The 72089-nt window shown below is 41.2% G+C and overlaps 1 protein-coding gene across 1 annotated transcript; it reads left to right on the forward strand.

The window, feature by feature from the left end:
* Window positions 1–1172: 1172 nt before the first annotated feature.
* gfra3 (GDNF family receptor alpha 3) lies at window positions 1173–55928 on the forward strand. The gene is made up of 8 exons (XM_070961939.1): window positions 1173–1638; window positions 28249–28545; window positions 34155–34226; window positions 36736–37090; window positions 37693–37802; window positions 41013–41147; window positions 42999–43135; window positions 55655–55928. The coding sequence occupies exons 1-8, from the start codon at window positions 1599–1601 to the stop codon at window positions 55868–55870; spliced, it is 1362 nt and encodes a 453-aa protein (XP_070818040.1). The 5' UTR covers window positions 1173–1598; the 3' UTR covers window positions 55871–55928.
* Window positions 55929–72089: the final 16161 nt, after the last annotated feature.

Genomic DNA, 72089 nt, shown 5'->3' on the forward strand with positions numbered 1-72089 from the left:
ATGATAACCATGTGGCAGACGGTACTGCAATATCTATGTTTTTTTCCCACACTTTTCTGGTAATGCTAACTTTCAGTTTTAACAGAATGTTACTCTGCTACCTGTTTAATTCATTTTTAATGTCATTTGCATTTTTTTTATGATGATGACTAGACTAATAGCAGTTCTCTTTTGAGTGAATGCCCTCCAACCCCACACATTAATGTTTAGTATGTAATATAAATGATGAAATGATATCTGTGTAAGCTAGCCATGAAGTTTTTAATGGAAATTAAATACATTTCCATTTAGTTGAAGTAGCATGATAATAATATGTACCTTCAAGAAGACAACGATGTAGCAGCAATAATGACTGATTGATTTCCTTTTTTGGCCAATTGGGGGCAGCAGCATTAATTGTGATCTATTGTTGAAATAAAAATATTGATTATAGTACAGCTTTAAATGACTAAAGTGATTAAAATTAATTCTGCTTTGTCAAATTACAATACATTAATGTAATACTGATTTATTGATACAACACTACTGTAATCAGTTTATCTACAACAAATGATCGCAGTTCAGTTGCGCAGATCCAACAAACTTTTTTCAAAAAGTTCCAAGAACAGCATGAAGCCATAGATGTCTACAAAATCTTTCTATTCATAAAATTAGAAGATGTCAAAGTGTTTCATCATGCACTTTTTGAAAAGGCTCATTCAGATGCATGATAGGAACTATGGTACTTTTAACTATATAGCGAATGAGACTTTCACACATCACCGATTTTTTGACGCTTTCTAAACTATCAAAGGTGCTACTCCAACAGACTGCTGGGGAGGCATCAAATCTTTGGGGAAAATCCATTAAACCTTTGGAAGAATGGTGTTCAGTTACTACCAAATTCCTGTTATTAGCATTCCAAAATATTTGGGGTTTACTCATAAAGGTGAGTAATCTTTTTGCTCTTGTTTACAGATTTCAAACACGGTCTTTTGCTTTCCAGGAATGTTAACTAATTCAAACAATCAACTTAAAATATATAGATTGTCATCCCTTTGTATACGGTCCCTATAGGTAATGATGATGATGATGTTCTGAAGAGGAAGAGGAGGAGGGGGTAGAGGAGGGGAGGGATATCACTAGTAATAACCCCAGCCTCCTGCTGTCAGCATCAAGATCGCAGAATGTACCGGGACCTCTTCGCCAGCGGAGGCGCGTCGTGATGACTGTCCGCGGTCAGAGCTGCAACCCGGTGACGCTTGACATTTCCTCCATCCAGAGGGCTCGTTGATTTCTCCAGGCAGCGCGGTGTGAAGCTTCAGCCTGGGCACACACACATACACACACACTCAAAGGCTGCCTCTGGCGCGTACTTTGCTCCGACACATTCCTCCGAAGGTTCTCCTTCCTTCCGTCTCGGGATTTGAAACTTGAAGGACTTTACCCTCGAGACAGGGAACAAAAGGCCGCGGACGGGCAGTGTCGGTGCGGCGAATGTAGCGGGCGGCTGGGTGTCTTTCTGCGGGGCGCACAGCGGTGCTGCTGGAGAGCCGAGAACGCACCAGGTCCCGTCCCACATCCCCGTTTCACCCACCGGTGTCCCGAACACGGCTGAGATGTTTCTCCTCGGAACTGTGCTTGCTCTCTTCTTCTCAGGTACGTTTCTTTCTTTCGTTTCTTAGAATTAAAGAGAGAAATGTTTTTTTGTGCACCTCCTGGAGAAGAATCACAGTCTTTGTCCGGATGGTGCCTGACTCTTAAGTTAGATTGAGATGAGCAGATGGAGAGAGGAAAGTCACACTTCATTTTGCTCTAAAGTAAAGACATTTCTGCTTCTTTTTGTTACCTACTTCCATTACTCCCATTACTCCGAGGTTCATTTTTTTTTCTTTTGTTAGAGGGGGTGGGCGGGGGGGACTCATTCGGTCAATTTCACGGTCTTGGAGCCACGGGGATGTAAAGAGGTGTGTTTTTCCTCTCAACTTTTCAGCAGAGTAAGAATATTGTATTTGGCTGTTACTGACTTTAAATTCTCACGTATAATTTTTGTCTCAATAATTCGTTTTTTATTTTTTATTTTTTGCTGTGGTCCTGTGCTCTGACTGAGTTCAGACATCTCTCCGCTGCGTTTTCGTCCAAAACGCCACTAGGCTACGCCCTTCCAGCACCAAGCCTGAGCTGAAACTTTCAGTGATGAGTGAGCAGACACATGGTGACTGACGGCCGTCCGCACCTCAGCAACACATGGCTGCATTTCATCATGGGGGTCCCAGCAAGGACAGCAAGAATTCTTTCTGTTTTGTCTAAATTCATGTAGATGCTTATTGAAGGCTCTGATTACTTATGATAAAATCCCCAAATTAAATTTTACACATGCATTTAAAAAAGCCATATTTTTACACATTTGCAGAAGAGAAAGGGACAAAAACTAAAAATAAATAATAAAATAGATAAATCAGGGGAAACACCAAACACACTACAAAATATTCATGATAAATAGAAACCAAGGAATGTCAGAATGCCTTCATTTATACATTAAAACCTCCTTAAATGTGTCTTATAGATGAAGAGATTAACAGAGAAGCTGGATATGTAGAACCAATTTTTGTGGTTAAGGTGTTAAGATACCTTATTTCAGGTGTAAGCAAATTAAAGAAAACATTCAGATTCATTTTAGGGACCCATAGTTTATATTGGCATATACATTAACAAAGGCATTTAATTAGGCATTTTAAAGATCGTTGTGCCAGTTTATACGCTGTTATTCAGAGATCATTTTTCTTCCTTATTATAAATAAAGATCCCTTATAAATAATTTCTAACTCTCTTCTTTACATCCCTGAACAGTAACTAAACCTACAGTAGACTTTTAAAAACCACTTCTCTTCTTTCCATTGATTAATTTCTAATGAAGACTATCCACCCTGTTGTGACTATTTTATGATGTTGTGAAAACTATTCTTCTTTCATGTGCATAAATAACATTGATAATGCATGGTTTCAGCTCAGAATCTTGATGTCTTGAATAGTGGCATCATTTGCCGTCTCAAACAGGCACAGGAACACTTTTCTCAAGAAGTTCAGAATCTCAGACCTTATGTGTTTTGGGCCTTCTTATGTTTGCCGGGCTGAATATCCGCTCTCTTATTGTCATCAGTGTGACTTTTTGATGATCTCTTTGTAACTAATGAGCTTGTTGTTGGATGTGAGTGTGTCATTGTCCTCATGGTGACTCTGTCAAATTTATTCCTTTTTCTCTTTGTGTGTTTTATAAAGCAGCGATGTGTTTAGGGGTCTCTGTGTGGGCACTAAAAGCTTGTAAATGAAAAGAAAATCAAAAGGAAAAAGGCATCTTTACAACACCATAAACATACTCTTCTCTAAAGGGTTGTTTATAAGACAATAGTGGATTTTGTTCAAGCCTAAAACAACAAATCTGTGGTTTGAAATGGCAGCGCGTGTGCTGAGAGTCACAGACAGGTGTGGAGACAGTGTTTGCCAAAGGGCTAAAGAAGAGTTTTAGCATCAAAGAAAATAAGAAGTGTCCATGTCCATCTTAATTACATGAGAGATAGTACGTGCAGGTCAGTGTACAGAGGCAGATCTGCCAAAGCTGGACAAAGAAACTAAGAGTGCTCGCTGTCACTAGGAATGACTACACTGAATAGAGCAAAAACACTGCTGTTAAATTCTTGTTACTGGAAATCATAAGGGTCAATAAACGTGGAAGCAGAAGTCTAAAGAGCCCAGGTCAATGGGCCAGAAACCTTGCGTAACATACAATAAAGAGGTTATGGAAATCTTTTGAAGACATGAAGATAAGATAACGGCTGGAGAACACAACACATTCTACACACTGTAGGTAAATACGGAGGTTTGTTACTGACAGCAGCATGGAACCGATTTAACCTTTAAAATTTGGGAGTAGCCAGGGAGAGATCTGAAAACATAAAACAAATTCTGCGTGTAGAATCTGCGTTTTGTGCGGTAAAGTTTGGCCTTTCTCTGAACTGCTTGTTTGTTCAACAGGACACACCCACATCTGGCTGATGTTGGATGTTTGTCAGAATTTAAGGCTGACAAACAAGACCAAAGCTGACAGAGCACACTGGGAAGTCACCTGATGGTTCTTAGAAAGCGAAGGATGACAAATCAGTTTTAGTTTCAGTTAGACTTTGCATGCCAGACCTGCACTCTCAGATGTGGACTGTATTTTCCTCTCATTGTGTTTTCATATAATGTATATTCATACATGAATAAGGTCAAATAATTTGAAGCTTTTCATTTTCGTACACCACATTAGTTGGATATGTATCTTCCTAATGTTTTGTGCTGTTATTATTAAAACGAATGACTGAGTTTTTGTTGAGTAGTCGGTACACTGGTTGTATGAAGATTTATGAGTGGTCCCTAACCCTTTTTTCCTGACAAACCTCTGTAGCCCAATCAGAAGGCTGAAGTATCCCTTCATCATCATTGTTTGTCAGTATATCAACCCAGTGATTGTGGCTGATTGTTGGCTGTATGTGATTTCATACAGGACATATTTGGTGGTTTTTTTTGGTCTTTTTCACATTAGTTTTGGTTTAGTTTGCATTCACACTTGTAGCACTTGGAGTGGCAGGAACTTGACGTTTTAACCATTTATCCATTTCTTAAGCTTCTTACCATTTTTCTGGCTACTTTTCATGCACTAAGGTCAGTGGAAGACTGAGGTGTGTCTTATGTCATATAGTTGATAGGTTACTGTGATAATACATATACGAAAGATCAGCCTCACTCCTATTTTAAATGCATATTTGTCTGTTTATGTTCCTCTAAAAAATACAAATGTGGCTATAACAAATCATTTCTAGATTTTCAGTTTTTAAAATTAGTTGAGCTACTCTGCAGCCCTGCCAGGTACCGCCTGGTAACAGCAGAAGAACCCCTGGCGTACAAGGACCCCTGGTTGGGAATCAGTGGATTATCTCTGCTGCAGCAGGACTAATGAAATTCCCCCACAGTGGCTTTATGTGAGCATGGTCTGCAGCATGGCCCCGCTGTGTTCATTAGCCGTGTTAATGATTGTCCGCTTGTAGTGACACTGTAATGTTGAGTGACAGTCTCATATATCTCCCTGTCTCTCGGCCTCAGGTTGACGCACCCTCCCCCCTTGTCTTCCTCCCTCAAGGCTTTCAGGTCGTGTCTGATTTTCCTTTTTTTCAATCTCAATCTAAATTCCCCCTTGGATTCAGTGGCGCGTCAGAATAAATTGTTCAAGTCGTTCAATGAGGAAGTGCAGTCAACCGACACCGGTGTGCAAACACATTTGAAGCCGCGGTGGTTGACGTCTTATCGGTGTGCAGGCAGGTGTGCATGCTTGTGTGTATTTTTAGGGGTGGGAGGGTGCGTGACAGGGCTCACTTTGCCTAGACGCCACTTGAAGCTTTTTGAAGACCTATACTGATACTGATACTTTTGGGGGTGAAGCTGCCCACAGGGAATATTTACCCTCTCTTTTAGATCATAACTCTTTAACTTACACTTTCCCCATTTTGGTTCCCTGTAAAGGCTTGAAAACTTGTTTTCTCATTCAGATTCTTAGAGTGATGTATTCAAAGTTAGAACAGATGTGGTTATAAATTGAGAGGAATCTGTCATGTTTTGTCTGTGTGTTGTCTGGTTTTAAACATGCAGTTATGTCACACATTCCCAAGCACTAATCAGAATTGAGCATCATCTGTAGTCAGACTACGCCCAGTTTCTGTGACAATACCGAAAGTCGTTTCTCCTAAATTTGAATTTGATTATATCTTATTTATTCTTGACCAGTTATTGTTGTAGGGAAAAACATTAAGATTTGAAACAGAGTTTTCAGAAGCAGCTTTAAGGTTATTAAAATTATTTTATTCCACACTGTCTCACATATATGTATGTTCTGTATCAGCTCTTCATTTAAACTGTTTGATCTTTACATTGAGTAAAATATTCAAACCCAGCAAATGGCTACACCATTTCCATCCATCCATCCATTATCTATACCGCCTATCCCTTTCGGGGTTGCGGGGGGCTGGAGCCTATCCCAGCTACAATGGGCGAGAGGCGGGGTACACCCTGAGCCGGTCGCCAGCCGATTGCAGGGCCACATACAAGGACAAACAAACATTCACACTCACACTCACACCTACGGACAATTTAGAGTCATCAATCAACCTAATGAGCAGGTTTTTGGTCTGTGGGAGGAAGCCGGAGTACCCGGAGAGAACCCACGCATGCACGGGAAGAACATGCAAACTTCACACAGAAAGGCCCCGTCTGACCTGGGGATTGAACCGGCAACCTTTTTGCTGTGAGGCACGCGCACTACGGCTACACCATTTCCTCAAATGGAAATATTCTACATGTCTTGTGCATCATTTTATATCAATTAATTTAACTTGACATATTGGGTATAATTGGAAACTTTCATTTTGACTGATCAATTTACTGGTGAATAAAAATCTTTTAGCAGCAATCAGTGTTTGTTACACAATTTTTTACTTTGCCAGATGGACAAAACTCAAACACATTTAACCTACATAAAAATCTGTCAAGAAAATATGACATTATTTAGAGTAAGCTAGTGAATTGGTGTTGCACTTCCATGAATTTGGGGAGCTTGCAAGAGACACATTGAAAAAAGAATGATTAAAATGAATGCATCATGAGTTAGCATGGGACAAGCTCCACCAACCCTGCATCCTACGCCATAATGCAACCATTAGCAACTTTCATTAGGGCTTTCTGTTAAAAATCTAGTCTCTGTCCCTGATGACATCACAAGGACATCATCGGGGTTATTGTCTTGAAGCCTGGTGACACAGCAAAGTTAATTCAGAGCTCTTCACAACATGTTTGACTGTGGAGGCTTGGCGGCAAACTGACTGCTGGCTGGGATAATTGGTGAACTGCTGCCCGCTGGTGAGGTAACCAGCTGGACGACCGCTAATCAGCTCGAACAGCTAAGAGCTCACTGAGCTTCAAACTGTTTTCTCTCCTGTTTTCCTTACGCTACCATAGCGCTTTCATTCATTCAATAAAAAGTTATTGAAGGGGGAAAGAAACATTTCTGAGCTAGCAAGCTTGCTGATGGTCAGTTAGCTCACTAGCTTAGCTCCAGTGCTAAGTGAATGTAAGATCAAATACTTTGATTGTTGTATTTGTACCACTGACTCCTGACTCATAACTATCTGCAAGCCATGCTGTATTGTGGATTAGCTTATATCCTGACAGAGGAAGTTGAATAAAAGTGAATGCTGCAACACAGCTAATAAGCTACAGTACGACAGCATCCTCCATTTTGGACACTTCAGCTGTCTTTTTAAGCACTGTTAAGACAGCTTGCTATTGGTCAACTGGCAGGCAAGTTCACAACAACTGGCACTAAAAATGTGTACAGATCTTCTAATTTGCAAATGAATCCACTAACCATGGTCATTCCTTTGGAATGATGGAATTTGTCACAATTTCTTTTCAGTTTTAAATGCTACAATACAACTGTTTTACCCTTTGAGTGGCAGTCAACAATATCCATGAACTAACCTCCACGTGAAAAATGAAATGCTTAAAATAAAAGGAAAACATTGGCAAACTGATACATTGGTACATATGTAAGCATTATTTGGTCTAACTTTAGAGTCTAAACACACCACCTCTACTTGAAGCATTAAACACATACAGACACGGGTGATAGGTGTTTGAAAGTGTAAGCCGTAGGCTATCTCACCCTGCTAACATACCTATTACAGATGATTCCACAGTGCTGCAGGGGTGTGTGCTTTGAACAACAGGAGAACATATCTATCTATCTATCTATCTATCTATCTATCTATCTATCTATCTATCTATCTATCTATCTATCTATCTATCTATCTATCTATCTATCTGTATATGTATTAGTGCTGTCAATCGATTAATATATTTAATCGTGATTAATCTCATGAATGTCATAGTTAACTCACGATTAATCGCAAATTAATTGCACATTTTTATGTATTCTAAATGTCCCTTGAATTATCATTTTAATACTGTTATCAACATGGAAAAGTGGATAGGCTTGCTTTGTGCAAATGTTTTTTATTGAAAACAACAACGTGTAGTGTTTTATTTCGCACTAACATTCTCACTTTGAGCAGTCATTCATATTTGAATGAATCAAATCTCACACAATTTAACACTGTCAATAAACAGATGACAAAAAAATAAATACTTTGTTACAAAAAAGCCTCTTCAATAACCCTTACTAAGGGATCAAAACAGGGTGATACAAGATAAAGTTATAAAGTGCACATTGTAAACTAGGAATCAGGCTATAGTGCAGTTAAACCATGGCTTAAACTTTCCTTTCTTAAGTTAGTTGAGTTAACTTAAGTTGGCCATCAAGTGGTATTTCAGACTGGATGTGCTGCAGTGATAATTCAGTTCACACCAACAATACACACAGATAACTTTGGTCTTGTCAGTCGACCCATCTGGCAACTTCTTGAAACTAAACTTTCCATTCAGAATCTTGTTCGCATCCAATTCGGCGTTTTGCGCTTGACATCCACATAAACCTACTCTTCAGAATCAGAATCAGAATCAGAAAAAGCTTTATTGCCAAGTACGATTTTACACATATGAGGAATTTGCTTTGATGAGGTTGGTGCCTGACACGTCTATTAAAAAGAAGTATAATAATATTATATAAGAAGTATAACAGTAAGTAAAAAATATAACAATAGTAGAAAATATAACAATAAGTAAAAACTATAACAATATAAATATATATGCACAAGTCTTTTTTTTTTTTTAACAGAAGCACAGTCTGTTTTTTCAAAAGGAAGTCCAAGCAGAGCGTTAATGTAATGCATAGAGTTATGGCAATGTCAGTGTGACAAGTAGAGGCAGAGGTGGAGTGTGAAGAATGTCGGGGGGGGGGGGGGGGGGTTCTGGGCCTTGTTCATAAGGCTGATAGCAGACGGGAAAAAACTGTTCTTGTGGCGTGAGGTTTTGGTCCTGATGAACCGCAGCCTCCCGCCAGAGGGGAGTGTCTCGAAGAGTTTGTGTCCAGGGTGGGAGGGATCAGCCACAATCTTTCCTGCAGGCCTCAGTGTCCTGGAGGTGTACAGGTCCTGGAGAGACAGGAGATTGCAGCCGATCACCTTCTCTGCAGACCGAATGACGCGCTGCAGTCTGCCCTTGTCCTTGGCGGTGGCAGCTACGTACCAGATGGTGATGGAGGAGCTGAGGATGGACTCAGTGATGGCTGTGTAGAAGTGCACCATCATTGTCTTTGGCAGATTGAATTTCTTCAGCTTTTCTTTTACAGCTTGTGAGCAGGCAAGACCAAACACGTGTGTGGGGCGTGCCTATTGTTTTGTTTCCGGTTTACAACCGGATCCTGTAGTTTCTCTTACGTTACTAGCAGTGGCCACAGCTTCTAAAAAACTACAAGTTCACTAGGTCACAAAGAGCGTTAATTAAGCGTTAATTTGCATTAACGTGTTAATAACGCGATATTTTTGACAGCACTAATATGTGTGTGTGTGTGTATATATATATATATATATATACATAGAGAGCGAGATAGATAACTATATATACATATACACACACGTATACACACACACACACACACACACACACACACATATATATATATATATATGTCTTATCTGATCTCCAGTGACAGACGATGACATCTATGATGAGCAATGAGGCCAGAGAAATGAGCATCATAAACCAACTTTGATGATAAGTGTAAAAAGCTTGAGAGAGAGAGAGAGAGAGAGAGAGAGAGAGAGAGAGAGAGAGAGAGAGAGAGAGAGAGATGAAGGGGTTTAGAAGTGTGTGAGGTGAATGAACTTGGTGAAAGAAGTGAGGAAATCCATCTTCCTTCTTCTATCACATTTAATGAAAAATGAGTAACTTACCTGGCCTCCATCCACCTGGTTCCATCTGATCTGGGTTCCGAGGTGTGTGTGTGCGCGCGCGTGTGTGTTTGTTTGTGTGTGTGATAGCATTCTTCTCAAAGGGAATGGTGTATCCAAGGGGGTAGTTTGGAGGTCTTCTGTGTGTTTTGTTGATAACTGGGATTTGGAACTCAAACACAGGGGCGGCAGATGGTGTGTTGGCTTCTGCTTCCGTGGAGTGTGTGAGCAGACATTAGATTGAATGTATGTGTGTGTTGGTGTGTCCTTACTCAAACTCAGTGTCGGACTCGAGTCAGTGGTCCCTGAAGGTACCGCTGCTCTCTGTGGTCAGAGCCTGGGCTGATCCCAGGTCAGCCGCGGCCTGACCTCAGGCCCATCTGCTATCATGATGACAGATGTGTCAGAGACTGGCTTCAGATCTGTGGCTGGACCCATAATCCCCAGTTAGTCTTTCTGACAGACTGCCCTCCCTGTTGGCAGGGAGAAACCTCTGCCAGACATTCGTTTGTCTCTTCAAATCCAAAATATGTTTGGAAACACACTTATTAATCAAATGTGTTTATTCTGCCCTTTGAGTTTTTGAGTGGTGGTGGGCACAGCTAGCATGTTTTAATTCACAACAATTGGTATCCTGTTGAGTCTTAAGTGCATGGGTTTGTTTGTGTGAGTAGAGCATCACTGTCTGTCCTAAAGCCTGGCATCACGACCCCCGAACAGTTATCCTGTACGCCTCAGCTGACTCATTCTTTCTCCAGCCAATTTCTTGTGAAAACAGACAGTCGTCCTCCCAAACCCACGTACTAGAGGTGGTGGCTTCTTTAATACACAGTGACACGGCAGGAGATCCTTTTGAAAATGTAAAGAAAAATTGGAAGCATTCATCACTGTCTGAGACCTTTGCAGCCATTCAGACGTTATTCATTATTTTGCTCTTTGATCACAATTACACTAATTATGGCCCCTTTATTACCTCAGTGGTTAATAAACAAGGAAGAGAGGGAAATGAGAATGTCGAGGCTTAGTGATTCAGAGTCTCTGAGTGTCTGTGAAATGTGATTAGAAATTTGCAGGTGACACGCTGACTTCTGTATGAATTATTCTGGGTAATGTAAGAGAGGGAAGAGTGCTGGGTTGCTGGCATTAAGTGGCAGAGAGGGGAACCAAAGCTCAGCTCATATCGTTGATTTCCTGCAAACTGCTCCACATGCTCTTGCTCCCATGTTTTTTTTTTATTAGATTGGTTGACCCACCCTGGTGCTGCGGAACTAATTTTACCAATATGATGAAGTTTTTGCTCTGTTAAAAGGTCACTCAGACTCCAATTATTGGCTCTCAATTTAAGCTGTTACTAAGGAAGCACAGAATAGTGAGCCAAAGTCCATGCAGCCACCCTTAGATGTCCTCTAATCACAGGCTGCAAACACACAGTCTGTCTTCACTCTGTGTCTCCATTATGAGCCCCTCAAACTTCAGCCATCAGCCATGAACGGGTCCTTCGTTTGACATCATGAAAGATGCTCCACTGCGTCATTAAGGTTTGAGCATCTGAGGTGGTGTTAAATTCTCGATAGTTGTCATGCTGTCAAACACAGGTAATGCAATGAAACAAGGTATTCCTTGTCACAAGACCACTGAAAGCCCTCGTTAGCTGCTTTTTAGTTAAGACTTGACCATATCCAGGCTGCCGCTTCATGAAGACCCTTGCCAGTTTTTCAAAGAGAAGAAAAACTAATCTGTTGATGAGGAAAGTTCCTTTTTGATCCTGTGATGTTGTGCATGTTTTTGGAAGATCCAGGAAAAGCTGTCAAGTGAAGTAGTTTTGTTTGTAGTGCATCTGCTACCTCACTGAAGTGAGAAGCTAACAGGTGACTTCAGATTTATTCTAGAAGTAAATCAGTTGGATTTATACAAGGCATCACTTATTTCATCAGTCACGACCCACTAATTTTCCTTTTATGATGTTTTGTCTGTTCCTTCGGCTGTGGTTGCCATCACTTCTCATTCTAACCAACCGGTTGTTCCTCCGTTTGTTCCAAACAAACCAGAAATGTGGCACGCATCACTTCCACTTTTTCACCTGGAGTAACACTTGTTCACCACAGCTAGCCCTGAGTCTTTCTGTGCCAGATAGTGTACAGACAGCCGGATGAGACCTGATCACAGCGGGTATATTCTGACCAGGTAAGTGATTCAGACTGCGCAGTTGTGGAAGTTAAATCACATTGTGCATTAGCTTCAGTTGGGCTGTAAACTAATTCAGCAGGTTTTAAATTAAATCCATCCCTGTAAAGGCCAGGAGCTGCTGCTGCTATTTGTTTCTGATAATTATATTACCACCTCAGAATTTTTAGGTTGATTTATTGATATTGAGGTGCATCATTAATCGATGATAAGCTGATGTTTGTGTTATGATTTGTGTGTGATAGGTGAAGTAGCCTCAGGTGATTGTTGTATTAACCTCTGTATCACACCTCATTGCCAAAGGGCGACTAATGATTGATTTGTTTTTATGTTTGTCTGTTTATTTTACCTTCACACACCATAAATCAGAGTGATGAAAGAATTACGATGACATTAAGGGATAGTCTATATAATTTATCATTTATTATTTGTTTTCAGAATTTCACTGACCCAGAAAGCTGCTAGATTTGTTGAATAAAAAAAGATCCAAGGCATGTCGCTATTATCAGCTACGTATTTTGGTGACACTGAGCAAATTTTAACCTTGCATTATTTGTGAGAGGTGGACTAGCAGATTGTGTTTTTTTTCGTTCTGTCTTAATTTGCTAATGTGTCAGCTGTACAGACTTGTACAGAATTGTAAACTAGCTAGCAACTTATGCAATGAGTGGAGTGTGAGCTAGTAGTACAGTAGTACGTTGACCACTAATACCTGGATCAGAATACATGAATCTAGCGAATCTTTGAGATGATTTTGTTGCGGCCAAAAATTTTCATCGTCATGGCCGATCGTGAATGACAACTGGGGGTCTATACATCTCCCACGACATGTTCCTGAGCGTTTACCAATCAGTTGCTCTCTCCAGAGCACAGTCCAGTGACCATGGCGAAGAGGAAGAGGAGGGGGGATGCAGAAGTTGCTGCTGTCAGGTGGGCCAGCGAAAGAGAGGAAGAGTTTATTTCCTCTATTTGTCAAAAAAGACAAATGTTGGCGAGAAATAAAAAACTTCATCAGTCTGCCGAGCAGCTGGCTGTGCTGTCGCGTGGGAATACGCTTATCATTACTAATTCCAGATCGAATGTTAAAGTAACCTGTTTGATGCAGCCAACACAACCAAGCCTGCTCCTTGTAGAATAACCATGGAAATAAAATGATTTCATGTGAAACTCATTGTACCTGTCCTAATTGTTATCTGGATGTTACACAGTAGATATATAAATAACTGAATGACTGAGTGAACTGAAGTTTACAGCGCCTCTTGCATTTGCTTTTAATGTTAGAGTGCATCCACGGCTGTGGATTTTATTTGGTACACAGGTCCATCAGCATCACACACCATGCTTTTGTCAGTTTGATTGACAGTTGCTTCACCTGCCTTCCCAGTGACATCTAAACTCATGCATGATGGTGAGATGAGTTGTGCCATGATTGATTTGTGACCCCAATCGATCACGGCACATCTCATCTCATGTAGTCTGGTCAGTCACCTGACCAAGACACAGCACGAAGCATCTACTGTCTTCTTGCAGTTCTTCCTCTTATTCAGAATTTCACCTGGGCAGTGCAAAAAACTTGCATCCACGGCCTCCTGCAGCATGGGCACCACTCATGGTCTTACCTTGAGTATGACTGCTTTGAGACCGGACAATCACCTCCCATTTTTCAGGTGTCTTTTGAGAACGCGGTTTGGATCTGTCCTGCATGCCAGACCAGCCACATTATGTCCTTTGATATGCACGGCCTCTGCAAGTATTGCCTGCGTCCAGAGCATGCCGGGCTGGCTCTGACTTCTCAGGCGCTGTGTCCTTACTACCCTCGCCTGCCTCAGGCAGAGAAGCAGCAGAGAGTGGACGTTTTAACTGCTGCAGCTGAGGAGATGTGGCCAGTACAGGAGTCATATTCGGTCGAGGAACCGCTGGACAGCGGCACTGCAGACAACAGCCATGAAACCGGCTGCAATGTAGGCTTGCATGTCTGTCTTCAGAGCAGTGACCATGGCGAAGAACACCTTCAGTGTACATCCTCTAAAAGTGTCTTTGCCACTGACAGGCTCAGATTGTTTGTGACAATTATCATGTGTCTGTTTGCATAGGCAACAAGGCAATGACAGCCATAAACTGCAGAGTGTGCTCAATGCAGCTTCTGAACATGGCTGGATGGCTGCTATGCTGGGCACACACCTACTGCCTCTCAGAGCAGTGTACATCCCCGAAGAATTCATCAGGGTGGACAGACATCATGTCAATGGGAAGTCTGTGTCGGGGGGACTGGAGCCTCCATCCTGACTTTGTCTGCTAGGTTTGGAGCAGGTTCTGCAGAGTGGAGATGGATCTGTTTATGGCACACAGAAATGTGCAAGAGGTGGATGTGTTTGTGCATTAGCCATGGCCCTGGATGCTTTGTATACCTCTCTCTGATTCTGCTGATCTGTCAGGTCTTGGGCCAAGTGTGGGTAGACTGACTGGCTCCAGAGTGCATGACAACGTCATGCTTTCCACGCCTGCAGCAGCTGCTCTCAGGCCAGCTGTGGCAGCTCAAGGGGTGCAGAGACGCATCTTAGGCAGGGGGACAGATCAAAAACTACTTGGTAATAGGCCAGCATTGGAGGGCCTGGCTACTGAACAAGAACATTTAGAGGGTTTGGGCCTCTCAGGGTGTTGTCCGCACTATGCAAGGGCTGCTTGTAGTAGAACATCTTACACAGTCAACTGGACAGCTTTCCAGCCTTGGTGTGTAGAATAGGGACTGGACCCCACTGTGTATCCCTTGCCCCCTGCCTCATGTGCTTCAATTTCTCCAGTTGTTAGTCAAAAGGAATCTTGCCTTCAGTACAGTTAAAACTTCTGCTGCTGCTACAGTATGTCATCACATCACAAGGCGTTTGGGAACAGGTCAGTGTTCAGCCACCCTAAAAAGAAGTGTTTTCTGAACGGCGTGCATAGAGGCAGGCCCGCAGTGGAATTTAATGCTGGTTTTATGTTTAAGGCTGAATTTGAACCATTGGATCAGGTTCTGCTCAAGTCAGCCAAAATGGCTTTGCTTTTGTCTCTGACATTTGCAAAGAGGGCTGGTGACTCTGCTCTCCATGTGGCTCCGTCATATCTTACAATGTTTGCCAGCAGTTTGGCTGTTTAACCTGGTTTATAGGCCTAAAAGCATCACTAGCTTCTTCAGATCAAAGGTGATAACCTTGGATGGGTTTTTTCCTCCTTCTCACAACTGACGATATGCTACTTCACCCTTATCCCACTAACAATAGCTTTAGAGAATGAAGCATATATGAAATAGAATCTACACCAGATTCTATGAGTATAGGCGTAGCCTGTTTGGGCCCCAAAGGCTCCATAAAATGGCATCAGAATCAGAATCAGAAAAAGCTTTATTGCCAAGTACAATTTTACACATACGAGGAATTTGCTTTGGTGAGGTTGGTGCCTGACACATCTATCAAGAAGAAGCAATTAAAAAGTTAAAAATATGACAGTAAGTAAATAATATAAAAATAAGAAAACAAGTAAAAAATACAACAATAGAAGAACTGTAACAGTAGTAAAATAAAAAATCTCACTATATAAATATATGTACACAAGTCTTTTTTTTTTTTTTAACAGAGGCACAGATTGTTTTTTCAATCAAGAGACATACTGGAGATGAGATGATGAACGGTGCCCATCCTGCAGGTGGGCATCGATCAAGGGCTGGGTCTATACTCATTGAATCTGGAATTAGGTTATTTAACATTCGATCTGCATTTGACCTGTTCCAAAAAAAAAAAAGTTTACAAATTTGAGAGGATTTTGATATTGTACATTTCCTATACATTTAGGGTGTGGACCACTGTCCTTCCAGCACCTCAAGACCCACTGCTGAGAAACAGCTGCTCTTGAATATTGCCAAGACAGCCGAATGAAGGTCAAAGTTAGTGTGGATTGAACATACAGGACGCTTCAGTTGCACTTAATTACCGCTGACATCTAAGTTTTGATGTGGTCCTCATTTAAAATGTTTGTGTGTCATTTGTTAAAATCTAAAAAAATACAGTTTGTGGTTTCAAGGGGTTTTGCGTCAGATTATTTATTGATGCAATGATGTAGCATATATCGTAACCCTCGAGAATGTGTTGAATGTTTGTCAGAAAAGTAAGCAAATGGTGAAAGTTTGTGCAGTGCATTGATTTCTGTCCATTCATGTCTGCATTTTTATTTTTTTTATTCCTTTAACATAATGTCTGGTTCCAAAAGAAATTTCCACATGGGGGCAATAAAGCATGATAAGCATAAGATTTATCTGTTCTCACAGCATGGGGATCTAATTGTAGTTCTGATCTAATGTTGCCCTTGATTAAATAATGGATAGAACACTATCCTAGCTCTAAAATCTTTATCTGTAATCTGTAGATTGATCAATAATGTAACACATAGCTGACCCTGTCTTTATGGCAAGAATATCTGTTTAAATGGCTCCAAAATGGGCTGTGTTTTTCTTGGGTGTGAGTTCGAGAAAATGAAGCATCACATTCCACTCAAAACCTTGAACACTTGGTAAGAAACGTGACCTGTGGTTGCTAGACTGACTGAATGTTCAGCAAACAATGCTCAGTCTGAATGATCATCTTCCTTGAAGCTGCTCTCCACACTCTTCAGTGTTTTCACACAATGCTGGTATGCAACAGATGGCATACTGGTTCATTGTTTTCTGTGGGAAAACAATGATAAACTCTACCAGCACTGATGGAAAGTGCTGCTTGCTGCCTGCAGACACAGTGTGGCAACAAAAGTTTAATCTTCCCTTCTGCTGTCTAGTGATGACAAACAGGTTTTGGAAATTCTACCAAAATGGTGGCACATATATTTATTTATCATCATGTTCCCCTTGTAGTTTTCCAGTGAAGATGAATTAGTGAAGAGGTGTCTTCCTCTGACTGAGCATTTTGGAACCTGAAAGGAAAAAAAAGGCTTACTGCCAAAGTTAGGGTTAGCTAAACAATTTCACTTCCAGGCTTGGCCCTCATGTGTTGTCCACGTTGTGCTTCTGACTTGGCAATGTACACACACTGTGACTTGGACTTCCTGTGGGAACACCTCTTGAGAAACTTCAAAAGGAGCCTACACTACAATAACAAGGCAGCAAAAACACTGGCTACCTTATTCATTTCAGGGGGAGTTACTTTGGTTCAGTGGGGGGGGGGGGGGGTCTTTTCACAGAGCAGGGCAGAATGGAAACAAAAAGTTGGTACTGGCTTTAGTTGGCAGTTGGTTTGCCACTATAGTACCATTTTGCTTCTTACTGCAGCAGCAATGAGATGGTGAAGAACACTTGCAGTGTAAACCCATAACTTACTGGGTTCTGTTCTCTCCAAAGTAAGAAAGCCTCATTCAAAATCACATTGACATTTGTAATTATGCAAGTTGCTACTCAATGGGACGTTATGTGGTTCACCACGTTTGTCAAGATAAGAATGTTGCATAAAAAAAATATGTAATAATGTCAATATTGTTCACTTGATATTTCTGTATTTGGTGTCCTTTAACAAGCACTGCTCTGACAAACCTTCGTGGTTTAAACACCACCAGTTTGACATCACACCAAAAATGTGTACAGAGACATCACGTGATGTGCAATGTCTGCTTTAACAAGCCTTCAAACTAGACTTGCTGGTAAAGATTTCATATTATTCACCTGTACCCTGTAGCAAAAGGCCACACAACAACACATCCTCCTGTCTAGTTGGAAGCAATTTAAAGACAAAAATAATGAGAATGGAGCCTTAGTTGGTCCCCCGGTGGAGCTCACGCCCCATGTGCTGAGGCTGTGCCCTTGCTGCAGCCATGAGCAATCTCCAAACCTAACCAAGTTGTTTTTGTGCCTAAACATCATTCTTTTGTGCCTTACCATAGCGTAAAAACACATTACTTTTTCAGCACAAATTTGAAATGGTTTTCCGAGACACAGACAAATGATGTTGTCCTGCTGATGGAGCATCAAAAAGAAGACCATGGTCATGGTGAGCAATTTTTACTGTTGTTAGAAAACAGAATGCGAAAAACACCTTCCTATGTTGTGGACACATCCATGTGCCCTGACCTTGTCTCTACAATATTTGTGCAATATTGCTGCTGCACGCCCAACAGCTTTGCTGCTGACAGATGAGGGTCATAATACACATTGTAAGGTGTGGTTATCAGGAGGAGTCGGTTTTGCAAGTAAAAAAAATGTATACTTTATTTCCTATAAGTTAACAATTCTAAATTCAGGGGAAAGGGGAGGTGGCTCATCCACGGTGCTGTCCATGGTGCTGAAGGTGACAGGTTAGTTTGACAATCGAACTGCAACACACATGGCCACTTCAGGTCTTTGTCAGTTAAATGCAAGCATATGTTGTTCATACGCCATTTTTGGCAAACAGCAAAGTGATGCTATAGTGTATGCAGTCTAATTTCATTATATTTTGTTCATCTAAGTTGAATTTGATGTGTTGTCAAACTGTCTCTATGTGTGTGTGTGTGTGTGTGTGTCTATGTGAAGCTCTGGACTAACACTGATGAATGCTCAAGGCAGCTCCAGAAGTGTTTGTTCACATGCGTCCATGTCATATGAAGGACATAAAGATGACAAAAACCATATGAGCTGCAGCTGATCAGATGACACTGGCAGTTGCAGGCTATGCTGTACTTGGTGTATTTTTCCCCTGTTGAAACTTGTTCCGAATGAGAACATCTGCCTCATGCTGAAAATGTAGTTATAACAAGTGTCACTTGGAATTACTGCAGAAAATCAAAGTGTGATCCATCCATTAGTGGTAAGAAGTCAAGGCTTAGGTTCTCTGCAGTGAATGTACTGTCGAGGGTGTCCCCTTACATTTCTTGTATTTTCTTCTGTATATTCTATCAGAAAGCTCAGCAAAGGCCAGCAGACAGCAGTGTTTTTGATGTGGTATTAGGCTGTCTGGAGCACTGACACAGAGCCAGAGTGGTCTGCTTATGCTGGATTCACTCGTCTGTGTAGCGTGAAATAAAGCTGTTTTGATTAGTGTCACAATATAGAAAAATAAATATTGAAGTATTACATGATCTGTTGAGGAAAATATTGGTGAATGAATGACACAGTGTTGGCTTTGCTTGACTTTTTTCCTCTGGATTAGATTTGTTAGTAATCCAGTTTCTTATCTTGTCATTTCTGTGCTTGAAATTAATGTCTTTAGATTTTCCTTTTATTGTTGACTGGTTAAACAAATGACATATAAAATGGATGATGCTACTACATATGCAAAAAAAGAGGTACAAAGCAAAGCGTCTCTGGATGAAGCTGTGTGGTCTGATACATTTCATCATGTCAGTGAAGACTACAAGTTTGAAAAAATATCAGGGGGTGTGGAGTTCGAAAGAGGTGATGTTACCAGACAATGGTAGCCTCTTCCTGTAATTAGCTGGTATGATGATGAATGCTGCAGATTGGGGCGACTGATCTCTATTCCCTGAGGTGTTGTTAGGACATTGAAACACTGAGGGTTTATCCCAGTGCAGAAATCTGTAGATTTTCACCTGATTCCACTATTAAGTAAAATGAATATAACATGTGAGACTCTGTGCTATTCAGCTATGTTATTATTTTTATTTACTGGAACAGGAGTAAAACCCGCAGACAAAATAAGAGCCTGGACACTGATCTCATGCTTGATTGTATGTAGCTGATGTTTTGTTTGATTTCAATTCAGTGTCATAGCTTCTGCTTCTATTGTGTGACAAGAGCACTTTTGATCTGTGACAAATCTAAACTGTGACAAACTGTCACCTCTGTGTCTTACCTGTCTGCCTACTCTTCTTCACCTCTCCAGCGCTGGTTTGCACCAGGTGTGTGTAAGTTCTCTCCTCAGTTAGGGTGTAAAGTTGACACCAGAGGCTAAATAACTACTAGTTTATTTGAAGTAAATCAGCTGCTAAAATTGGTTGCACCATGAATATTTCGGATATAGCCAAACTAGTTTGGACATAACGTGCGCCTTAGCTTTCTGACTGGTTGGCTTACGTCGTAGTAAGGTTGATTAATATTGAAATAATTAATAAATGAGGTCTCTACTGGATTACTGTGTTGCAAACTGATATGTAATACATGAAAAATGATCCAATGTGGCAGAAAAATAAATAAATAATGGTAAAACAGCCGTTTATGTATTTTATGATTTTATTATTTATGCCTAGAGGCATGTGTAATTATTTAATCCTGTGCTGTCCCACCACCCTTCCCACTGTCCTCATAGTCCTCACATTTAGGCAAGGGTAAACACAGTCAATCCTAAAATCACTACCAAGCAATCACTTGCTTTAAAATATCAGAGCAACAAGGACTGGGTTAACTAGTTCCAACATTAAGTGATTACAGATAGGTTTCATTAGGTTTTCAGAATCATGTGCCAACGTCTTCAATCAACTCGAAGGATATGTACACATCACTCACACATTATGCTTCAGGTGTCATGAACTCCCCAGAACACAGCACAAGCAGACATAATTGCACAACACAGATCTGGTTAGAGCGATAAGACAGGTTTATTACCTGGCAGGATTCGGTACACAGGTGATCAGTCAAACAAGCAGATGTCCAGAGACGGGAGGCAAAAGGCAAGGTCGAAGGTGAAAAACGAGGTCGTACACAAAACAGACTATGACGTGAATATCAGAATGCTGGGACGAGGACCGTGAAGTACAATGAACTGGCAACAAGACTGTGAGACACACAGGGTAAAATACAAGAGGTAATGAGGGAGACAGGTGAGGAGAACAATCAGGGAGCAGGTGTGACGAGACGGGGGAAGGGCGTGCAGCAAGCGAACCTATACAGAGACAACCGGTTAGTGATTTCAAAATAAAACAGGAAAGACAGGACATGAAATGTGCAAAATAATACAGAAACTTGACAGACATGACATCAGGTGTGACTTTGAGAGAGGCTGCTGGCAAGAGAGACAGTTGGTAGCAGAGGGTGATTTTGAAAATGGATGGCAGGCATAGTATAAATGTAGTCATCGGTGCAGCATGTTTCTGCACCTCTTGGGCGGCGTTTATGCCTCCCTTTTCCCTCTGTGTGATACACTAAAGTCCAGGTGAGATACTTGCACAAACTTTTAGCCTTTTGGCAGATACTCCATCCCTTTCACATTTCTGTTTCTTGTTCCTTCTTCTTTTTACCTGGTTTATTGGCAGGTGCCGTTTGAGAAAATGACTCCTTGCCAATTAGATGTTATAGCAAATGTTCTACATACTGCCACATCAAACAGGAAGTTATGCATTCCGTCAAAATCAGAGCTAACTTTTTTTTGTCTTTTTTAAAAAAGAAAGATTAAAAATACGTGACATTTACAGGAAAATAGTTTGACAGGAGGGCAGCGGGAGGGAAGGTTAAAATACAAGAAAATCCTGGGAAGAACAGGAGATTTGACAGGTCCGTGATTGGATCATAAGCACTAGGTGTCCTTTGGAAATAGTGTTATTTGTGATCATTTACCTGGCTATAACCCTATGTAAAGGTGTGCCTTCGAAATACTTGTCATGAATGATGTGCCTTGTGTCGAAAACGTTTGAGAAGAGCTGTCTTCTTCACCAACCTGAGCTTGATGCAGTGACACTCTCACATCCTGCCTCATGTGCTGCTTCAGTAACACGAGGTAACTCTCCTCCACCTCCTCTAGCCTCGCCTGTGCCTCATTGCCTTCATCCTCTTTCTTTTTGAAAAAGCTTCTTGTATTCATGAGCAAGTCTTGCCTTAGTGAATTAGCTTGCTAGCTACCACCATGTAATGCTGGTAATATGACAATATGACAATGACAAACCCTGTAAATGGTGCACTCTTTCTCTCTCTAGCACTCACACAAAACGCGTGTGGCAAGTAGTGTGAGGCAGATCTGCTGCTTGAGTGACAGAGGACCCAAAACGTACTTGCCTTCTTGATCAACAATATCTTTATTTTTGTTGGCTGTAATGCATGATGGGAATGACAGATGAATAGACTCTGTTGGAGCCAAACCACTGAAGTGAAAATCCAACACATTGTGCAGTTTATATGAAATTGTGTGGCAGTGTTTTGCTTTAATTGGAACTGGCATGGTACTACCTGGATGACTGACATGAGCATACACATTACAATAAGACCACATGCTGCTTTGAACGTGGTTCACCCATAACTAAGGAAGAATACGTCCAACAAATTTTCCCTGCTCTTTTGTGTGTGTGCTACTGGCAGACATTAAGTGTGCCCTGAGTATGTCATGACTCCACAGGGAGCTGCTAACATTGGAGGACATTGACTTTAAGGGGGAAATGCAGTGTTTCCTGTACAGCAGAGATAGAACTGAATTTGTTTGTAAAGTTTGATGGTGTGACCCTGGCGTGAGTCGTGGTCTGGATTAAGCTGGTGGGGCTGAGCAGTTAGTCTGATGTGTGGACAAAGTGAGTTGTGGCGGAGTGTCGGGATGCGGTGCTGCACAAAGGCTGTTTGTTCAACCAACAATGTTTTATGTATGTGGTTAGTCTTTCATCAACACACTCAGTATTCAATTTACATACTGTCTACTGATCCGGCACTGAATGTTAAGCTGTTTATGCTCTCTCAGCCACTTTATTCTGACACCAAGATGTGTGTGTGGATCCCTGTGTGTGTGCGTCTTAGACAGATTGCTTTGCCCCCTCCGCCCCCTCCCCTGTGGTTGTGCAGTATTGTGTTCTGGTAGTAATGATGGGTTCTGTGCCTCCCAGTCTCCCTCCCAGCAGGACACACACATAAAAGGGTCCTTCTCAGGGCAGCCATGCCGTGTGTCTATGTGTTGTTTTTTGCAATTGTATGTGTGTGTGTTTGTGTGGGTGTGTGTCCATGTGCGTATCTTTGTGTGATTCTAAGAACATCATTTTCGGTGGTGCATGCTGATTGTGCCTCATACTGTGCGCGTGTCCAACCAATCAAGGTTCACTCGCTCTCTGTCTCTATCTCTCTCACTCGCTCTTTCTCTCTCCCTTTTTCTATCTATCTTTCCATTCCCCTATTTCTCCTCCCCGTATGACATTTCTGCTGTCCTCAGACAACTTCTCTGCACTTCCCTTGTGCGTATCAGCTATTGGATTTTACCAGGGGAGCCTCTCTTTTTTGCTATTGCAAATCGAAGCGGCCACACTTCAGAAAACAACAGTTCCTCTTGGGGAAACTTTGGGTTCCATACAACCCAAATGCTGTCTGTAATAAATGACGCCTGACAGTATCCTGGCTGAAGAGCATCTACTGTAGTTGGCTACAAAAAAAAAAAGGAAGCAGAAAGCTGTCGATGGTTGAAAGGAGAGTGAAAATGGAATGTTCCTTTTTGAAAGTTTGACTCAGTGGAAGCAACTTTGTCTGTGACTTTTGGCATGATGTCTGGTCCACAGTGTTCTCTGACCTGTTCAGGTGCTTTCGCACTTTGGAGCAGTTTGAACAGACTCTGGTCCTGCTCAGTGTGCCTGCTTGCCTGCCAGCTTTAATTTGCCCACAAAACAAACCAAATACAGAATTCTGACATATTATGAAGCTCTATCACAGCATGAATTCTTATCTAAACTGAAATTAGATGAGTGCAGTCTATTTCTAAGCATGTGGACTATTGAAAGTGATTCCTAAGCTTGATTTATGTTAGGGATTTATTTAGTACAAAATGCCTTCTTAACATCGTGGAAAAGACATATCCTGATAGAGAGCCGAAGTGAATTTGGAACTTTCGGGTTCTGGTTCTGTCCACAAGTAAGAAATCCTCATTCAAAATCCCACTAACATTTGTAATTAAGTGGAATCAAAAAAATCCAACCATGAAACAAAAGCATGATCTATTGTTGTTCATTCAATATTTCTGTTTTTAGGTGACTTTGATAAATTTCAGTTAAGCTCTAGACATTTTCGGCTATACATCAAGGCAGACAGTGGGACAGAGAGGAGGGAAAGCTGTAGACATTTTCAGATGGCAGATATTAATAAATAAAAAAAGACTTGAGATGTCATGTCATCCCCACTTCCTTCCCCCTGTCCTGTTTCTCTTGAGCTGAACTATCAAGTAAAGGCCAAAAGCCAAAAAAAGAAGTCTGTTGATGAATTTTATGGATATGGATGAAACCTCCTTGTACATTTTCATGGGAGCTGTAGTATTTTCTCTGTCAAGTAATTGTTTAGACTGAGTAACTGGCTGGACTCCACATAAAGGACAGATTCAGATGGTTTGAATTAAAAGAAGGATTTACTGTCACAAGAAAAGGTAGATTGATCACCGGGGGACGATCTGTGCAGATCCAGGAAGGAGCGGGCAGGTCGGTGAGGTGAGTCAGCAGGATTTCAGGTGGTGAACTGGAGCTGGGCAGACATGGCAGGTAGATACACGAGGGAGACGATCCTCAGACACGAATCACGAGGAAAAATGAGGCAAAACGTGAGCAAAGATCAAGGCACTAGGAGAGCAAAATGGGCGCGATGCGTTACCAGGAACCAGGTATGTATCCTGTGGCTGGTGATTATAGATTGCCTCAGCTGTGGTGACTAATTGGCACAAGGATCAGGTGGAGGTGATCCATGATTGCAGGGAACTGCCCAGTCCCCCCTCCCCCCCAACACACACATACACACACATTCAGTGATCACATGGAAAGGGAAGGGGAGGCTGAGGCTTCCTAGCATTGTTTTAGTTTGTTAATATCACAAAGATTTCAAAAAAGATTAGTGAGAAAGATGCTGAATGAGAGATCGTATTGAGATCCAGAAGCCACTGGAGCCGAGGCTAGCCTGGACGTAATGTCAGGTCTTTGGCTCTGTGTTCATGATGTATGAGATCTAGTTGCTGGGGCTCTAATGATTTGATGATGATATTTTTGCACAGTAAAGTGTAGCATAACCTGCTGTCAGTCACCAGCATTGATTTCCACCCATGGGTCTATGGAGAGCTGATGATACAGGATGACATCAAATACAGCTGTCCAACGAATGAGTTACCTGTCATGTTCATTTGGAGATAGACAGTGGGAACATGAAGTGGAGCAGAATTAAAAGTCAAGCATGCCTCGTTTTTTTTCTGCCAGCATGGCAGCATGGTTGCCAGCATTCAAAAGTACTAACTACGTCTGCTTTGACATGACATTGCAGCAGTAAATTCGAACATGCAGAAGTCTTTTTGACTCAGCATCAGAATACATCAACCACTGAGTGACAGAAGGAATGACTACCACAGAGCAGAGCTCCTCATAGGGTGACTGTAACTGGTCCTAATGGAGATGAACAATTACAAAACCACTTAAGGCGGCAATCAAAACATTCTACACTCACTGCCACAATCTACAATGTGTTACCATTAAGGTAGTCAGCAAGGCTATTACACTATGAAAGCCATTTACTGAGTAGTCTCACAAAACATGAAAGAGTTTTGATACAAACAGTACTTTCATCCAGCAAGTGCTGTAACAAGCAACCTGAGCTGTGGAGAAAATAACCAAAAACGAACCTCCAATGACACAAAAGTAAAAACTCATCTGATTCTGTCTTATTTTTTAAGTGCTGTAAGTGACCTTGTTTTACGGCCCCAGACATTTCCATTAGTAGAAACGTACTGCAGCTGCACCAAAAACAGAAATGTGCTGCAAATGAAAAAATGTGCTACTGAATGCCGAAACAAATACATCAACAGAAGAATGTTGCACATCCAGTCAACACAACAGAGGTTCCCCAGGCCTCTGGGGGGAGTGCTAAGAGGAAGGAGCAGCTTTTTTCTACCTGAGAGAGAGAGAGAGAGAGACCAGGCAAGAGAGTATTTGTTTGTGATGCTGTAAGAAAAACACTAAGGCCAAATGTGCGATCACAGCATAGTGAGTGACAGTTGACTGATCTCAGATCTCACCAGAAAATCTTTCAGTTGTTTTCCTCTCATCTCTGTGTGGTCATGAGGTGGATTCATAAAGCCAGACAAGAAGTTTCATTCAGCATTTCAAGCTTGCACACAGGTGTGTCTGTACGTCATTTTGTGCCTCCTCAAGAGAATTTGTACTCGCATCTTTCCATTTACTTTGTATGGAATTGAGTAAAATTTGCTTACCTTTACGTGCCTGAACACACCTTTACACCATGTGCTAGCACTGACACAGCGGCCACACAGTTACATACACTCACTGGTAAAATCATCCTAGGATTTATTGTTGCACATGTCTGACTAAATGCCTGGTCACATCAGAAAAAATTTCAAAACAAGTTCAATTAATTTCAATGAAATCAGTGCGATTAGTGAATTCACCCACAGCGGCTAAATATATTTGTAGCATTGATGAGCCGCCTTGAAAGTCCTGACCTTTGAGGGGATCGAGACGTGAATCCTGAATGGAGGAAACTATCAGCCCTTGTTGCACCATGCACAGCTATATAAACTGCTCCACAACAGAGATGAGGTTTGCAGGCAGACAGGACTTGATGAACAGGGCAGAATCTGGAGTTGCTTTAAACAATAAGATAATAAGAAAAGCTAATTGTTCAAAGACAGTAGATCCAGCAGGATGATTTTGGAAACAATCAAACTAGATTTTATGTAGAAAGCCAGCAAGGAAAAATGAAAGGCAAAGAGTTCTTAGTTCAATTTTGTTTGGATTTGTCCCATTTTTTTCATTGATTATGTCAGAGGTGCTTTCACACATACCTACTGATAAGACTACAAAGGCGATTCATCTTCTGACACCTGGGCATCTACATGAAGCCGTTAGCCAAAGGTACTGTCTGATGAATTGCAGCTGGGATAACTACCAATGCATAATGATCATTTGATAAGATTTGTAGTACTCGCCTCTAGCGTCACATTACTGGTGAGCTTAATTAAACAAAACAAGCCTAACTTTCACATTGAAAGTTTATATTTTACGAACATTTTCATTTGTCATAGATGTGAAACTGAAGCACAAAGTGAGGCAAAACTCTGCATATATGAAAGGTGTTTTTTGATGTTGGAGCGGTGTGTGCGTGCACCTCTTTCAACTAAAGCCACACAAACTGTGTGCGTTGGCTGTGGAAAAAAGCCTGGTGTTCAGACTGTGCTGCGTGCACAGAAAGCCTGTTTAAAATATAATACTTTTTCAGAAAGAATTTACTTTGAGGCTTCTACTTATTTGGCATGAGATTTGTTCAGGCAGTGTGAGAGTGTGTTGGCAACCCTATATAATGTGCAAAATGATGTTATATCACCAAATTTCACTATTGGTGCACAATTACATTGATGATTTTGCATTATACTAATCTAAAAACCTCTTATTGTGAATCATGGGAAAGTTTCAGAGCAACAGAGACACACAGCGTCCTTTAACCATATTAACTCCCTGTCACGCCTGCCTGTGAGAGGAGAGGGAGAGATGCTGCAGCCAGAAGAGCCGCTGACTGAGATTACTGCATGCATGGGAATAAGTACAATATAATACGTTTGTGTTTATTGCTCACTTTCCCTCTGATGGTCTGAATAACTCACTGCTGCACAGTGCTGCTGTTTAGCTGTGTTGCTCTGTGTTGTCTCTGCATGTGCTGTCAGTGCCCACAACGTTATCACTTTCATTTGTTTTCACTGCGTGAGAAAATAGATTTGTGGTGTGAGAGCATGTCAAAAGTGTCAATTAATTGAGTCATACAGCTCACAAGTTTGTTCACTGACCGTTAGCAGGCTTTCAGCTCTGAGAGCCTTATTTTCCCTCTTTAACAATTTTCAATGGATCCAAACGGTGTACAAAATGCCAACAAACAAAACAGCGGAGAGAAAAAGGAGCATCTCCAGGAGATAATACGATTGGCTTGCACCAGCCTAGCTGAGGTAGCTAATAAGCATTTACCTTGCTACCAACTACAACAGTTAGGCCTGTGAATATCATCACTACATCACCAAAGGCAAAGAGGCTCAGATTCTTTTCTCCATATCAGTGACCAGTCCTTAACACGTGGTTGTCTAGAGATGCTGCCTGGATGACTGAGTGTCAGATTCTTTAGCATGAAGCTCTCTGCTTTGTTACCTGGTTACTGTGTTCACTACAACCAGGGTTCATGCTACAGTAATATAGCGTGTTTGACCTTTATAACTGCTTCTGTCTCTGTCAAGCTGTGAACATGTTTCTCTCCATCTCTTTTGTTCTCTCTTAGGTGTGTTGCCAGCATCAACACCCATCTTCCCCTTCCCTCCCTCCCCCACTGACTGTGTCGAAGCTCATCGGGTGTGCTCTGCTGACCTCCAGTGCGAGGCATTGTACCGGGGTTTGGAGCTGTGTGCGGCCGATGCAGCGGTGTCCCCACTGGGGGAGCAGGCAGCCGCCGAGTGCCTGGAGAGACAGGATGCTTTGCTGGAAAAACACCCAGCTCTGTTGTCCTGCAAGTGCCAGCGTGGCTTCCGCAAGGAGGAGCAGTGTCTGCGCATATACTGGAGGGTTCGCCTGCTGCCAGGTCAGTCAGGCCTCTGTCGGGGCTGGTGTGTGAGGCACATGCATGCAAATCTGTGTGTGGGTGTACTTGTAAAGATGGGTCCTCCTCCATCCATTTATTACCTGCCATGCCAGCTTATTCACTGCAAGACTGTGTACGGCTACAGCTAATGCTCGTGGGACTGTGAGAGGTAAGGGACAGTCTGGACAGTTCACCAAACCATACATGGCTGCTGTTCAGTACAACTTATTATGTTATCGTATTTTAAAAAAGCCTCAGTAATTAAAGATGTTGCTTAAATGTGAGGAAATTGTCCATTTGTTTGAAGCTCCATTCAGAGGTGGATTCATCCACATTTCAGCCCAAATTCAACTACAAACTACAAAACTACAGTGTGTGTGTAATGAAAGAACATGTAACGCAGTGTAGCAGTGTGACTCCTTGAAGTGATGTTAGACAACAGACTCTTGCCTGTGTCACAAGGAAGAACTCACAATGTTTTTTAATGCACAAATTTTTAAAGCATACAAAGATAATTATCATTGTTTATAAATGTCAGAGAAATCCACACATACAGAAATACGGTTCACAAATGTATTTTTGATGCATGCACAAATATTTCATTAAAACAATTATTTTGAATAAATAAGTAAATAATAATAAAGTAACAATTAAATAATAAGTAAAAATCCACAAATATGTATTTCAAAGTATTTTCAATTTGCATCAAAAACATATTTGAGTACTGAACGTGCATTAACAAACTGCTTGTAATGTGTGACCTTCACGGCCTTCGCGTGGGTGTTTTGAGATTCTCATGCCAAAGCTCATTCACAAACAAGATAAAATAAGATAATAATTTATTGATCCCACACCGGGGAAATTTAGTCGTCACAGCAAGCTGGTTACAAAAAGCAAGCACAGTGGCATAAGAGGTCAAAAAATAAAACTAGAAAAGTTTACAAGATACAGAATAGAAAAACAACTATGTCTGTGTACATTTGTACAGATTATTAAAAAATGTAAATACCAAAGAATCCTACTGCCGTAAGAAAGTACTGTTGCTAGTAGTCTTATTGAGAAAAAAAACTACTGACATGACATGTATTGTATTGCACCTGAGAAAAATACTATTTCAATTGCAAACACTGGGTCTATGTATATGCACAATATATACTGTACAGTTCAAAAGAATACAGTCGCCGATATGGATAATAGATAGCATTATTGAACAGTTGCGTGAAGTAACCAACTTAGAAATTTAAAAATAGCACCAGGTGAAATGGATAAATGTGAGCAGATATTTGTTTTAGAGCATATATTAGCCTTGAACAGTAGTGCAAAATCAAAAACAGGATGTACACTGGATTCTGGTCTGTTACTGAAGGAGCTGCTTAAGCCCCCCATCGTCTCATGCAGGGAGTGGGATTGGTTGTCCATGATTGATGTCAGCTTGGCTGACATCCTCCTCTCACCCACCTCCTCGGTGGTGTCCAGAGGGCAGTCCAGGACGGAGCCAGCTCTCCTGACCAGTTTGTTTGTTCTTCCACAACTCCAGCAGACCACCACAGAGTCATAAAATGCTTTTAACAGTGTCCTTCATACTCCAAAGGACCTCAGTCTTCTTAGCAGGTGGAGACGCCCCCTGCCCTTCCTGTACAGGACATCGGTGTTGTTGGTCCAGTCCAGTTTGTTGTTGAGGTGAACATCCAGGTATCTGTAATCCCCCACGATCTCAATGTCTGAGCCCTGGATGTTCATCAGTGTGGTCTGTGGTACCTTCCTTTGGAAATCAACCACCATCTCCTTCATCTTGCTGGCGTTTATGTGCAGGTGGTTCAGTCCACAGCAGTCGACAAAGTTGGTAATGACCTCCCTGCATTCTAGTTCATTCCCCTGTGATACACATCCAACAATGGCTGTATCATCAGAGAACTTCTGGATGTGACAGCTGTTGGTGTTGTGTCTGAAGTCCGATGTGTAGCGGTTGAAAAGGTGGTGGTTGGATTGTGCTGAAAGCATGGAGAAGTCGAAGAACATGACCCTCACTGTGCTTCCAGTATGCTCCAGATGAGAAAGAGATCGATGGAGCAGATAGATCACTGCATTCTCCACGCCGATATTTGGACAATATGTAAACTGTAAAGGGTCCAGCTCGCTGCCCACCTCATGACGGAGGTGGCTCAGTAAAATCCTCTCCAAGGTCTTCATCAGGTGGGAGGTTAAGGCTACTGGCCTGAAGTGGTTGGGCTCCCTGGGATGCACAGCCTTTTGGACAGGACTCACACAGGAAGTTTTCCAAAGGGCTGGAACTCTCTCCAGAATGAGCTCGTGTTGAAGATGTGCAGGAGGACCCCACAGAGCTGATCTGCACAGTCCCTGAGCAGTCTGGAGCTGATGCCATCCAGGGTCTGTAGCTTTCGTCACCTTCATCCTCCTGGGTATTCAGCCAAGCACGTAACCATAGATTCACCTACCAACTATTCACTACCTGTGCTCTCCACAGGTAGTGGTGACTCTCTCTCACTGTGCATGTTTAAATGTGTTTGACTTACGAATGCTTGTTTAGTCAGTGAGTTGCTTTTAACAGTAATGTTAGCATACAAGCTATCTATATAAAGCTAACAGACAAACTGGAGGAATGACCTGCCTGTGGTGAGCAGTGACCAGGCAGCCGTTTGACCTTCGCTCTCTGTGTTCTTTTCATAATTGCAAATGAAATGCTTAGTGATCACATTAAATCACACCCTCAAATCTACGCTACGTGATTGGTTGAGGTGGAAGAAGCCTTCTGAATGGCTACAGATAAATTCCAGTTGAAAAAAATGCATTGGCAGTGGCAGGGGATTCTCCAAAAACCCACACACAAATGCAATGACCACATGATAAGACGTCTGAGGATGCAGGTTCAACAGTTTGTGTATAAATGGAACAACATCCAAACAGGTTTCTGATGAAAATTGTGAATACTTTGAAATACATATACAGTATTTGTGGGTTTCTACTTTTAGTTTTCTTTTATAGTTTTCCATTTCTACACAACACCATTTTTGTGTGCATGAAAATATTTCCGTGGAGTCATTTATATAAAAATCCAGAGGTCCAGTCAAAAAGACCTCACTCTGACCACACACAGACACATACGCGCGCACACACTCACACCCACACATGCGCGCACACACACACTCACAGCAACAGAGGCTTATCCGGAGAGCTGGTGTGATGTGTGTATCGGTAAGTGAGCTAACACTAGCCAGCGGACTCCTCCTCCCCTGTGGCCTATTAGTCAGCGGAGCATTAGTGTAATTACACACTCTTCAGTTCCTAACGCTGCTAGGCTGCTCTAGCGTATCATTACCATAAATATATAGCCTAGAATAGGATTTACATACATAAACACTTTACATGCCATTACATTCTTTATTGAGTTTGTACTTTGCAGTGTGTTTAAATAATTTGCAGCAACAAACAGCTCATCCACTAGTCAATCAAGACTCCGCTAATGGATGTCACTGTTGGACAAAGCAGTAGGGTTGCCCTCCTGTCTTCCTAATCCTCATTTTGGCCATGTTGATCAGATTTGAATGACAGAGGGACTCTGCTTACACAGGTTATTGTTATAATGTTGTGATATAAAGCCCTCGCTCATAACAATAATAAAAAATATATCAAAAAGTGCAGCCTCATGAAGGGAAATGACTAACATTCGATATTACTTCACACCTGCTAAACATCAGCCTGTTAATATCATCATTCCGAGTATGTTAGAAAACTGACATTAGCATTTCCAAAGCCCCACTGTGCTTAGGTACCAACTCACAGATCTGCTGGCAAGGCTGTAGACTCCTAAGTTGGATTTACAGTTCTGCCTTTTGGGCTTACAGCACTGCTACAGAGCTCATGCATGTAGGCGGCATAGCTACGGATTGATGATCCATGCCTCCCCAAAAATGTAACTGCACACCGAGGGTACTGCGACTATGGAGATACCATGTGAAGACCACAAGCTGTCATCCATCAGCTTGGGCATCTTTTTTCCTACAGGTGTCTGTTGAGACAACACCAAGCAAGTTAAAGAAAGGCTCACTAAGCTGTAAAACTACTGCCTCTGCCAGGCAGTGTGATCATTGCTGTCTATCACGGTGTATGAAGTAATGTAAATATGGTGATTTGCAGAATCTCCTATTCAGACAAAGTGAACAATTTGCTTTGTGTCACAGTGAATGAATTTAAAGAGGAGTATAATTACAGCACAATACAGCTTGATCATGTACAATTAATCCGTCGAGTGTTGCTGTGCTGCGGTCAGAAGTTGACACCCAGTACTGAACTATAAATCAAAACCTGCACAGTGAATATGTGGATATCTGGGGTATTGACGTAGACAGTAGAGGGTGGCAGACAGTGGGGGTGGGGGGTTTGTGCAATCTCCACCAAGGTAAGAAGGGAGACTCATAGAGGCAAGTAAGGAGGCTAATATTTTGAAATGAGCACAGGGTTGGTTTTACTACAGGGACCCTTCTGCACTGCTCTTCTAATTAGCTTTTGTAAAGTAAATGTCAATTCAGTACAGTGAGCTGTCATAAAATACACAGCACAGCCTAATTTAGAGATAGAACATAATATGTATCACATATTCATTTACTTTGCGCACAGTATGACAATGAAGCCCTGTATAATTTGGGGTGATATGAACATACTGCAAATATTCACATTGCAGATGACTCATGTTAACACACATCATCTTCCTATCATTGGAGGATTTCCCACCACTATCTTATTTCTTTCCTGTACCGCTGTCTATGGTTGTTTTGTTGACTCTTCCGTGTGCAGACTGATACCTCTATAAAATGTGACCTTGACTCTGACATCACCAACCAGAATCACCTTGTTACCTTAAAGTGAAGTTTTTATTTTAGAGACAACATAACTTACAGTACATCAGGTCAGATATACAGTCAATCAACTGTGCACTTCATGTTTTTGAAAGAAAAAACAAAAACCTGAGGTTTATCTTTGGCCAAAAAAAGAAAAAAATACAACTCGGACTAAGGTTTTATTTCTAGACTAGGTTTTTAGTCATCTGCCTTCTGTCCCTGGGAAGTTCTCTTCAAGGATACTACTACTACTACTAATAATAATAATAATTAATAGGTCTTGTGGTATACCCCAAGGATCAAGCCTGGGCCCCATTCTTATCTGCTTTAAGTGGACATGTAGCTTTTTTCTATTATTTGGGCCAGACTTCTCCAAACCTGGAGGTTGTAGTGTGTACACTACATTTTCACATGTTATCTGCATTATCAAATTTGGCAGCCTCAGAGTGGACATGCCCTCACAAAATACTAGTATAACACCATGTCTTTCATGGGACCACTGTGAAAAACATTTGAATTCCTCTATTCAGTCACTTTTCAGATCATTTCACGGCCTCTTTCCACACTACATTGATGACATCCTTCCAGTGCATTTGAGGGAGGCCACCTTGATTTTCAGTGCTGTTTTTCATGAACTGTTTGCTGTATTTATGTTAGTGTTTGTCTTAATTTTGTTCTCTCCAGCCCACTGTGGGTCACAGTGTAAATGATCACTTTATTCTTTGCCAATTTTTGTGTTTTCCTTTTTTCCAGCTGCGGATGAGCTGGAAATATCTCCCTATGACGACACACTAATGGATACTCGCATGGCGTCCTTAGTGGCAGGTAAAACACACTCTGACATACACACACGCACATTTCCATCACTTCAGAGGACATTACATATACTTGCATTAATTTCATATAGACTTACCCTAACCATAACCACTACTTTCCTAACCCTAACCCTTTACCTAAACCTTAACGTAAACGTTAGACTTGCCTTTTGTCCCCATAAGGAAGGGGAGTCATCACACGTTACTGTGTAAAGAGATATGTCCCCACAACATAAGTAATTCACATCCAAACACACAGAGAGCCACTCATGCAGTCTTTGTTATGATTAGGTAGTCAGGGTCCATTAATGGAGTATGCAATGACAGACAGCTCTATAGCTCTGTCTTACCAGTTACAAGTACATGCCAGTGAAGCAGCTCAATGAATCACTAGGCCTCAGACATGTTAGTCAATATGTATCAATCAATAAAGATATAGTAACAAGTGACTAGCCTTTTTCATTTGCCTCTTCTCTTCTACCTATTTACACCCTCAGATCTTGTCCATGTTCATTGATATTGGTGGTGCTGGGTAACCTGTGCACCTGAGCATGTGTGCAGAGCGGATTTTTTAAAAAGCTGGAGCGTTGCCGTACCGGTACTGCTCACGCCACGAGTTCGAAGTGAATAAAAGCTTCTCTGACCTTTGAAGCTGCTGCAGTTGCTGCAGTATTACCAAAACCTCTTTCATTGTGTTGTTGATCATGTGAGCAGTTTGGACTTGTTTGGGTTGTATAGGGTGATATTTTATTGATTCGTTTATTTTTATACATTTATTATTCAGTTTGTGGCAGAGTCTGAGACTGAGAGAAGTCTGAAAGAGGCACAAAAGAGAGAGAGGGAGAACTCCTGATGGGAAGGACAATTTTGTTGTTTAAACATGCTGAAAAAAACATTTTCAATTATTAAACTATGGCCTGAACGATTTTAATAACTGAAAAAAGAAATATTAACCTGGCTTATGTTTAAGTTAAAATGAAAGTACAATGTAGCTTTTTCTCTTCTCTCTTTTGGAGGAAGCGGTGAGTTATTTTAGTGGAGCTGGGTGACATTTGAATTGAGCGTGGAGCGATATTGAGCGGAGCAGCCTGGAGCAGGAGACTGGAGGGAACAAATAACTCTGTGAGCAACGAGCGGAAATCCTCACCGCTCCACTCTGCTCACTCGCTCTGACCTGGGCTAGATTGGCTACGCCTGCCAGACTTTTCCACAAGCTATTTCATTTTGTTCTGAAATTGCTGATTTGTTAACCAGCTTGTTTTTGAGATGTGGGTTCAGAGAATATTAGAATATTGGTAAAGTTCTTAAGGACAATGATACATGCCTTTGGCCATTGACCACAGAGCTACCAGGTTTCAGTGCCCTACTGGGAGTGGACCCCATTCAGAGCAAATGTAGACTGCTGCTGGCCAGATTACCCATATTACTACATGAATTACACAATTTTATGGACATTCACAGACTCCAGAAGAACGACGGCTGTTTATTGTTATGGCTGTCTTATTTTTTCCTCAACCCTTACTCCAAAAGTTCCCTTTGATTGACTTTGTACTTTTTACCATGGCAGATGTACTGACAAATTATTTTTTGTATTAGTTGTTCTATTTCTCTTACATTTTGCTGTGGATAGTCGTTATCTCAGGAGGATTAATCATACAGTTTGCGGCATGATGGCCATTTAGTCAAAATTTTGTCATTTGGCCCTTTCTTTCCTGCTGAGTGGTCATAAAGTTTACTGAGCATAATCATGCACCTTAGAGGATGAACCCATTTCCATTTTGGAGACCACATGAGGTCTCTTTTACCACCACCCTTCAGGACAATGTCAACTTTACATTTTTTGCCCCAGTACTAATAAGCTTCTCAAAATAACTCACATACTTGTGTTTGGGGTGGTGCGTGTGTCTGGAACTGGAACTAGTACCAGTACTAGTATTTTGTCACTTCAATAACTGCCTCACTTTACTTAAGATTCCTGCACTTTGGCAGTCTTACAAATCTTACCTTTCTTTAGTGTATCCTCCTTTAGTATAGTTTTTATTGAGTTTAATTTAGTTTACTTTTTATATTTGTGTTATTTAGCTTTAATATTTTAGGATTCAATGTGACATAAAAAAACAAAGCTGAAACAAACACTCCCAGTCCCAAACAGTCCCACAATTGGCACACACATAGTTTACATCATGTTTTCACAAACCTCCTATCCTCCTAAATAAAATGTAAAATCTAACCAGCAGGAATTATAGTTTTGGAACTTGAAACTGTATGGGAGTGCATTTTCAAATGCTTGGACACTTTCCCTTTTTTTTGCAGTTTTTTTGCTCCTCCCTTGAACACTGTGTACACATAAAGTATACCATCATAATCCTCTACTTGTGCTGCTTCTCACACATGCATACTAATAGCTATAAGATGCACTTTTTGAGCAATTATTGTGTGAGGCTCTGCACTTCCATTTCACATTCTGCTCTCACAGGTGTTTTGTGTTAGACTAATTCGACTTTTCCTCATCCCCTCAGCCTCATCTTTCATGCAGCTGGATGGTGAGAACCAATGCCTGAAGGCAGCACAGGACTGTGGCTTGTATGAGAAGTGTGGTTCTCTGCGATCAGAGTATGTCCTGGCCTGCACCAAGCGGGTGCCAGGGACCAACCGATGCAACCAACACAAGTGCCACAGGGCCCTGCGGCGCTTCCTAGAGCGGGTGCCGGAGGAGTACAGCCTGGGTGTCCTGTTCTGCCCCTGCACCAACACCCTGTGTGGTGAGAGGAGGAGGAAAACCATCGTACCCTCCTGCTCCTACCAGGAGATGGAGGGTCTGCAACCTAACTGCCTCCACCAGCAGAGCTTCTGCCGCCGAGATGACCTCTGCAGGTTAGAAACCCAAACAAACATATGAGATTGGTACTGCTTGTTCATTCTAAAGTATAAAATGGCATCATATGGGTCAATTTTATTGCACATTCACTGTAGAATTGATAGCAATGTTATGTGGCATTGCTTGCATTCACTATATAATATATAATTGATGTAACAATAATAAGAATTTTTATTTTGCGCGTGTGTGTGTGTGTGTGTGTGTGTGTGTGTGTGTGTGTGTGTGTGTGTGTGTGTGTGTGTGTGTGTGTCGGTGTGCCATGACGGTTTCCTTGCTGTTTTAATGGCTTTCAACTCTGCAATGTCTAATGTTCAAGGAAATAGTAATACTTGATATAAACTGAAGGATATTAAGAATTGGGACAAAATACCAAGCTGGTATTGGCTGGTAGTGGATCCAAAGTAAGAAGAAATAATTAAATAATTCAAGAAGAAAGTAATAAGGAAAGAACAGAAAAAAAGACTAGTACAAGTACAAAAATGTGTCAGTACTTAGAAAAAAGAAAAAGCATTGGGATTGGACCTAAAATCCCAACATTCACACCCAGGTTTCCCACTGCTTGTGTCTGAGTTTGTGTTGTTGTTTGTGTTGTTGCCAGGTCCAGACTGGCTGATTTTCTTAATAACTGCCAGCCATCTCCTCTGACGGCCAGCGGCTGTCTGAAAGACTCAGCAGGACTGTGCCTCCGAGCCTACGCTGGACTGATCGGTACGGGATGCGGGGGGAATTACATAAAATAGAGGGCAGAATTTAGCTTCACCAGAACATAACTTCCAGGAGATTATTGGCATATTATCAAGTTTGTCTTTTTAAAAATTACAATACGGATTTCCCAGAAATTTGGGAGAGAGAGGCCTCAGTCAGTGATTCTGATATCAGGTCATCTGAAAACTAGGCACAATGAAAAAATATAATATATATATATAATATATCTACCAGGTAGCCAAATTCATTCTAACATTTTTTTAATTGTCAATGATGAAATGTATGGTATCTAAAGTTTATGCATGAAATTGGATTAATTAAACTGATGAGCAAGCACAGAGAAAAAAGATTGGTAACTAATGTAAAAGATTTCAGAGCATGCAAGGACAGATTTAAGCTCAAAAGAAGTGCAAGAGAGTAAAGAATTCTAAACACAGCTCATGTGAAGGCTTCCTTTAGAACCTGTGAAATCGTCTCAGCATTTCAAATCCTAATCCAGGTATGTCAGTCCCTTTGTTAATGCTGTCATCTACCCATTCAATAAATAAGTCTATGAAAGTATACCTTAATGTAAGTAAAACAGACAGAATTGTTCTGAGGTAAAAATATAGACAGTACTCATATGTATCAAACTGAAAATTGTCTTGTGTAAACTAATGTAGCTGAGTCAGGAAATAAATGAGATTTGAAGTGCGGTTCACAGTAATGTGAGTAGATGGCTGGAACAGGAGAGTAATGGGTAGAGAGGCAGAAAGTGTATGAACAGAGTGATCAAACAGCTGAAGTGGAGGAGAAGAGGCAGCAAGATAAAAAGTAAGGACGCATGACAGCTGACAAGAGATGTGGATAGAGAAGTGTCGAGTGGCTTTCTGCCCACTCTGACAGTGATGGATGACTTTTCTATGAGGCCCATAGCTTTCTTAAGTACACCAACCAGCATAATCCTCATTATTACTAAAGGGCAGCCCGTCAGAGATAACCAACCAACATGAATGCAGTGTATTGTTTTCCTGAAGAGGAAGAACCCATATTGTTCATAGTTTTTTTAGTGCTCAACAAGCAGCAACCCCCAGGGCTGAAAAATGAAGCCCACATGAAGTGGCAAAAACTGCAGTTCCTCGAATGGCCACTTGAGGATTACTCCAAAAGTGAGTCGATCCCCATAGACCCCTGTATAAAAATGCCCAACTATACATCAGAAATAAACATGTTCAGTCTGGTAGGAAAATGTGTTTTGGTCTCTGTAGCTAATTTCCACATTCATGGCAAATGTATGGAGGGGAACTTTTATATAACTCTTATAAAATATATGAAGGCTTAAAGTTATTCATAGTTATGGCCATGACGGATGAAGTTTATTTTCATATATGACTGATATGACATGACAGTGGCTGCCTGTGCTACCCCAGGACCTAGAAATTGTACCTATATACTCCGTATTTCCAACAGCATTGTGAGGAAACGTAATGCTGCCAGAATACTTTTTTTTTCTTATTACGGTATGATGAGGAAACTAACAAGATGTTGATTATAAATATATCAGTAATATGTTTATTGAACACACATTTTTTACAATCTTCTTCAAAAAAGTGATCAAAGGTAGATTTTGGTTTAATATAGAACAAATCCACAGTGACGTGAAGCCCAAGTCAGGACGTGTTCACTGTCTTAGCATTTCACCGAAACCACAATCTTTCCCTAACCTCAACCAATGCACTTTTGATTACTAAACTTGTCTCATGGGAGTTAGGATGTGAGCCCCAGTCTCTGATGTTAAAGTCCTCTAATTTGTAAGTCTGCCTTGATCATCTCCCAGCTGCTAAGGTGCAATTATTGTAGCACTTCTTACACTGGAAGAAAATGTTGCCTGTGAACAAAATCCAGGAAGCAGTTATGTTTCCTGGTACAACATGATGGGAAAACACATTAGTATTATATAAATATGTATTCTTGAAGATGAGGTTAGCCACTATGGTAGAAAAATGCATTAATTAATCTAAAAGGCTGTTAATTAATTTAATTTATACATAGATTGTAGAAAATTTAGCGAATAAGCTTATTCACTTTTCATATGAAACAACTATGTCTTTGACCACAGATAAAAGATTTGCCAACAAACGCCCATAAAGCTCACTATACATTATATTTACTGTGTGTAATCCAAACACAAACAAAATGTTCAAGAACAGATTTTGTGGTTTTAGGCAAAGTTTTTTAGGTAAAGTTACTGTTGTAATTGTTTCTTGGTGAACGACACTATCCATTGGTTCAGCAATTCAGTGTGTATGTCCAGCTAAAGCACAGGTTCTCTGGCAACCTGACTGTGATGGCAAGATTCAAAATCACTGTAACCAGCAGTTGTTAGAATGTATGGAGCTCCCACTAAAACAACACATTTCTGCTTCCAGTCTCTATGCTAAACTTTTGCTAATCGTCTCTAAGCTCTAGCTTCGAACTTCACGCTCAGATATGAGAACCGTATAGATTTACTCATCTCGTTTTGGGAAGGAAAGCCAATCAGTGTGTTTCCCAAAATGTTGAACTGTTTCTTCTTGAAAGTTGTATGTTTTCGGAGTGTGTGTGTGTGTGTGTGTGTGTGTGTGTGTGTGTGTGTGTGTGTGTGTCTGTCACACTCAGCTATGGTGATTACTACCTCAGTTTATTGTCAAAATTTGGGCTTTCTGGCTGTAAAAAATTGGCAAGAGGGCACTAACCAGAAAACACCACCTCTGTGCTTCAAAATTTTCCTACACTGTATATTCAACGTCATCAACAATTTATTGATCAATAGAAAATGCATTTCAAAATAGAAAACACATAACATATTCTAACCTATTCAGAACAGGAGGTATGGGAGTTGCTGGTGGGTCTGGACTTTGAGGAGCCCTGGTCTACGTCATGTTCTGCTACAGGCTCTGCTTCAGCTTTGTTGGAAATAAAAGACCAGTATCCTGTTTCTGATTTGTGCCAAAAAACTGTTTAGCTCAATTCCTTCCAAATTGCTCAAAGTAAAACACAAAGTGGAAGCAAGTGGAGGCTTCCAGTCTTTTTAGCTTTGGCCTAATTTCTGGTGATTGGTGGCTCTGTGGTGATTTTGTTTACATCTGTGAATTACTGTGATAAAGATTTATATTTATTAATATGAAAGTAACTCATGTAGGCCCTCTGACTTGTCTAAAGCTAACACTTAACTCTGACCCCTCTGACCTGTAGGTACCATCATGACGCCCAACTACATCAGTAACAGCTCTGCAGATGTGTCACTGTGGTGCAACTGTGAAGGCAGTGGCAACCAGTGGCAGGACTGTCTGCGACTGCAGCGCATGTTCACCCACAACACCTGCCTGCGTGAGTCTGCACTTGTGATCACTTGGATTTATTTCTTGACTGTTGGCTCTTGAGCTGAATGGAACTGAATTGATTCATTGTTGACATTTTGATGAGATTTCAGACAGTTTCTTATTTTTTGGTGTTTTCAGTATGACTAGTATAAGTAGTTGATTTGTTGGCTGCATAAAACATTTTCCACAAAGTCCAGCAGGAAAGTAAAACCTTTCTTGTTCAGGCTGAGCAAATTCTGATTCTAATCCAAAGTGTCAAGGCTGGGTTACCCAATGGGCAAAGAGGGCAACCAGGAGCAACCGAAGCCCACGGTTCATAGTGCGTCAGTTTGATTTTGATGATTTTATTAATTGCTAATTTGTTTGTCAGCATGCACCATTATAGCATACTTAAGGTAGGTCCTACATTATCTGGGGCCTCTTGTTGATCAGCCAAAGTGTAGTTTTAAAATGTAGTTAAGACCGTGATTATTTCAGTTAACATTTTTTAACAAAGATCAATATAAATCCATATAAATTCATATAAATCTTCATTTAATTAAATTATGGATACTTGTGTACACTAATTTACATAGAAAAGGAAGGGTAGGGGTAAGGCCCCCAATAAGGACCCTCAGTTCTTTTCGAATGGGCTCCCTAGCACGTTAACCCAGCCTTAGTTAGTGTAAGCGTCACAGTGACTGTGCACAGACCCTGAGTCATGTTGCAGTCAGGTTGCCAAGGTTGCCAGGTTTGCTCGACAACCTTATCTTTCACTGTAGCTGGAGACTGCACAGAAGTGCTGGCTTTTTTTTTTTTTTACATTTCAGTTTGTGTACAGACTAAATAAAAGAGATATGACATGTCAGTAAGCGAACTTGAAGCTGTGGGCGGGTGTGTTTTTGAACTTTGGACAGAGCCAGGCTAGCTGTTTCCCCCTGCTTCCACTCTTTATGCTAAGCTAAGATAACAACATCCTTCAGGTCTGTATTTAACACGCAGACATGAGACAATGCAAACTGGGTTGGAATTATTCCTTCATGCCTCACTGCATGTAGGGATTTTATTTATTCTGAAGAAGTTTCCTAATTGTGCGTTCAAATCAAAAATATCTCCAAAAAAGGAAAGGATTTCTCATGGTTTTATGGCATATTTTACCATCTCATGATACTCTCATGATGTATGCTTTTTCACACTTTCTACCCAAAAGCACTTGAGTATTTAGAATTTTAGACATTGTTTGGAGTAGAGGCACTTTTAAAAGAGTAGCCAAAAATACTGCTATCCATATTGTTTTTATAAATCCTGTTTTAAATAATATATCTGACAACCAGAATTATGAAAACAGAATCAATGTGTCACCATCAAATATACTCTGAAGAGCAACTCAAAGGGAATAAATGAAAAAATGTCTTCCACATGATGTCTGCTGAATCTCTCTGGGTGGCTCCCTCCTACAGTGATGTTCACAGCATGAACTGAACTCTTCCTCTTTATATGTCTGCTACATGTTATAGCCTTAGCAATCATAAGAGTCTTATGGTGTGTATCTGCAGCATTAGGCTTCTGCAGGGCTCAGAGGTGTGAGGATAGGGGCCGGAGGGTAAAGCCCTCCAGGTGTCACTCAATCACAGCAGCTGTCAATAAGGCTGTCGATACACACTGAGCCTGTCCAAACACTAAAGCTTGGATCGATGCGTCAATGCACTTCCCATAAAGCTTGGTGATTTATCTATCTGCTGACAGCTCAAACAATAAAGCTGCCAAATAGATATGTGGGTTCACACCCACTCAGATGCAGCGTGGCAGCACACAGGCCAGCTGAGCGCACACACACAAACACACACAGAGTTGGTGATCGGGCTGCGTTTCCATGCAGGTAACTCCATCACTTGGATGGGGAGCCCCGGCTCCCTGCCTGCAGACATCACCCCCCCTCCTGCTCCCAGACCCTCCCCGCTAGTTCAGGAGGATGAGCTGCTGAGCAACAACCACCTGCCTGAACACAACAACATCGTGAGTACACCTCAGCTCATCACACGCACCGCCTTCACATTTTAAATTACCTTTCAGGCTGTTATCCTAAGGCCTTTTCTATTATCTTTGGTTTGAGCTCATCTTGTCACTTGTCACAGTATGTTTGTGGTATTTGTTTTATCTCCATTGCTGGGACATTTTATCTGGTTTATTATTTCTACCGTTTCCCCGTTTGATTCTTGTAAGCTCAGACCTATGAGCCTCCCTCACTCGTTTTGGATTGTGACAACACAAAATGGAGTTTGTGTTTCCAGATATATTTGCTGTATCTTTCAAGATATATTGATTCAATTTTCCACAAGTTGACAAAATCATCAAAGGAGGTTATCTATGGATGTTTTGGTCAATTTTAACTAACCACATAAGTGTTTTTAATGTGTGTGTGTTATGAGTTTTTAACTTTTATTGTTTTGAATTTTATGGTTTCTACTTGGGCATAGATTTAGGTGAAAGTTTCAAGTTTCTTGCAGGTACATCAAGACCTTAACAAATTTTAAAATTCAAAATGTAGATCATTGTATACTGTAGCACTACCACCAGGAGAATTTTCCAATCAGAGGCTGCAGTCACTAAGCATGTTCCCAGTCGGCAATCATAAAGACAAAGAAATGACAAACAAAATATTACAAGAGTCTGCAGTCCTGCCAGCAGCACCGCGGGGCTGTCCTTAGGCTCAGAGGTGCCTTGAGGTAAATTCAAATGTCAGCATGGTAACATGCTCACATGACAACCCTAACATGTCGACATGATCAGCTAAAACTCCAACACAGTCCAGCTGAGGCTGATGAGGTTGTCATCAGATTTCCAGGGATTTGGTCAGAAACCAAGGTCATAGTATTGACCTGATGATGGCGCTTGATGAAAAGTCAGAGAATCCCTTAAGTTTATTTTTGTTCATCCTGAGGGGAGCATGAATGTCGGAACCAAATTTAATGGCAATGCGTTCAATAGATGTTAATGTGAACCGACCAACTGGCTGTCAGATGGACGGACCATCAGACCAACACTGCCATCCCTTGAGCCAGGCTGATAACATTGCTAAAAAATGGCATTTAGAAGACAAAGTAGTCAGCAGGCATAATTCAATATAATGGTTGATTTACTTTCATAGGTACTAGCATCTGTACAAAAGCACTAATGTAGACATTTTACACAAGAATAGCACTGATCATATGAATAGGAAAATGATAAATGCTATGAGGGAAGTTTGAAAGGGTGAAATGTATTTATTTTGGATTATTGGTCATTCTGCATTCAGTCACACTTTTGCTAGATAAGCTCTCACTGACAGTTGCCATCCTAATGAGAAGGTCAAACATCTCATCAGTGGTAGTAGAACACAATATGAGTTAGCGTTTGACTTTAAGATTAAAGGAGTAGCTTTGGGGCAGAAGTTATCAAAGCATGTTGGCAAGCCATCAAAAGATTCTCCAGGGTGTCTATGATCCAACTGAAGCTGTGTTTGTAGGACTGCTGAGGTCCAGATGATGGGAGACCGCATGGATACACTTTGGGTTATTCAGAACTAAGAGGAGATGTAAGAATTTCAGTGGTAAACCTGGGGAATGCCTGATTTAGAAATACAAAAATGATAATCCATCTTGATTACTTGAGAATCTTTCCACAACAGCTGAGAGAAGCTTGGCAGGATCTTCTGTTTGAACACATTTGCTTGCAGCCTGGGCCCAAATATTTTCACGTTTGGTCACCTGTCAAGACCTGGTCAAAGACTGAGTCCCAAGGTAAAATGTAGGTAATGGTATTCCATACTGTATGACAACCATTTCATCAACCTACATGATTGTTTAGTCCTGACAGTGAGAGAGGGGCATATACTGTCGAGTAAATACAAACACTATACTGCATACAATACTAGTTTGCTATTTCCTGAGACATTTTTGGCCATTTTTTTTTCTTGTTGTTCCTTCTACTTACATATATCAATATCCAGATTCCAGACATGAATGGTAAAAAAAAAAAACCCAACTACTAAATACTACTAAAAAAATGGGTGGCAACTGAAACTTTTTTTTTTTTTTTTTTTTACAATATTGATCTAGCTTCTTCTAATTAGTTGTAAAAACAAATTTCCAATCAGCTCAGCAATCATGTTTGTCCCTGCTATAGGCACAGTACAAGGGCTGTGGTCTGAGGTCCTTTTTCTGTCATTTCTGAGTGGATTTATGGACCTTTATGGACCTTATGTCATGATGGTCATCAAAGATAATGATGTCCTAAGGAAATGTAAATCACACTGAATGATATGAATGATCAATATGTGTTTCATGTCTGTGTCTTCAGAATTGACTGAGTTACAATTTAGACATGAGTTATGATTTTTGACTCAAATTCATCTCACGCACCCCCCAGAGAGGTTTTGGTTTTCTGTTTTGGCTTTGTGCTGCTGAATGTTCATGTCTGTGACAGATCACATCCTGTAATTTCATCATGGTTAAAACGCTGTCCAGATCAACGGGTGTACTGCTGAGAAGCACAGGGAGGATTTCATTCTCCTACCTCCCCTTGTGATGTTAATCCCATCTGAATGAGGCTTATGTGTTGTTTGAGAGGGCATAAACAACAGGATATTTTGCTGTCTAATTTGGAGGACTTGTCAGCTGTCCCACTCTGTACCAGATGCTGGCTGTAATGTGTAATTTTGTTGCTTGATGACTAAAAGATAAAGGGCTCTATTTTCGACTTCGCCGCCGGCGCGCCGCAGGTTGCGCCGCCGGCGCAGTGGTATTTTCGAGCGGCGCAGGCAGGCGCACAGCGCATTTGGTATTTTGGTAGCCCGAGGTGTACAGAGGTGCGCCAGGATGGGCGTTGCGGCGCAATAGGGGGGAGGTGTCGGCATAATGAGCATAATGGAATTTTCGACCATTTCGGTCTGTGCCGGCGGCGTAAAAGTGCGCTGAAAGCTCGCCACCTCAGACCTGGTCAACTCTGTGCGCCGGCGGCGCAAGTGGATTTTTGTAAACCGGCGGAGTCGTGCGCTCACGTCACCAATACCTCACAGTCAGGTTTCCACAGTGTCTGGTATTTCACTGCGATCAATTATTAGCAACAACTGCAATTCAATGCAACTATCTGAGTCAGCACATACAGTCAGACATAAATTTATATATTTTGATCAGTATCTCATCTGACCACATCGAAAGCGCGTTCGGCACGCGTAATTATCACTCACCCTGACTGAATGTACACAGGTGAAACAGGGATGTCTGGTGATCTGTGACTCAAATTGCCTGGTGACAAACGTATATGCCACTTTCCCCGGGTCGGCACATGACTCGTTCATCCGGCGAATTCTAGCATCCCTACAGTCTTTCAGGGGGACACCCCTCTGGATGTGTGGCTGCTAGGTGATAACGGCTATCCACTGAAAACGTGATGACGCCATATATCACACCGTCAACAAGACGGCAGCGTGGTTTTAACAGTGTTTTCAGCAGTGCTCGGTCAGTCATCGAACGCACACTGCGATCAATAATTAGCAACAGCGACGATTCAATGTAACTGTCTAAGTCAGCACATACAAGCGCGTTCGGCACACGTAATGGTCACTCGCCCTGACCGAATGTGCACAGGTGAAACAGGGATGTGAACTAATCGGTTAACGTCGCTGTGCCAACAGAAACAGCCGTGGCATCCTACAGAGCATATATACTGCATCTATCTCAGAGCACTGAGAGACAGAGAGAGACAGACACATGGAAAAACGTAAGTGATGATCGTTGTCCGCTATTACCCACGTCATTTCATTCCAAATACAAATGTTATCATTGTAATGCTGAACGTTATCTGTAACGATGGAGTACATCATTGCTTTGAGGAGGATGAAGAGGAGGCCGAGGATTTACCATCTAAGGACCTCATATTTAGACATCAGAATCAGAATCAGAAATTCTTTATTTATCTCCGAGGGGAAATTGTTTTTGTTGCAGTGCTCCTTACAAGAATAGAATTAGAATAAAATTAGAGAAGAAAGAAAAGAAAGAGAACTATATATATATATATCAAGCAAATATAAAAACAAAATATTTATATTGAAAATATAAATATATAAACAAAATATACCACAAAATATAGAACACGATATAAAACAATATATACATATATATATACTGAGAAAAAATAAACAGTATATACAAACGGTTGTGCAAAGTAATACAAATGGATGTCAGGAGACATGAGTGACGTCAGTCTCCTGGAAACTTGCCATGTGCCTAGCCAGCGGTGTTCTTAAAGGTGAGGCGAGGAGCTGCTGTGATTGGTGAAGATTTGACTCGGCTGTGCCAAACCCACTCCACGCCTTCTCCCCTCCCTCTTTCCGAGTTGTCGCTGGGTGGGACTGCGGCGCAGCTCACGAAAATACCAAAGTCTGCGCCGCCACGCCCCATCGGCACAGCATCTAGGACATTACAATTCACTGACATTCACATTACAGCTGGTGAATTCTTTTCATCACTGTAGTTCTCGACGGTAGCTGGAAATTAGAGTCAGATGACGCTATCTGAAACGCCTCTTTTAGGCCCTCGTCTTCCACGATTGAAATCGGCCTGCAATCAGCAGCAACCCACTTTGCGATTGAGTTTGTCAGTTTTTCTGTCGTGGCTCTGCTCATTCGTTTTCCTAAATCAGCAAGTGTGGGTTGGCGGAGTGAGCTCACGGTAGTACTAGCGGCACTAGCAGCAACTACATGTTTAGCGTTTAAATGATAATTCAGGCTGGAGCTGCTATGGTGATAGGAAAATTCTTTTTTACACAAGGTACAAATCACTGCGTTCTTGTTAATAGTCCCGTCTTTGTTCTTTTTATAAATACACTTACAGTTCAAAGGTTCAAGTGGACTTGCCTCGCTCGCATCCATGTCTGTTGTCACCCTGCTTTTGACTAGTGGTGCAGGTAGGATGCGACCTGCCACTGCAGCCTACGGGTCACTCAAAGGGCAAAATTGAAAATACTTGCGCATTGACTTGCCACTCATGTAGGGCTGGGCGATATGGCTGAAAACTCTATTGCGATATAAGTGTTTTATATTGGTCATATCGATAATTATTGATTTTTTTTATGGCCTATTTAAAATAAGGACCAGGAGAAAAATACATTCAATTCAAACATTTTTATTTTAAATTGAACCTTCCTCTGATTATAATCCCCTCAGCTATCAAGGCAGAAAGGAACGGAAATGTCAACACAACCATGGAAAACACTCAAAAAGTGTAAAAATGTAAACAGAGAGAAACCTGGGAACTTTTTTTCTGCAGGTTTAGTGCAGAAAGTTCACAAGCTGATTCACCTTCTGCTGAATAAAATGTTTTCAGATATGTGCAGTGTTTTGGAAACATAGCAGAAACTGAGGTAGACTTGACTGAACTATAAAACCAGCCTAGACATATGAACAACTTCAGTCACTCTTCTTACTCTAAACAAACATGAACTATTCAATTATATTTTTATTGCAAGTGTGTTTTTTTGTTGTTGTTTTTTTTAAAAGCACGTGTAAGAGATGTTTGTAACCTGGCTTCTCCTCAGTGCTCAGTGAAGCATGTCTTTAGCTATATGATATGCCGCTGCCTCCGTTACGTCTTCGTGCCTTTTAGATGATTTGTCATCAGGCGCTGAAGCAGATACCTCTGCATGGTGGTCTGCTGCTTGTGCGGTGGTGCTGCGGTTGGCAGACGTTGGCGAATACGGCTGCGCTCCAAAGAGTGAGCGCGGCTAAGATGGTTAAACAAGTTTGTGGTATTACCGGTCTTGGTGGAGACGACAGTCTTGCATAAGTTACAGACCACATCGGTCTGACTACGGTCCGACTTATAAAATCCAAAAAACTCCTTACTGGCGAGCTGACTTTCCCTGTTCTATCGACGATTTCTTCGCTCGCTGCAGCGCTCACTTTCTATTTCTCATCTCACTCCTCACGGAGCAACAAACACGAGACAACGAGATGGCGCAACCGAACTTGATAATGTTACATGATTGGCGTGTTAGCGTGTCTCTCTCACTGATTAGCGATTACTCCCTACGTTGCTCAGTTACCTGAGAGCGAGTGCCTTTGTTCATGCGACCAAACTCGCTTCGCAACTTCTTCCGACGAAGAAAAAAAAAAAGATCAAGTGTTTTATCGAACGCATTTTTTATTCATAGTGACGACGCGTCTATCGCGAGACATATCGCTATTGTTTTCATCGCCCAGCCCTACACTCATGATTAATTGCGTTAATTTTTATAGCGCGTTAATTTGCAGCGTAATTAATTAATCTAATTAACGCGTTAAACTGACAGCCCTAATTCTTCTTCTTCTTCTTCTTCTTCTTATTATTATTATTATTATAAAGTAATCATGGACGTACAGATTACTGAATTACTTTGAAAATGTAAAAACATGATGGTTCTTTGGCAAATTCTGGCAGATTCTGGAGTAAGTGGATTCATGAACAGTTATTTGTGATGAACCTGAGAGATAATGCGATAAGATGAGATAATTTCCTCGTAGCTGATATTGTCAGGAAGTAACGCTGAATCAACGACTCTGCAAGTTCAGATTTGGCTACGAGCTCAGAGTTACGGCTAAGAGGCGGGGTATGAACCTTGATGCATATTGCAGTTAATGCTGCTGATTGGCCCAGTTCAGGTGTGAACATGTTCCGATCTCAGCCAAGTGATTGCTCAGTTCATATTCGACATACATTTCCCTGCTGTTTGGTGCTTAGCATGTGGGTGGTGAGGGTGGTGAGGGGATCAGGGTCAGACCTCAGCTATAGCCAAACAAATGTTTGAACTGTCCTCACTGTGTCTGTTTAATTTGTCTCTCCCAGCCCATAAGGCTACACACAGTCTGTGGCACATAGACAAGTCTTGGCCTGAAGTGTTTTGATTTCAGTCCTGTTGGATCATGTCTGAGTCTGCCAGCTCATCATGTGCAGACAGTAACAGACACACAGACATGCTGAAACGTGCTGTTAACACATATGTTCTGAGAGTTCCTCCTTTCACAGCTCCTGGCTGCCCTTGTCCAATACTGACCATTAAATGTGGTCCAATTCAGGCATGGTCCTGGCTACTGTAACTTTGGCCAGACCACAATCTGCCGTGGCTGTGGCTCCCTGGCTCCCAGCATGCCTCATTGCCAAAGATAATCTGGGCCGCCAGACAAGAGGGGATTCCAACTCTCTCTCTTCTTCGGTTGCCCTCCTCCGCTCTCTCTCTCTCTCTCTCTCTCTCTCTCTCTCTCTCTCTCTCTCTCTCTCTCTCTCTCTCTCTCTCTCTCTCTCTCTTCCTCTCTGTCCGTCTGTGTCTCTCTCCCACTGAGCGGATTAGATGAGGTGTTGGTTGGAAGCAGTGCATCAGTCAGGCTTCATTAGTATGAATTTATTCATGCCCATATGTCTCCCCCTTTCTCTTCCGTCCCCAAATCCCCCTCTTCCCTCCTTCCTTCCTTCCTTCCTTCCTTCCTTCCTTCCTTCCTTCCTTCCTTCCTTCCTTCCTTCCTTTCCTAAGTTTCTGTATCCTTCCTTTTCTTCTTTTACTCATTGACCCTTTTCTTTCTGTTCTCAGTTCATTCAGTCTTGCATGCTCAATCTTTCACTGTACCCTTCCCCCCTTCATCCATACCTGCTCCAAATCTCTTCATCCGTCCGTCACTCTGCTGCTTGTCTTGTCTTTCTGAGGAGCTTTGGCTTGTTTCTCTAAAGTGATTTTTCAAGAATTTGAAAGGTTTCACTTCAAAAAGCTCACTATCCGCTCCAGCAGTGGAAAAAATGTCACACTTAGAGACATAGATTACTGCTCTTTGTTTTAAATGTTACATTTCCACAAGGAATGCAATCAAATATGTGGCGAGGTGGGATTTTAATGTGAGTGTGAATACCAGCAGCCTGTTCATATTCTCATTCATAGAGATATTCATTTTTGTTTTGACATAGCTTTACTGACAGTGCACTATCCAGCCAATCAGAAACATAAGAATATTATGTAATTTTGAGGATATAACATGCTAGCCTTTTTTGTGAATGCATTTTAATAAAGTTGAGGGGCATTCAAGTCAAAGTAGAAAAAAATGAAAAATGTCATAATCAGTACACACAGATTGCATTCTATGACATATAGAATATAAAAAAACGTGTTCATTTAGAAATATAATGTGCAACTAAATTAAATTAAATTAAATTAAATTAAATTAAATTAAATTAAATTAAATTAAATTAAATTAAATTAAATTAAAGGTAGCACTTTACTACTCCTGCTTAGGGCATGTCCATTTTTGTTCATGTCTGAGCATCCATGGGGTACTTTTCATTTAGGCTATTTACCAAAGTGTGTTACTAAGGCGGTAAAGGTGTCAGTATGCTCAGTGAAGTTCTTGGCAAGTCGTCCAGCAGTGTGACTTACCTCTCACACCTTTCCAACATTGAAGTGAAGGGACTGTGTAACTTTCCAAAAGCATTGCTCTAACAATCCCAGGCCCTGCTGTGAGGAGGTATGAAAGTAGCTCCTTTTTTGTTTCTTTATGACTGTGTTTGCCCCTTTGTCATGTGTTCACCTCCATGAATGGTCCCCTTGAGTGTGGCCAACAGCAACACAGACTTTTGCCTTTAGACATGGTCAGTCCAGACTTTGTATGAACCAGTTTGTTTCAAGCATACCTCCATCTAATTAGAACAACCTGCCACGAACCCTCACCCTCAAAGTCTGTAAAACGATGAATACACACTCCAAAGTGTTTATCTGTATGTCTGAATTTGATCCATTAAGACTAATAAAAATGTAAAAATCTCAGTAAATTATTTTGTCATTAAGGATGTGCATGCGTGTTCTAAAAATGGAAGCCCAGATATTTTTTTGTTGTGTTGACTTTGGGAGCAACTTCCATTGGACTGAATGGGGCGCTATCTTGGAATACAGTGTCCAATTATTTTAATCCAGCTGGCTTGCAATAATATTAGCTCTGCCCCCTGTTGGTCATGTGACTCTCTCACATATTGTAGCGGTCCCTTGAGAGCTTCACTTTGCAGATGTCTCATTTGTAGCTTTTTAATAGGAAGTTTCAGATAGCACTAAGAGGAAAGGTTAGGTGGTCTTTCAACTTGTTGGGCAGGTAAAATTGTGACTGACTAAGGTCAGACCATTGTTAGACCATTAACATGACAACTCACAACAAACAGCAATAAGTGTGTGTAAGTTCACTAGACATGTGCTGGTCCTAAAAAAAACCCAAGTCTGTCATCTTCACTCCAATTATCTTCAAAGAAATATTAACTATATTCTTCAGGCTTGTTCTGTCCCCCACCAATGTGTTATAAAATAGCAGATCAAAGGAAAGGTCACAAAGACTCTCAATAAAAGATAGTGACTAAGAATAACTCTGCAGATGAAGCTTAGAATGAGGGTGCTCTCTCTGCTGGTGAGGCTTAATATTTTTAACATCCCATCTCAAACACAGTAGACAATACTTATTAGAATCTATTCCACTGCTAATGAATAGAATTATTGTCACATCACTTCACAAACGTGAGAAGAACCTTACCATGATCCCTTTCTGCAGCCTGAGGCAGAGCTAAATGACTGCCCTGTTCACAGCTTTTGCAACTGTCAGACAAGATGATGAAGTTGAATCAAAAACTGGCAGTCAAAAACTCTAAAAACCATGACATGAGCAGGTATCAGAGACAGTATTTCAACAAAATGACAGAGGAGTGTATTGTCATCAGTAGAAAAACAATAACCTAGCATCAGCCTTGGGCAGCCCCAGATGTTGATGCATATCATTGGGAATGAGCAGCTGGGTGTCCTCAACACTTAACACTCATTACGCTGCAGTGAACACATTCATCAACAGCTTAAAAGTTTTAAATAATGACTTGTTGGTGTTCACACATGAACACACGATACATTTAACTTCATGTTTAATTGCAAAAAAAAACCCATTGTAATTTCAACCATGAACCAAACTTACGTGTAATAAATTGCATGACGTTCTATTGGCACATTAGAATAAGCAGTTGTTGAACAACAATCTGGATTCTGTATTGTGACTCTTTTATATTCTTCTGAAAGTCTGCCCATCTGTCTGTTTGAAAACATATAACGTGGGTTGCAGTGTTGCCTTACAATTCAGTTCTTCATATCCCGATTATGTTATTTCAGACCTCAACCCTCTCGTCAGACAGAACATTGACAGAACGTGTAAAACCCCCAAATTACATGGTGACGTTTTTAAGAATCAAACCTACATTTTTTTAATTGAGTTCTCTCTAATATCTGTGCATGGCAGCTATACAAGTCATCCAAATTGCAAACTGCAAAATATGTTTAGATATTCTCATCTGGTGCCCATATCAGCAGGATGGCACCATTTGTCTGTGCCTTAAGAACTGTTACAAATCACAAATACATTAGTTTTATGGGTGTGACAACCCCTTGGTTAAGGTTTGTTTAGCTTTAGCCACAGAAAAAGATTTGTTTGGGTTCAAAGAAAGATCATGGTTTGGGTTAAAATGACTGAGATTTGTCACCATGGTTACAATAGTAAACACAAGTGAAAGTTTGATGTTTTGTTGACCATCCATCCACCTCCACCCCCTCCCTATGTCTGTCCCTATATAGTACATCCTCCCTTGCTCCTGTTATGATTATTGCTACAGTAGAGGGCTTTGTGTTTTGAGTGTAAACATATGTCCAGCAAATGACCTACATTGTTCTTCTTGGGAGGTCAGTCTCCAACGACAGTATGGCTAAGGTTATGGAAAGATCATGGCTGTGGTAAATAAAAAAAAAGAAAAGAAAAAAAGAGTTCATTATTGGTGGTCTGTGAGGGATCAAGAACTTCAGCCTCCTGCTTATAAGCTGAATGAGCAACATGTCTCACCTCCACGACCCCAATCACCTCTTCTTTTTGTTTTGCTAATAGAGGGCCTAATAGACAATAGCATGAGTTCAGGCAGGGCACTAACATCATGCTTGCATTTGCTGGGTTGCATCAGCTGCTTCATTCAGGCTTGATTCATCAGCTGCTTGCATACCAGCTGATGAGTAACATCCAATCATATTCATGCAGGTGTACAGCATGGCCATTATAGCCTGATGAATCCCTCTCTTACTATAGTCTGTGTGTGAAATATGTTGGTCTCTGATCCCTGAATTAAGACCTGGATTCCCTCAAAAATGCAAAAATCCAATTTTAGTGCGGTCTCAAAATTAAGCAAATTGTTTTCTGATGAACTATAATGCAAAGAGTGAACAGGCAGCTTAGTTAGCTGGTTGTAGCTCTGCAAACTATACAGTAAATATATTGTAAGTGAAATCATACATTTGAAAAAAAAAAAAAAAAGCCTCACTTACGTCTCTGATGTCCAATACACATCAAGTCCATAAACAAACTGTCCATCCTTATTCATCCAACAGAAAGAGAAACTCAACTGAAAAAAGGGGTTTGGAGATCTGCCATTTGGCCTCTGTTTAGCAAGTGATCTTGCAGTATACTGTAAACTTGGAATCGTTTGGTGTGAATGAAGCAAACAAGGTCAATTATCTGGATAATCCAACTGTCTATAGTATTTTGTACCCGAACTCAACTGGTGCTTTGCCAATGCTGTTCATTGCTGTGGCTCCCTCCAACACCGCAGCTCCCTCCTAAATGTGATTAAGTTTTGGTATTGTTGCTCTAACTAAGATCTCTCTGCAGAATCCTTGTAGCTGCTCAGATTCTCTGGCAGCTGCCTCAAAATTAATTTATGCTTTTCTTTCTTAATGCACTTTCCATGCAAATTACAAATGACATGCAAAAAAAACAAACAAAAAAAAAACATATGCAAAAAAGTGCACTGATTGTTTTTAGCATAATTTATTATCATTCTATCAGTGATTCAGTATTGGAGTGAGGGTATGTTGGGGGGAATCATTTCTGCTTAAGGCGCAAAAATGTTGTGACCGGCTCTGGAAAATGGCTTCACGCTACGCAACCCACTTTGCGTTCATGTATTATTAAGAATTTAGAATTGGTTGAATCTGTGCTTGTCTGTTCTTTTTAAGTCCTTCAACTCAGTGTTTCAGAAAGACTAATTTGAGACTTACACCACCTGTAATTAATTAATGTTTTGATTCTGTGTTTGGATCAAAGTCAATTTGAAATTCAGATTATGGAATACAAATGAATTGCGTTTGATCAAATTCAATCTCAAAACCCAACATACAATTTCAAATGATAAAATATGAAATAAGACTTAGCTTTATAAGACAAAATAAGAGTTCATTTGTTGTTTGTTGTTTACTAGCACCAAAATGTGCCTGACGAAACATTTGATTAAATGATAAAACTTAATATTCTGTTTGAAATGATAACAAACAGATGGTGAATTACCAGATTGGAAGTCCCTTCCACAGAATGCAGAGATATGAAGCTTGGTCTTCACTAAATGCTGCTGGCTTTGGAGCATTCTAAAATGTGATGTTGATGCTGAGACATTTTTACCTACCCTGTCTCCTCCCTGCCAGGTGGTGGAGAGTGAAGAAGAGGAGGAACTGACACAGACAGAGGAAGAGGGTGATGATGGTGGCCAGTTTGACGTCATCCCGCTGTACTCAGAGAGGGCCACTGTCTCCAACCTGGGCTCCTCCGGCACAGGGGGGGCTGCTTCCATCACCACTGGCCCTCCTAAACCCATACTACTGCTCCTCCTGCTTCTGTCTGCCTCCCTCAGCTGGGGGTAGATTGTAGGATACAGAGAAGACACACATGCATACACACACACACACACACACACACACACACACACACACACACACACACACACACACACACACTTATACATGCACATGCACACACTCACATATAATGGACCTGCAAACCTGGACTGATGGCTGTAAACGAATGGAAAGCATAGTGAAGAAATGGACTTCGCATTTTGTCAGTAGCATCCCCTTGATTCCTTACTTCTGTCCTTTCTTCCTTCCATTCCTCCACTGAAAATGGCACTTTGTTCAACATGGGCTGACTGCAGCTGCAGTGTATGAATGCGCTGGGAGCACAGGACTCCTAGTGGTGGTAGCATGTTCACACGCTGCCATCAACCACTGAGCATAAAGTAGCTGTTCCTGTGGTCCAGATGAAGTCTGTTAGTTTGAGGGGCTTGTCTCAGTTGTAAGTTGTATAAATATTAGCAGGCCAGTGTGTGTCAGCAGGATAAAATGCTGGCTTGTGGGTTTATATCATACTGAGAGTATCTGAGAGCAGCTGAGGAGACTGTTCATGTCAGCCTCCTAATTTTCAGTCGTCAATAGCACATATGAATTTCTGACAGCTAGGATATTTCTCAGTTGGTGAAAAAATAAACAACCGGGTGTCCACAAACTTCAAAGCCACCATTGCTGGCAGTTCAACAACAGTAAGTGACACAGTATTAATGACTCAACTCAACGTAACTATTTAAAAAGGAGCTGCAATGCTAACGCAGTTCATTTGACCTGTTAGCGAAATGCTATAAATATGCACCACAGTTAAAGTCATGTTTCCATGTATCTGGTTACAAAGAGGAGATGCACAGGAGGTGATCATTTTAGAATAAGGTGAAAACCCTCCTAAGTCCCAACAATGCCACACTTTCCTATTCTTCCCATTCTGCTTTGCATACAATCCATGAATCACTTTACCGTAGCATGCATATTTTATAAAACAATTGTTAGCATTTTAGGCTGGACAAACACAACAAATATGATGTTGTACACTGTTGGAATCTGTTATTTAAAATGTAATTTCATTTAATTTATTCATCAATTGAACAGAGACTACTTTCTTTGTGAATGAGCTCAGTCCTAAGCTGACAAGTGAACTAGCTACTGTTATCAAGTTAGCTCACAACACAATTAGATACACAGAGATGTGCTCCGAACTCTTTCATTTGTTTTTTTTACAGCATAGACAATGAGAATGTGAAAAGGTTGGTACATATGATATTGCTAACAAGTGTTTTAGCATGATACAATGTGTAAACAAACATGACTTTTATGATATAGACTTTTTTTTATTCATTACTACTCCAGAATTAATCAGTAGCTCTGGAATAGCTCCGTCATTTGGCCAACAGATATTTTGGAGTGAAAACAGATGATGAGCCAGGAAACACATGTGAGTGTTACAGCAAACTGGGTGTTTATGAACACCACATACGTACAGAAATACCCCGCGGCTGCAGTTGGACCTTGTTATTTTTTTGCTTCTGTTTTTTGATCTTCTTGATGGATTATGATTTGTCCTACCGGTTGTGACTTACCTGTCTATGGGTCATCCTAACAATGACTGAAGGGGGAAGTGGCGTTGATATACGATGCATCAGTCAAACTTTATTATGGTGATGAATGAAGCGATCCTCTTCTCCCTGCCACTGTCCCTATTCTACAGCCATGGTGAATGACAAATTACACACTTGTCTCTCATTGTTTAATGAACATCAAGTGCCAAGTGTGTGATGTGTGTGTCTGTGCGCGGTCATGCAGGGTTCAGGCAGAGAGATTGCAAAGAAAATTGGGTAAAGCTTTTTGTTATAATTTGAGTCCTGTACTTCATCGTTCCCACCCACGTCAGCATAGGCACACATCCTGTATAGATTCACACACACACATGCATTTGCACTCATACTGCCTGCCACGTTTTGAGCCGATGCAGCTCTTTCTTGCTTTATTGCTCTATCCCCGTCCCTATCTCCCTCCCCGGTGACTCAGGACCGGGACCTGAGCTGCCACAGGCACCGATATGAATAAAGCCGTCATAATAAAAACAACACACCAGAAACAATATGAGCTCTAAAACGGCAGAACAAATCAAATAGCTCCCCAGCAGGCGAAAAACACACGCTACTTCTGACACCGACACAGAGACAAAATGAAAAGAGTTGGAGAACGAGTGGGAGAGAGATGCGTGTGAAGGAGAAATTAAGAAAAAAAATAAGGCCAAGTCCCTGTGTGGTCTTTGTGCGTTTGATGTGTTACTTGTTTTTAGTTGGGAGGCTGATAATCAGTCCCTGACAACATCTCTTTATCATCTGACAGGCTCCTGGGGGAGAGGAGTGTCTGTGTCTCTTTGTGTGCGTGTGTGTTGTGTGTGTGTGTGTGTGTGTGTGTGGGGGGGGTTATAGTGATAGAAATAGTGTGCTATAGCGAGAACAGAAAGGACCCTGGAGCACAAACATAGCAGAGAGAATCGCCGGCTCTTGATTTTCTATGTCTTATAAATCTTTTGCTGACACTAATTTTTTTTCCTTGTTCCTTTCCTATTTCTTGGGAGTGTGTAAAATTAACTTCCATCTGCAGGGGCACCAGTGATGGTGGAGGGCAAGGAGGGAGAGGAGGGAGAGAGGGAGGGAAGGAAGAGAAGGGACGGAAAAGATGAGATAGAGGGAATGGGAAGACAGAAATAGAAAGAAGATGGAGAAGAGAGGACAAAAACAGGAAATAAGAGAGAGGAAGAGGTTGGCGAGAGGGGGAAGGAGGGAAAACAAGGAGAAAGGAAAGCATGGAGAGGAGAGGAGAAAAAAGAGGACACAAAGAACGGATGGCAGGAAGAAAAAACAATGAAAAGATACTGAAGAAAGCAGCAAGGAAAACGTTGTGGAAGAAGGGAGCAGGGGATGAAAGGAGAGGAAAAAAGTAGGAATGGGAAGAGGAAGGAAGGAGAGCAGGAAACGAGAAGAAGAAAACTGACAGAGGACAGGCTGAAACGAAGAAGGGGAAAGAGGAGATATTTAGAAATCAGAGAAAAGGAAGGATGCAACTGAGAGGAGGGGAAAGGGAGAGGAGGAAGAAAAGAAAAGAACGCCAGAGGAAGGTGCTAGGTGCTTTGTGAAGCCTCTGAGGAAACAAACCACAACGGGAATGAAAGGAGGGAGACAGAGGGAGGGCACGGGGCTGCAGTGCACTTTAACCTCTCCTTTTCTTTTCTTGGGCCCTGCTGTTGCATGTGTTTGCTGGGAAATACACACACACACAAACACACAATCACAAAGGCCCGTCTGTGTGAACACACCCCTCAGACAAAGCGTCTGTCAGTCAGCGGACAGCGATAAGAGACAGTAAAGCTCTGTTGCTCACCTGAGATACTTCTTTAAACATTTAACAGGCTGAACAGTAAAAACCTGATGTTCTGAGAGCAGTTTGCCAAAGTCTGAACTTAGAGTCAGAAACAGGATCAGGCCCTGGAATCTAACAGATCAATGAAACATTCATTCATTGTAATTACTGCAAATGTTTGACAAGTTCTATCTGACATTTAATTTTGATGTGGGCTCACACCAGTGAGTGTAAAGATGGTGTTTTAGTATATAGTATAGTAGTATATACAGTGGCATTTAAAATGCTACTGTATATGTTAACATTTTCATTTCCAAGCATTTTTTTTGACATTTTCAAACTATATATATTTGTCTGAATGGATTTAGCTGTACCTGTTCACAGGCTGACTCATGTTAACAAGTCAGCCATCTTGGACAGCTAGTGTGAAAGGCTAGCGCTAGCATGTTCTGGGCTGGCTGGCAAGTAGCTCATTAGCTAATGTATTAGCTAACTAGCCCTGCGAATCGCCACCAAGCTTCTAGCGCCGCCCACTTCACATGTATGTACGGATGATTTTGCCTGTGCAGCTCTCTGGTGTGACCATCTACTGGCTACTGAGCTTTGTCTGGAACAACAAGACAATTCTTCTGTAAATTTGACTAAAGTGAGCATATACTATGCAGCAAATTACCTCAAAAAGCGATGAGCAGTTTCCTTTGACCTCAGAATGGCTCCCTCCCTCCATCCTCTTCTCTGTTACACAGAATTAGATAGTGAGGTCAGAACCCCCCAACACCCCCACCTCCTACCACCCAATAGTGGGGGTTAATTGAGGTCAGCAAGGGTGGGCTGGTGTCTGATTGACGTGGCCGGCGGGGGCCAGAGTGACGGCCTTTTACCAGGCCCCGTTGTTCGTTTTAATTGTTGTCTCGGCTGTTTGTCATTAGGGCCGACACTCTGTGGCAGGACGACAAGAGGGATGGACAGAGGGAGAAAGAGAGACAGCAAAGGGAGGGAGAGGAGGGAGTGGACACCGGTGATTTACATTAATATGTACTGAAATAAACAAGCGGAGAAGCCATGCGTTAAATCAACTCAGGGAGAGAGAGAGAGCGATAGAGAAAGAGAGCCTCCAGGGTGAGAGAGGAATAGAGGAGGACGGTGTGTGTGTGCTTGGAAAGAAGCGTTCTTTTTATTGTTCTATTACCGTGCAGTAGATTTACACGTACAGAAGTGCACGCACGCACACACGCACACACTCATACACAGCATGTCAGATTTGAGAGTCTAGTGTGTCTGCTTTCTCTCTCCAGTATTTTAGTATTCTAATCCATCATTGGCCTGACATGTCTCTCTCCTCTCTCTCTCTGTCTGTGTCTCTCTCTCTCTGAGCTACTACACATACACAGCATCCAAACGGAAGATAAAGGCAGAGCAGGGGAAAAAACAAACTCCACAGCAGGGAGAGCTTTATCCAGAGAGATAAAGAGGCGGAATAAAGCAGCGACAGAGAGATATAGAGCAAGTTGAAGGAAAGAGAGTGAAAAGGAGTCGAAGGAAAAAGGGGGGGGGGGGGGGTGGAAGTGGGAAAAGCAGGGAAGGAGAGGAAAATGAAAGCAGAGAGAAGAGGAGGATGAAGGGTTGGTGGGATAGGCGAGAGAGCAAGAGATAGAAACATAGTGAGAGAGACGTGTGTGTGTGTGTGTGTGTGTGTGTGTGTGTGTGTGTGTGTGTGTCGTGGCTGAAGCCTGAACCTCCCTGCTCCATTTCACACTCTGTAGGTCCAGACGCATCGGTGCTCAAAGACACACATACACACATGCAGTGACACACATAGACACACAGGGGTCTGTCCTTTTTCGATTTGTAATTCACAAACACACACACACACACACACACTCGTTCGCCGCCATTTCTCAGTCATGCACGCAGATAAACAAAGATGCGCAAACACACAGTCACAGTCACTAAACGGAAATTCCTGCAGCTTTTGCCCTTGACTCGCTCTGCTTCTTGGATGCCTGCTTTCAATCTATTACACTGGATTCAAGAAATATTAAAGGAAAAGTCCCCTCTAAAACATTTCTCTTTTTTTTTCCAACAGCTTTGGTCACATTTCATGGAGCATTTAGTTTGTTGCTTCTTCCCAGAGCCGCTATTTCGCACCAGTGACCAACGCTATCCAGTGAAAAATCTGTAGAAGCACAGATACAAGTCAGGTCAAAGATGCTTCGACTGATGCAAAGCTGATACAACTAACAAGTTAATTAAAATACATCACAGAATAACAGAATGTACTGACAGGAGACTGTGGGGGTTAACTGTTTTCCTCAAAATACCTCCAGTCGCCTGAACTATTTGTGTATTACAGATCATTTCGGCTTTATTTGCCCATATTTTGAGATATGTGTCTCTGAGACTCCTTTACCCCAGCAGCATTGGGGGGGGGGGGGGATAAGGAAATAAAAAAAAACTTTTGATCACATTATTCTTAAAATGTCGATATGTTTTGCTAACAGTGGCACTTCTTTTTTTGAACCTGAAAAACAGTAATATTGATGATCAGATTAGAAGTGTTTGGATCTATCTTAATTTTTTGCTGTCATGGACACGATAGAAATTCCATGTTAGTGTCATTTGACATGTTTATTGTAGCCTTGTAAAAAAGACTGAAAGCAGGGGAAATGCTATCTTAAACACAGCTTGGAATAACCACTCAGCTGACTCATCATCAACTGTTTTGTTTACTGAACAGAGGAAGTGAGACATTGTGGTTTTAGGAGCAGTTGGCAATGGAGCTCTCGCTTGACCAACAACAGCTGAGCAAAGTGATTGCACGCGGCTTCTCATAAGTAGCCTACTGTCCTCAGAGTGGAGTTACTAGATCCAGATTGTTGGGTGGAACATAATGGCTCACTGTAATGTTTATCCAATTTTTTGTCCTAAAAATTCAAGTGCTACATTATCTATCTCTGTTGACCTGCCACCTAAAGCTACTGCTCAGATCAGATCACGTAAGGCTGCAGCAAAAAATGTCCTTGAGTGCATTGAATTGAGCAAGGGTGCATTTTCTTTCTTAGGAATTAAACTTGTCATTTGCATGTGGAGAATATCTATTAAAAAGGAACACAGTCTCACTTTAAGTGGGTTATCAGCTCCTGAAGGAAAGGTGAAGCAGGTTTGGACATCTGGCATCACCCCAAACGAAAACTCATTCAGCATTTGTGGTCAGAGAGGGACCTCTGTCATGTTGGAGGTAGACCACAGTTGCAGGCCAAGATCTACTTAAAGTATCACTTGATCCAAACAATGAGGGATAATGAGGGACAATAATAATCCCTCAACAAGCACAAAACCTCTCATTTCTTTTGAAACTCTGTGGTGTTCATTTTGAAGCAGCAGTGTTTGTCAACCAGCCTTGCACTTTTTATTAAACTGTCATAATGTGTGTAATAAGGGAATTGTGTGCAATGTCTTCTCATTTGACAGTTCATTAGCATTGCTTTGTATAATTTCACTGAATTCCCAGACCCATGAGACAATATTTATGCTGTTGATTTAGTATTCAGTTGTATAATTGTCTTGTCCTTGTACACTCTGACTGAGAAAATTTCTGTACAATTAAATATCTAGTGAATGAATTGTTTGGGACTTCCTGGAGCTTCATCTATGACCCCGCAGGTATCCCCTCATGGACTCCTGGGACTTCTTGGACTCTTTGAGAACCACTGTACCACATTGCACATGAAAAAATATTTGAGATGTGTTTCTGCGAAGTGTTTTGGTCTTTAGCTGAATGTTTTTTCGAGCCGACACAGACGTAGTTGGCATGCGTTGCCATGGTTACCTCGCTCTCACCTTGGTTGCTGCACCCCAGGTGATCCCAAAAGGTAAATGGAGCTGAATGATCTTCGGAAGTCTGATTCTTTTCAATACAGCAACACCTGGCGAGGGCACGGCAGCCATTTTAATGCTTTTTTTCCCTGCTTGACTGACTGACTGAACCCCCCCTCCTCCCCCACCTCTTATCCCGGCAGGTGCTTGGCTGAATGGGACATCATCGCCATGGAGATTGAGGCGATGACACTCACACACACACACACACACACACACACACACACACACACACACACACACACACACACACGCACGCACACAGAGTCATGGACTCGGAAATGAGACTGGCTTTCATGAGCGAGCGGCTGCACAGTCTGACTCGATGAAAAGTTGTCTCTCCAAAGGGAAGACAGCCGCACGGATTGAGCTGTCACTTGAAGGGAACTCTGCTCTGCTCTTTCATCCCTCTGTGTGGAAACGGACGGATTCCTCTTTCTCTTTCATTCTGTCAAATGTAAACCTTTCCTTTGGGTAATTCCAAACTAAAGCCCGGGCTCGGGAGACAAGCAGGTGGAGATAAATGTCCTCCATTTAAAGAGCGTTGACCGAGGCTGAAAACGCTCCCGTCACCCCCACCTTCCCCTCCGCTTCCTGTCTAAAGCATGTCAGTGTACAGTACTAGAGTGAAGGAGGCATATCACCACAGGGTTTCCCCACTCTCTCTCATTTTAGTGTGTGGTCCATCTTAACGCTCCTTTGGTCCTGTGCTTTCTGCCTGTTGGACTGTTGGTGAAACTTTTAACTCCAACTGGGCTGTCCTGCACACAAATAAAAAAAAAAACAACAAAAAAGAAGTAAGCATTGACTCCAGTTGATAGAGATCAGTGGTTGATTGGTTTTAAACTGTGTTGGTGAAACATGATGTATCTCCGGGGGGCATATATGCAGCCCCGCATGAAGTATTTCTATTTCTGATTCAATCGTTGACATTTCGCCCTGCTGAATGTGCCCCCGAGGGGATATGAAACACTCCATGCCTCTGCTGTGTTCACCTGTGAATAATAAAATAAATGTACAAGCTGACATTTCCTTATCTTGACTTCCAGTGTGTCTGTTCTTCTCTAATGACTTCCTCTACTCTAGATTGTGCAGTGCAGATTTACATATCTTTTTCTTGTTGTTTCGGCTCTGTACTCCAGCACTGGAGCATCGATGGAACGATTAGAAACTAACTGTAACTATGAGAGTCACTTTTAGCTTCATTTGAGGTTCTTCACACCTACATCATATGGACACATTTTTACACAACTTTTCTCCATATGCAGTACTTCTGTGTGCTGAAATCAAGACTGATGCAAGTTATGATATCTCCATTTCCAGTGTGCTAGAGGAGAGGCACATGCTAATGTCATCATAAACATAATGTGGATCATAAACTTCATTCACTGGATTCTACAAAAAGTAATTTGATGACATTTCTATTACGAAGTTTATCTTAGTTGGTCCATTTATGTTCCTTCATTTATGAAGGATAATGTATAATATAAATAGGTTTACAATTCCTACGCTGTTCATCCAATGATTTTTTTTTATTTTATTTGTAAACTTTTGTCCATTTTCTAGTTATGTTTTTTCACTAAAAGTGATTATTCCATGGTCACCTTGTTTATAACAGTATATGTCAAATAAAGTACTGATAAGATAAGATAAGACAAGACTTTATTTATCCCATGCTGGGGAAATTCACCTGTTACTGTATGAATGTTTTCATACAGCTTTACTTACTTTCATGTGAGCTGAAGAGAAAGGTGGCTACTCTATTGTTGAGAAAATGGCTCTGAACTCTCATACATCAAAGTGTGTTACATCAGAGTGTTACACAGCAAAGCTGTTTCTCTTGCTGAGAAATTTGGATATACAAAGACTTCAGTGACGAACACTGACATATAACACCGGCGGTATAATGGCATTGACAGCCACACTAACTGTTGCTTTGAACACTTTAGGGTGCACGTGGTGCATACAGATGAATGACCAGCACTAAACAATCCTATGCATCTGCAAAAGTCTGCATTAATCAAGTCTGCAAACAACAGAGTGATAGTCACACTCACTGGGGAGGGCATTTGCTCCAACATATGGCCACAGTAATAGGCATGCACATACATAATGATGCACACGTACTACAAGCAGGGATCGCTATAATTTGAATCGACTTTACAGGCAGATTGATTTTCCTTCAGGCAGTAGTTTTAAGTACAGGACAGATTGCAGCCCACACAAATGGCCTGATACAGCAGGATCCAAGCCTCAGTAACAATACCTTGATTCCTGCATTCAACCACTAAAAAGTCTGCTTCTCAGGAACTAAGGTGTTACCGAGCTGTTCTCACAGGTTCAATCCACTGCTGTCAATTACTTGTGCCATAGCTTTTATTTTACTGGCTAAGAACCTGCATGACCTTCATGTTAATATTGGCCTGATGTAGTAAATAAATCAAATTCACTAAAAATACATTAAAATTGGATATGTGTTAACTTCTGTCTGCTCTCCATCTTGTCATTCTGCTTGCCATGGGAATTACTCCTGTCAAACTGTGATGAGAATGAGTCCAAGGGTGTTTTTAATAGAGCCTGTCAGTGTGGGACTGATGAAAACACACTGATATCTAAAAACTCATTTGATGTTGGCACAAAGGAAAACAAGAACACACACACACACACACACACACACACACACACACACACACACACACACACACACACATGCAAACACTGGCAGAAAAAATGGCTGTATTGCTATACTTAAATGAAAAAGGTAACGCCTGCAGACAGACTCCATGCCACAAAGAGGTTAATAATGACACTGTTTCGATGGCTCTTGGATCCTCCTCAGGTCAGAATGTTTGAAAAATGGAAACCATACCCATATTGTATTTATTTTTATATGATGACAGGTGTGGTTATCCATCTAAACCAATCAGGATGATGAAATAATAAAACCTCAAAAACAGTTCAATCGAGGACATGGATAAAGCTACAGAGGAAAAAAAAAAACTGTAAAACGAATGGCGTGCTTCAAAATATCAACCATGTATCCAGTATATAAACATTCTATCAAATCCATCATCTCATATATCAGCATCTGTATCATCCACATTCAAAAACCTATTAAGTTAGAGGAAAAAGAGAAGAAAACTTCAGTTCATGTGCAGAAACTGGGGTGTTCTGGACGTTTACATTGTTTTCTCATAGCCTTGCACCTGCGTGATGTGTGTATAATTACTCTGCTTTAATTCTGCTGTACTTGCAATACCCAATAAATCTCAAGTGGCAATTTATTAAACAAATACCTATGTTATGAATAGCCCTATTTATCTGCGTTTATCTGTGTACATGTATGTAAAATATTAATATCCCCCTCCATTTTTCTTTCAAAGGAAAGCACAGGACTGTGTAATTCACATGTAATTTAAATGTATGCTGTACTACAAAAAAAAAAATGCAATTTAATTTCAGTCAAGACTTTTAATTAGAAATTACATTGAAATCACCTCTATGTCCCCAGCAAGTGATGTGTCTAGAGAGATAGTGACCTCATCCTCTATCAATTCCCATTTACATTATGAAGCGGTAGTCTTATGACTACAGCAACACAGCAACTCAATGCTCTGTCTCATCAAAAGATAATTAATTTAAAAGGCTGTGGTAATTCTACATACTCTTTTGCGCAAGGATGGTGGTGTCCAACTTTGTCAGTTGGCTCCACTCTGCTCCAATAGAGTTGTGCTTTTACAGGGAAGGAAAAGGGATGACATGATCGGTCATCACCACACCAGCTGTTAATGTATTCTGACTAATCTCATGCTGTTTGCAACTCTGCTGCAGTTACGCTGTGCACCTCAGGCCACAAAAATTACCACAAATCACTCGCCACACCCTGTGCTCTTGTGCTGTGCGCCATTGATTCACAATGATAGAGCCCCAGGTGTTTGGAAGAGCAAACATAAAAGCTTTCATAAAATGGGTTTTTGGTTTGTATCACTATCGTGCTATAGCAGTTTGTTCTGAAAAGTATAAAAGTGAACATTTATTTATATGTAATGGGTTATTAACTTAACTTTAAAGCCTGAAGTCCAAATGCCAAACAAGCTTTTGAACGTCAGACTAATAAGTTCTCATTTCATGGATCTAAAACATGAACAATCGTCCAAAGATAGAAGTACATGAAAACACACACACACACACACACACACACACACACACACACACACACACACACACACACACACGCACACACACACGCACATACACACAGATCTCCCTGTGAGGTCCATTCTGAGGCCTATTAAATAATCAGACAGGTTTCTTCCCCACTGGCAAAAATCAGAACCAATCGGCTGCTCCTCACCAAACTGCTGCGTGTGTGTTATGTGTGTGTGTGATAGAAAGAGAGGGACCCTGTTTATAAAAGCAGGCAGGATTCTTTATCTGTCAGTGTGTAGGTGTGCATGCACAAATACAGACATCCGTGTCATTTGTGTGTGTGTGTGTGTGTGTGTGTGTGTGTGTGTGTGTGTGTGTGTGTGTGTGTGCATGTGTCTGTGTGTACTGTGTCTCCTCCAGCGCTGCCATTCTGTCTCTGAGGCGCATCTCCAGAATTAGCGCAGAGTATTTTCAGCCTCCATGGCTCATCTCTCACCAATGACCCTGTTTGAATGCAGGCCTCAGCTCCTCTTTACCTCCAAATCCACCTCCATTCCTTTGATCTCATACCACCAACCCCCCCCCCCGACATTGCTTGCTCATTCTGACCATACACTTTGAAACTCTTCCACTCTGTTGTTCTCCCTTACTCCTCCTCTCCTTCTACATTGACTGATAATATTAATTTTGACGGTTGCTTGAATAGTGAAACTGCAAATAAAAAACACAAAACAAGGTGCTGGATGGCTGGATGTAGCCCAGTTGAAGATCAGAAGGAGCACTGTGGATACCATCCTGATCTTGGAACAGTGGACTGTCTTTTCATCTTTGCAAAGTTACTGCAGGGGTCAGGGGAATAAGTCCATCCTTCTAGTACTGTGGTAAGATACTAACCCATGCTCGCCAAGAAACGACTGTATAAGTCATCTGTGCAAGTAGGTTATTATGAACCATGTTTATGTTCATTGTTCAGCTGTGACCCCTAGCGGCTGTAGTAATTTTGATGGAAGCAAAGTAAGGAGTCAGATGATGTCCGGTCTTTACCTAATAGTTTTGTTATCTAAACGTCAGGAAACTGCAACTGTTTCACAATGTTCACCACATGATGATGAAGGTTCAGTACGACGAAGGTGACCTAAACCAAAGCAAAAGTGATCATTGCACAACGTTACCAACATGACAGTGTAGATGCAGTAGGCCTATTACTGGTATTTTCCAACAGTCATATCTTCCTGACAACCAGGGGAAAAAAAATTGTCCAATCACATTTTTTTTTAAATTCCCCAATCCCCAAATTTTTTTGGGAAACAAAAGTATTTATTTTTTTAGGATACTTTTTAAACACTTAAATACTATGCTAAAATACAGTTAAAATAATTCAAACAATGTTTTAATGTGTTGTTAAGAGACATTAACAGCCAAAATTTGCTCAATAAAAAGTATTTTGCACTTACTTTTCCTCTTATCATAAAATGTGCTTGCACTGATGGACGCCATTTTCCTTAATGAGAAAGAGAAAGGTACCAAAGCCCCACCCCTTCACATTTGGTTGAAAAGCCCTAAATGTCCTCTGTAGATAGCAAAAGGAGTTAATTCAGTGGTATGCAGTGAATGGGAGATATTCAGGTTTACAAATGTCCTCCACAGAGGACACGCTGGTAGTCAGGAGGATATACACTACTGTATGTCATTTTGGAAGTCATTGGAAATCAACTTATTCAATCATTTAGCTATGAGGACATGTTGTAGAATACAGTTCTCTGACTCATTTGGTCCAACCCTAGTAACAGACAAGACTACTGATGTTGAATGATTCCAGAAAACCTCATAATTTGTTTAACCTTTTGTAAACAGTGCTTACAGGTTTTTGCATGCATTCTTCTCATTGCCGTAACTCCCCAACCTTTTGTGCTATCAAAAAAATTCAAACAGTTCCTGAGAGCAGAAAATGGGAGCTTTATGCTCATATATGGTAGCTGCTTGGGGTCATGAGTTTTGTCCGTCCAATCACAGACAAATTTTACTGAACAAATCATCATTTGCATTCGCGCTTCTCTTTACCGGAACTCCAAGACCATTGGTGCTATTGGAAAAATACAAATGGCTCCTGAAAGAAGAGAATGAGAGCTTTCCACTATAGGATATAGGATACAAATTTTTTTGGGACAATTTGACAGCCAAAAAAAAAACAAATCCAGCCATCCAGAAAAAGGCTTAGGGTTTAAAGGGTTAATGACCTCCAATGCCAATCCTTTTTTAATTCTTTAGGGGTTAGGTTTAGGGTTAGGTCAGGGGTTAGGGTTAGGGTAATTCAAGGGTAATTCAAACAATTAGTTAAGGTCAGTCAATGATGAGGATTAATGAAAAGACTAATATTAGTTACAGGTCTGGAACAGGACACAATCTTCAGTTTTCAGATGTCATGGCAATTGTAAGGTAAGGAATCGTCCAATATGGACTTAATTCATGGGGAAACTGGGTTGCGCAGTCAGTCCACCATATTGCTAATGGGTGTTAGGTTCTGCAAAGGCTCTGCCTAGTCACCAATTCAACTTGTGATTGGTATGAAGAGAGTATCTGCAGAGGAGGAGTGTGGGGCATCCGGATTGCCGATGGCATGATTTCATCTCTGCATTTTGATGACGATAGAGTCCTGGTGGATTCAAACTGTAATCCTCAGTGCGGATGGGGATGGTTGTCAGTGAGTGTTAAGAGGTTGGGATGAGGGTGGGCAACTTCGATTCTGAGGCCTCAGTTTGGTCATTCAACCACACCTATAGACAAAAATGTTGATACTTGTTCTCAATGGCCACACTGGAGGGCAGGGAAAAAGGCCTGCCATCATCCTTCTCTCTGGGTCCATCACTCTGCCTCCAGATCTCGCTCCAAGAACTCAATGCCTTTTGCATGTCTTTCTTGTCTGAACTTGATGAATTAATCATCAAATAGGGATAAGGGTGCACACTTTCAGACTGCACTGAATGGTCATATCAGCTATCACTAATTAATCGGCAATTAAACTTGATTACAGATTGCAAATTACCTAACGATCACAAACAATACTTGTACAAATTGTAATAAAGTGTATTTGTACTTCTGTGGTATTTTATCACACCAATTGTAAATGTGTCCAGACCTTCAATAAAATGACAGACAGGTATGTGTAACAATTTTTGTTTTTCTTCTTCCACTATTCTTCCACTATTATACAGCGTTGTTTCACCCCTTTGTCCTTCTTCTACTCCTCCTCTGTCTCATCCTTTCTTCATTGCCATCATCTACCTAAACGAAAATGATTCTCCAAAAGCCCAATGGACAAATGCAGAGAGAGGGATGATGGTGAGTGAGGGGAGGATGAGTAGTAGGAGGAGGAAACAAAGTAAAGCTTTTAATCTGTAAATGGAGAAGGGTAATGGTCATTTAAGCATTAAGATATCCCCTCTGTCTGTCTGCTCTGTTTGCGTCTCCTTAATGCTCCTTAAACATTTATGAGGGCTGATAACAAAGAAAGACCGTAGCTGCGCAGAGTAATCAAATCACTGCTGGTTATAGGGCTTTACTCGGAAGAGCGAGGGATGGGGAGCAAGAGTGAGATAGAAGGGGGAGAGGCTGGGAATTAAGGGGCGAATGCAGAGTGACAGTGTGAGAAATAGAGACAGAAAGGGGAGAAGACAAAGAAAAATATATTAGCTCTTAAAATAGTCATCTTGCAACGCGCAAATAAACTGCAGCATGTTGCTGTCAAAGAGAATATACCACAATGTATATTACACTCTCCCTTAACACATCTCTCTGTCTCTCTCATGGGTTCCCTCCCAAAACATCATATATTCATTTTACAGAGTGTGTTCACTGAAATTCATGACTCGCTACATTCACAGCTGAAAATAGTAGGATTTTACAAGCTACAATTTTGAGATAGCTATTAAGTTAGATAATAGCCTGTGGTTAGTTTTATACTGTTATACCTTGTGACAAGTTTTAAATATGGCAGTGTGAGAACAGTGCTGTTCAATAATGTTTCATGAAGGACAAAAAGAGGGCAGGTTTCCATCTTTACCTGAACACTGGTTGACTTTCCTGATTGAAACACCTTCAACGTTAGATCTTTTTCTTTCTTTATTATCTTTTATTTATTTATTATTTATTATGCAGATTATTAACTCTACATAAACCACTTCCATATTATCAATAATTGTAGTTTATTGTTTTTGTTGTATTTTATCAATATTTATTTGCAATAATGATGATAAAAGTAATGGTGGCCAGCTTGTGTGATTTCCATAAACACTTAATGGAAATTTTGTGGAAATTTTGTCATAACAATTTGAACCCACATATTTAAGTTCACCTTGGAAAAACACATATCAGTAATACAATATTCTAAAACGGTTCACTTACTTGCATTTTTTCTGATGCTTTTGAACATATCTATTAGCCTTCTTCAAAGAATGGAACTTGCTCAGGTGTCGTGTGACCTCTGTACAGAATATACAACCACCTGTTAACATGTGACTTAAGTTCCATACTTAGGTCCCACATGGCACCCAAATGAGTTCAATTCACTGAACAAGATTGTGAGATACGGTCAAAAGCGCTGCAAAAAAAGACTAGTAAGTTGACTTTTCTGAAGTCAAGAAGAACACTTTGCACATCTATCTCATATTGCGTTCTAAGTCAAGGGGAGCAGTTTCAAATACTTTTTGTGAGATACAACTTGCTAGCTCCTGTAGCATAAATCAGCAAGGATGCTGATGGACATTTGGTATCTTTTATCAATAAATTAATTAACCCACCCTGAAGTTGTCATCCACATGGCCTCTGGGTCAAGGAAGAGGCTGGC

The sequence above is a fragment of the Chaetodon trifascialis genome, chromosome 5 (genome assembly GCF_039877785.1).
Source record: "Chaetodon trifascialis isolate fChaTrf1 chromosome 5, fChaTrf1.hap1, whole genome shotgun sequence".
NCBI classification, from domain to species: Eukaryota; Metazoa; Chordata; class Actinopteri; order Chaetodontiformes; family Chaetodontidae; genus Chaetodon; species Chaetodon trifascialis.

Bases quoted from the DNA above. Each gene is read 5' to 3' on its own strand.
- gfra3 (XM_070961939.1), top strand. From the start codon at position 1,599: ATGTTTCTCCTCGGAACTGTGCTTGCTCTCTTCTTCTCAG. The intron at 1,639-28,248 runs GTACGTTTCTTT...GTTCTCTCTTAG, and splicing joins GCTTGCTCTCTTCTTCTCAG to GTGTGTTGCCAGCATCAACA. The intron at 43,136-55,654 runs GTGAGTACACCT...CCTCCCTGCCAG, and splicing joins TGCCTGAACACAACAACATC to GTGGTGGAGAGTGAAGAAGA.